Source organism: Danio aesculapii, chromosome 9 (genome assembly GCF_903798145.1).
Source record: "Danio aesculapii chromosome 9, fDanAes4.1, whole genome shotgun sequence".
In the NCBI taxonomy this organism is placed as follows: domain Eukaryota; kingdom Metazoa; phylum Chordata; class Actinopteri; order Cypriniformes; family Danionidae; genus Danio; species Danio aesculapii.
Window position 1 is genome coordinate 18,122,469 of NC_079443.1, and position 72,089 is coordinate 18,194,557.

The 72,089-nt window shown below is 38.8% G+C and overlaps 7 protein-coding genes and 1 pseudogene across 7 annotated transcripts; all 8 read left to right on the top strand.

The window, feature by feature from the left end:
* Positions 1 to 1,211: 1,211 nt before the first annotated feature.
* LOC130234625 (gamma-crystallin M2-like) lies at positions 1,212 to 3,577 on the top strand. Its single transcript, XM_056464866.1, has 3 exons — positions 1,212 to 1,320; positions 2,906 to 3,219; positions 3,305 to 3,577. Exons 1-3 carry the CDS (start codon positions 1,212 to 1,214, stop codon positions 3,575 to 3,577), a joined length of 696 nt encoding a protein of 231 aa, XP_056320841.1.
* A 6,991-nt stretch (positions 3,578 to 10,568) lies between these two features.
* LOC130234828 (gamma-crystallin M2-like) lies at positions 10,569 to 11,392 on the top strand. The gene is made up of 3 exons (XM_056465144.1): positions 10,569 to 10,580; positions 10,678 to 10,920; positions 11,120 to 11,392. The coding sequence occupies exons 1-3, from the start codon at positions 10,569 to 10,571 to the stop codon at positions 11,390 to 11,392; spliced, it is 528 nt and encodes a 175-aa protein (XP_056321119.1).
* A 6,919-nt stretch (positions 11,393 to 18,311) lies between these two features.
* Positions 18,312 to 19,025, top strand: LOC130234528 (gamma-crystallin M2-like). Its single transcript, XM_056464753.1, has 3 exons — positions 18,312 to 18,323; positions 18,415 to 18,657; positions 18,753 to 19,025. The coding sequence occupies exons 1-3, from the start codon at positions 18,312 to 18,314 to the stop codon at positions 19,023 to 19,025; spliced, it is 528 nt and encodes a 175-aa protein (XP_056320728.1).
* A 2,100-nt stretch (positions 19,026 to 21,125) lies between these two features.
* LOC130234626 (gamma-crystallin M2-like) lies at positions 21,126 to 21,715 on the top strand. Its single transcript, XM_056464867.1, has 2 exons — positions 21,126 to 21,245; positions 21,443 to 21,715. Exons 1-2 carry the CDS (start codon positions 21,126 to 21,128, stop codon positions 21,713 to 21,715), a joined length of 393 nt encoding a protein of 130 aa, XP_056320842.1.
* A 6,612-nt stretch (positions 21,716 to 28,327) lies between these two features.
* LOC130234559 (gamma-crystallin M2-like) lies at positions 28,328 to 29,024 on the top strand (annotated as a pseudogene).
* Positions 29,025 to 32,489: 3,465 nt separating this feature from the next.
* On the top strand, positions 32,490 to 33,238 carry LOC130234558 (gamma-crystallin M2-like). Its single transcript, XM_056464795.1, has 3 exons — positions 32,490 to 32,501; positions 32,591 to 32,833; positions 32,966 to 33,238. Exons 1-3 carry the CDS (start codon positions 32,490 to 32,492, stop codon positions 33,236 to 33,238), a joined length of 528 nt encoding a protein of 175 aa, XP_056320770.1.
* Positions 33,239 to 53,050: 19,812 nt separating this feature from the next.
* Positions 53,051 to 53,788, top strand: LOC130234836 (gamma-crystallin M2-like). Its single transcript, XM_056465155.1, has 3 exons — positions 53,051 to 53,062; positions 53,164 to 53,406; positions 53,516 to 53,788. Exons 1-3 carry the CDS (start codon positions 53,051 to 53,053, stop codon positions 53,786 to 53,788), a joined length of 528 nt encoding a protein of 175 aa, XP_056321130.1.
* Positions 53,789 to 61,937: 8,149 nt separating this feature from the next.
* On the top strand, positions 61,938 to 62,662 carry LOC130234786 (gamma-crystallin M2-like). The gene is made up of 3 exons (XM_056465083.1): positions 61,938 to 61,949; positions 62,069 to 62,311; positions 62,390 to 62,662. Exons 1-3 carry the CDS (start codon positions 61,938 to 61,940, stop codon positions 62,660 to 62,662), a joined length of 528 nt encoding a protein of 175 aa, XP_056321058.1.
* Positions 62,663 to 72,089: the final 9,427 nt, after the last annotated feature.

A 72,089-nucleotide genomic window follows, 5' to 3' on the forward strand; every position in this document is an offset into this window, starting at 1 on the left:
CAATGTTGTCAGGTCAACATCCCTAAATTCCCCTTTTCTTATTAAGGAGGTTTTTAACATCACCCAAGATTTATTATTAGGGTAACAGAGCACAATCTTTGTGGGGACAACAGTGTCAATGCAGAAGTTTAAATAATCAGTTGTAAAATGAGTGGCTGTCTCTAAATATTCCCCATGGGTGTCCTGCAGCACACCCCAGTCAGTAATTTCTCAAAGCAGCAATTGTGCACATAATAATTGGCTGGCTTTTCACTAAGGGCTTGTATTTTGGTTGAAGATATGTCATATTGTGATCTGATTTTCCCAGTGGAAACAGGGGGTGGCACCTTAAGCATCTCTCACATCACCATACATGACATAAGCATACCTGATATACATGATGACAATAGTCCCAATTTTCTTGTTGTACAATCAATTAATTGAAAAACTGATTGACTGTACAACTGACCCATTGAAATCCAGTGGTGACTGAAGTCACCTGAGATGGGCCAAAATATATATAAGTGTGTTGAGCTTGAAGTCTGGCAACTAAAGAATAAATCATGTCACATGCAGTGTCTAATAGGGCACTCAATGAGGCATATACACATACATAACAATGGCATGTGAGAACTCCCTTGGCATCTAATACGGCCAGAGACTAACCCGGTTTAACTCCACATCTTTACAGCATACGTTCTCCCTAACAGTAACACGGCCTGGGTTGCACCATCTGTTGCTTATATACAAAATGATTTCACCACCTTTCTTTTTTCCCATATAATTTACCATCTCTGTCTGAACAAAACTGAACTCTGGTAACTCCAAGTTAGTATAGAGTTAAACACACTACATTCTCTGTATAACTTCTAGTACATTACCAGAGCACCCAGTTCCTCAGAATTGTTTGCCATTGTTCACATTTCCCATCATTACTGACGAAAATGGGCTTGTATCTCCATCTTCTCTCTTGACACATGACTTTAACTTGCCCAGTCTGTGCCCATGATTGCACCACTGCTCCTCTGGGAAAATATCCATGGGTAATTCGCTAAAACATTCCCCTGCAAGCAGCAGATTTCTTGTGTAAAAAGTTTGCTCTCGCCACACCATAGCATTAAAAGTTATGTAACCATATTATAACTGCCATCATACTATTGTGTTAAAAGCTCCATATGCACAGGATACAATAAAATACACAGGCAAAAAAAAAACATTAGGGACTACAGGACATGAAGCTAAAGGAACTGCTGCCACACAAGCCAGTGCATGTGCATCCGTCTACTCCAGAGTATCTGGAGGCTTCTACTCATGTCCTTGTATTCAACAACTTCTCCCTTGGTTATGGACACTATCTATTTTTTTGCGCATTTTGCATATGCGCATAAAAAACCAGTTGATGGAAACGCCATGATGCGCATACATTTTGAAAATGTTACATTAAAAACTTATGCGCATTACTGAGTAGGATAAACTTTTTATTCGATAAGAAAAGATGCGCATGAACTACGATGGAAACACTTTTACCAAACAAATTTCAGTATGTGCATTAAAAAAGGTCATGTGATTTTGTTATAAGAGATCATGTGATGATGAAAATGTACGTAAATGGACAAACCAGCAGGCTGAGCACACTGTAAAACAACTAAACTGTTGTTTTGGTCATTCTGAAACACCTTAGTGTTTCAGTATTAGTGCTTTTATATTAATGACCTCCAGAATCAAGAGCGTCTGTGCTCTGCATCTGACACCTTCAACGCCACCGTGTGTCAGGATTGCCTTCTGAGGCGCAAGTCATTTATTAGATGAAGAAAAGATTGACGCAGCTTCTCCTACCGCAGTAAATTCAGTTTTTACTGTTGATATTTGGCACCAGTTAATCAGGAAGTTACGATTTTGTTCACTTTGACTCGTTGGATGGAAACACTGCTTTATTCGCACGTCTTTAATGCGATAATCCAGTTTTGCGCATAAAGTTCATTCACATTTTTGGATGGAAACATAGCTACTGTAGACTAGTGTTGAACTAGAGTTGTGACATTCTGTAAATCTGCAAAGGAGCAATCTTCCAGGAGGATGAGGGTGAAGACAGACTTCATAAACATTCATGAAACAAAAAGTATGTAACCAAACTTATAATCACTTTTAAAGGTCCAGTCTTCTGTTACAGGTAGATAGAGAAACACTGACAGAGAATAAGAGATACAACTTTGTTTTAAAACAAGTCTAGTCAATAAAATGAAGAAACTGACATGTTTGTTACATGTTTATGACTCGAGATTAATATTAAAAATAATTTCAATGTGTTAAACTAAAATGTGTGAGATATCATGTAACTTTTAGTTTAGCGCCAATTTATAAACACATTCTTACTGTTCATTCAAAAGACTGCCATTAATGTCTGATAATAATCGAAAGTTATTTTCCATCTGGTTTATATAACTTTAAAGCATAAAATGCATTAATATATGGTTTAGAAAAAAAATGGGTTGAGTACCAAAAAACAACAACAACAACAACAATTGTTTAGTTTTTTCATGATCCTTCATGATAATATAGAGAATGTTCTACAAAACATTACCAGAATTTTATGCTATTTGTCAAATTCCCAATCTTGTTAATGAGATTCACACATTCTGACAAAAATAAATTGTAAGAAAATATATTACTTTGTACTAACAAATGTGAACACTAAGATCTACATACCAAGCCTCAGCTAGAATAGCCTATATGACAACTTGCACAGTCAGGAATTGACTAACAATAGCTACTATGTAGTCTTTAGTCTTGGTCTAGTATAAAGGTACGAGTGACCGCAGTCAGTAAACAAGCAGAATCAGCTTCAGCTTCTCCCTTGTGGAACCACTGAGGATCAGACAGTGCAAACATGAAGGTAAACCTCAATCCACCACCCATTTCTGAACAGTTCACATAGCTCTATTTTTTCACATATTTTACTTTACTTCACTTAAACGTAAACTTTCACTTTTTTTAAAGGTCACCTTTTTCGAGGACAGGAACTTCCAGGGTCGCTCTTATGAGTGTATGGGAGACTGTGGTGACTTCTCCTCCTACATGAGCCGTTGTCACTCTTGCAGAGTGGACAGTGGCTGCTGGATGATGTACGATCAGCCCAACTACATGGGAAGTGGATATTTCTTCAGGAGGGGAGAGTATGCTGACTACATGTCCATGTTTGGAATGAACAACTGCATCAGGTCCTGCCGTATGATCCCCATGGTGAGTTAAATTTTCAGCTTGTTTAAGATAAAACTGAATTTATTTAATTGTATTTTAAAAGTAACAACCTTCTGTTCCACTACAGTACAGGGGATCCTACAGAATGAGGATCTACGAGAGGGACAACTTCATGGGTCAGATGTACGAGATGATGGATGACTGTGACAACATCATGGACCGTTACCGCATGTCTCACTGCCAGTCCTGCCATGTGATGGACGGCCACTGGCTCTTTTATGACCAGCCCAACTACAGAGGCAGAATGTGGCACTTCGGGCCTGGACAGTACAGGAACTTCAGCAATTATGGTGGCATGAGATTCATGAGCATGAGGCGTATCATGGACTCTTGGTACTAGAGTTTAGTGTTTCTATAAATAAAATAACTTCTAGAATGATAAATTATGTGTCTTCAAAATTAATGCCACCATTTTCTTGTATAATGCACACACAAACTTGTATATACAAAGAGATAATCAAAAATCAGAAACAAGTTGATTGCAACTGGATTGCAATATATCTTGAGGTAATATGAGTAGAACTGCTCTTATATTGGGTTTACACCAAACACAGAGCACACTGTCACTCGCTCTAGTTTGATCTTGCAGGATGTTTTTCACGTCATGCTGATTTTCTGCTCAAGCTAAATAATTTAGGCTTGCACAGAAGACATGATTAAGGTAAATTCCATGTCTTCCATGCATTCCACAGCATGTATTCCACATCAATCATGCAGCAATGTGATAATTTGCCTATATTTGAGCCTTGGCATTGTATATAGCTTGCTCATGCAAATACTTAATTGCACAATTGGTGTGTACCCAGCATTAAGATAATTCAGTGTAGGGCTGTGCGATTAATCAAAATCCAATCGCAATTCAGGCTGATTTAGTCTGAATAATATGCCCTGAAAACAAACTGCAGAATAAACAGCTACATGTAAAAGTATATGATCCCTGCCAGCATGTGCAATTTCGGGTAAAACAATTTGTCAGAAAAACTACAGCCTGTGCTCCTTCTTTTATTAATACTCACATATAACACATATTTCATTTGTACTATGGCTAAAACAAACGGAAGTCTTTATTAAACTCTCTCTTTATATCAGTTAATAAAAAATCTTTTAACATTGCACCAGGTCTGTAGCCGGCTTATTGAAAGTCGTGGTTATTTAAAAAAAAAAAAAAAAAAAAAACCTTTTTGTAGTTATTCGTCTGATTTTCTATTTAATTGTGAGATATAAATATTACATTTTTAAAAGAATGTAATATTTAGAAATCTGTAAAACCTTGTTTTAAATTAAAAACTGAAGCCTACAGGCAAATAACAAACTGGCCAGAACATTCAACTTTCCTCAGTCAGAATTTGGCCATTTGAATAATAAAAAAAATTAAAACATAATAATAATAATATTAATAATAGTAATAATCCAACTTTTGGTCTTTAGAACTGCCTGAACACCCCTTGGCTACGGGCCTGATTATTTAATTTAACTTGTATTAAATTGTATGAAGAGAGGATTAATTAATAACATATTTTAATAGCAGTTAAATAATTAATAGCTGTATATAGATGTATAAACAATATTCAATCTTGGGAAGTGTTGGTTGTTTGATTTAACTGTTCCCACCAATGTCAAGTGCATACCTATGCGCTTGCTAAAATGTCAACTAAAAGTACTGCCAGTGACACTCAAATCTAGTAGCAAGCAACAGCAAAGAACAATTTCAGAGATGTTTGCTAATAAAAGTTAATATCTTAATAAGTTCCTTTTTAACTAACACTCACTGCATTTTAGCAGTAAGAAGCTGAAATACAGATTATTGAATTAATAACTTGACTACAAAATTAAATCGCAAATCAAATCGAAATCACAATATCTGTCAAAAAAAACAACGCAAGTAGATATTTTCCCCAAATTGCACAGCAATAATTCAGTGTCATGAAAAACATGCTCTGTAATACAGAGCTGTATGTATACACACAGTAAAAGCTTTCTATTGATATAACTTCTACCATTTTTTGTGACATTTAAATACAGATTAACTAGAAATTTGTGGGTCACTTTACGGTTTAGTAGTCTAGAAGACAAGGAGTAAACCCACGCAAACACAGGGAGAACATGCAAACTCCACACAGAAATGCCAACTGAGCCAGCCGAGGCTCGGACCAGCGACCTTCTTGCTGTGAGGTGACAGTGCTACCCACTGCGCCACCGCGTCGCTCCAGGAGTATACACTACTGGTCAACATGGGGTCAGCAGGATTTTAAAATGTTTTAAAATAAGCTTCTCCTGCTCACCAAAGCTGCATTTATTTAATCAAAAATACAGTAAAAATAGTAAAATTGTGAAATGTTATTGCACTATAAAAGAACTGTTCAAAAGTAGTTCATCATTTAATTTAACCATTTATTCCAGTGATTTTAAAGATAAATTTTCAGCTTCATTTTCACTCTAATATGAATTATTAATATTATTATTATTATAATTGGTTATAGTAATAAAAGCTATAATGGCTGGAGTAATAATTTTATTTGAAACTACGTATGAGCAGTTATTTAAACTTTTAATAAATGTTATATATATTTTAATATTTTAAAGTAACCTTTATTTTCTTAATGTAAAATTAACTGAAATAAATTCACAAATAAAAACAAGTTCACAAACTAAGATGTATTTCGACTTTCCCCCCCCAAATGTTCTTAAAATTCTCACTCTTGCACACTCTACTCCTCTACTCTGATCGCTGGCAGACTGCTGTCACTAAAATCTGTGGACAACAGAAAGAAAGTAATAAATGGTCCATTTAAATTATTACATTTAAAACAGAGGAGAAGCGGATCGGTTTGTCTGTACAAGGGAAATTGCACTCGCGGTGCTAAAACATCTGCTGTCGATGTGCAGAGGAATGACCCGCTCTCAATGCTGCAGGTGTGAGAAACGGCTGTGTGGAGGCTCGTCCCGAAGAGTAACATTAGCAAAGGTACAGCACGAACACATGACAGTCTCTAAAAGTCTCCAGTAACACCTAAAAACATTCGCTAGCCGTTTTTTATTTAAATTGGCACTAAAGGGTCAAAAAAGTTATCAACACTGGCTGGCAGTGTCTTTGATTGAACTGAAGCGCTCACACCTCACGCATGTGCAGTACGGAAGGAAGTTCCATTATTCATGGGGGTCCCCGGTTTTGAAAGGAAGTAATAATGTTTAAATCTAAAGAGTTACAGACAGATACAGACATATGATAGAAAATGCATTAAAGAGCTATATGATTAATATAGGTTTCTTGGCATTGGTCGGGGCCCCCTAATTCCCCAAGGCCCTAAGTGGCCGTTTACCTCACTTATTGGTTAAGTCCCACCCTGCTCATCGGAGCACTTCTTCACATGCACAAGCATCAAGCAACTGAAGCAGAGCTTAAAGGTAAACAAACAGCAGTTAATCATAAGCATTTTATCAATAATTTTGCACACAGTTGGCATTAAGAATAGAAATGTTATCTGACTTACATCTAGCAGCTAAATGTGCCTAGAAAAAAATAATCAAAAGGTTTTATTTTCATAAACAGCGTGAATGTGAATGCATCTGAGTGTTCTGATTGGCTGGAGTAGACGTCTCATGTCAGCGTGTTTCTAAAGTGAACTGTCCCTCTGGAAAGAATTTACCGGTATTTTCAAAAAGGGCCTGTTCACACATGATCCCTTTCTGTATGGTCTGTATGTGTGAAAGGGGCTTACGTCAAATGTCAGTTTCAATGGTCACAGCAGCGAAAATCTTGGGCTGTGGAAAATGTGGAACATGTATTGTTCTCTGATAAATCTACCTTCACTGTCTTTCCCACATACAAGAGAGTTACGATGTGGAGAGCCCAAAAGAAGCATACCACCCAGACTGTTGCATGCCCAGAGTGAAGCATGGGGATGGATCAGTGATAGTTTGGGCTGCAATATCATGGCATTTACTAGGCTCAATACTTGTGCTAGAAGGGTGTGTCACTGCCAAGGGCAAATGAACCATTGTGGAGGACTTAGAGCATCCAATGATTCAAACATTGTCTTCTCAGGGCGGTGTATCAGGATGATAACATACATACAGCAAGACTGGTGACAGAGTGGTTTGATGAACATGAAAGTGAAGTTGAACATCTCCCATGGCCTGCACAGTCACCAGACCAAAATATTATATATATATTATATTATATAAAATATATATATATATTATAACATGTTTTTGAGGAGCAGAAAAAGCCATGAAATGTTTTCCTCCACTAGCATCAGGTAGTGACCTGGCCACTATTCTGCAAGAAGAATGGCTCAAAATTCCTCTGGCCAGTGTGCAGTACTTGTATCTGTCTTTCCTAAATTGTTGTGAAAAAATAAAAAGTCATAAAAATGTAAATGTTTATTGCAGTAAATGAGAGATTAAATATTGTTTTATATTATTTACTTAAATATTGTTTTGAGATACAGAATTATATCTACATGATAAATACTGAAAATATCGGTTTAATCAACAACATTGAAAATATTGGAGGTTTGCTACCTAAACACTGATTTCAATGATCTCTGTGTTTACTTCCATTAAGGAACCCCCCCCCCCCCCCCCCTAAATCTCATAGCATTCTGTTAATCTATGCTTTTCCCTACCATTAGAGAATGCAAACAGACTTACTGTAACAATTTAATATAGATTTTCCAAAACCTCAAAAAGATATGCATGTTTAACCCCATCAAACACAAAATCAGAAAAAGGAAAATCTGCTGTGGCAGGTGAAAGTAAATAAAACCTTATTTTTAGCTGGGTTCACTCCAAATGCAGAATTAAGTATTTGTGTAAGTAAATCCCATATAAAAGCAATGCAAACATGTAAATAGAAGTTAAAATATCATAAGTCGCCTAAATCATGTCTAACAAGTTAGACTTACAAGTTAGATTTATTTACTTTGTGTGTGTGACCTGTGCCACATGACGTTATCACAACACACATTCTGCCAAAGTCTGTTTAAACTAGGCTAAGCACTTTGTATCAATCACAAAACTTCAAGCAGCAACAAAAGCAGCTTTTTACAACTAACAACTTCTTTGAGAGAATGTTTCATCATTTCCCTGGAAGGCAGGATTGAAAAGATTCCAGATTTCCAGGAGCAGACTCACTATACAGTGTGCAAAAATCAACAACAGAGTTTATTTTCCAACATTTATAAGTTGGAAACAATGGTTTCTTATCAACACAAACAACTGAAATACTAAAAAACACAGATTTATGGCCAAAGACACTAGAATCAATCATTTCAAGGTCCTCAATGGTCAGCCCATAAGAAAGAACAAGATGCAAGGTGTGACCACATTTATCTGTCAGACCATTTGCATGCTTAACCAAATTAAAGTATTCGATAATGTTTAAAAAGTCTCTTGCTAATAAATCAGCCAGGCAGCAGGCACGAATATTAAAATCCCCAAGGATCAAAAGTCTGCCACACTTGACCCCTCCTAAAAATTCGAAGAAGTTTGAAATATTTTAACATTTCCTTTTGGAGGTTATATATATATATATATATATATATATATATATATATTGCTGCAAATAGCACTATTGTTTGCATTAACATCACATTGAAACTGGAAAATGTGTCCCATTTTACACTTTGGCAGACAAGTGGTCTTTTACAGGGCTTCTGCAGACATAATGTCAAATTTAAGACTTTTTAAGCCCTGTTTAAGACCATTAAGTATTAAATTTAAGACATATCACAACATCAAAAACATGCATACACATAAAGAGAAAATGCAAAATCACAAAATTAGTGGTAAAATAAATGTAGTCAAATTGAACATTACTAAAGACAGGTTAGATGCACCATTGAACTTCAAAAAAAAAAAAAAACACCTTAAGGCTGATTTATACTTTCGCCTGGCACCGCATCGTGCACCTCACAAAACAGACAAGGCTTTTATACTTGACGCATTCGCCATTGAGATATTCAAAAGAAACAGACAGTAAAATCAGACGGATAAACAGAGAAGTAGAAAGTTTCCGCAACTAGGTCATATTATTAATATCATTCAAGATTTTTAAACTAACTGTTTTTTATTATTTTTATAATTTATTATAATGATTATAAAGGTTTTCATAACCATTCAATATTTTTTAAATCAAACTTTGATGCATCACTCGCTTTTGTTCATATCTCGGACAGTTCTACCTATTAAAATTATATATTAAATGGCAACAGAACATGTGTTGATTTATAATTATATTTTTTATAATTTTTTTATAAAGTCATGTAATATAAAACATTTACTACTGATAAAAAGCCCTTTCAATTCTCTAAGCTGAATTATTATTACACTATTATTATACAGTTTAGAAATATCTTGATTACTAAGAGAATCAACTATTTCATTAACATCATCAATCTGACTTTCAGTCCATCGCTATAAAAGTACATCTGAGAGGCAACTTGAGGCTGCACATTCTCAGAAGTCGGAATACATCTCTCTATAGCAGTAGAGATACTAGGCCTGCCTTCCATTTTACCAAACTTATGAGAGTATGTGTCTTAAATGACCAATGTCCCCACACTTATAACACTGCTTGTTGCCAGTATCCATGTGAATATCATATGGATTCCCTTATTGCAACTATGAACAAAATATTGTACACCTTACATCTACACTTGACATCTAAGTTATAAGATATTTCAGAGAAGTGTTTTTTCACGCCAATGGAATCATCATAATCTCACTGGCCAATATGCTCTTGTCAGAGCTTCCTCAATTTCATCATTCTGAATAAATTGAGGCACACAAGAGACCATAACTCTAGTCATCAGAGTAACAAGTCATGAAATAATAAATAATAATCACCATTTGCAAATATTCTGTCACTTATAAACCAATTTAATAAATTTTCCTTTTCAATGCGTGGTTTTATTCATTCAGAATGGCAAAGTAACTTTTTTCAAAGACAACATTTTCCTTAATTACAAGTAGCATAATTTTGATAGTGACTCTCTGTTGCAGTACAAACCTGATTCTAAATTCTAACTTTACAAATGTATGCATAAATCTGATACTTTATTCACTTGAAAAGTTACCAGAACTTCAGAATAACACAGGTTCAGAAGAAGTTCCTGACAAAGTACTAGCCTAATTATTAAGACCTAGATCCTACGCTTTCTAACAGCTTCTATGCCAACTTGCAGAGTCAGGAATTGACTAACAATAGATGTTCTTTAGTCTTTAGTCTTGGTCTTGGTATAAAAGCACAGGTGACCACAGTCAGTCAACAAAGAGAATCAGTTTCAGCTTCTCCTTTGTGGAATCACCGAGGGTCAGCTAGAGTAACCATGATGGGCAAGGTAAAATTTAAATTTCAGTTAACGTTCTAAAAGAATAAACCAAACTAAAGTGGACATATGGAGAAAATGAAATCACAAAAAAATTATTTATTTTCAGGTCATCTTCTACGAGGACAGGAACTTCCAGGGTCGCTCTTATGAGTGTATGGGAGACTGTGGTGACTTCTCCTCCTACATGAACCGCTGTCACTCTTGCAGAGTGGAGAGTGGCTGCTGGATGATGTATGACCAAACCAACTACATGGGAAGTGGATATTTCTTCAGGAGGGGAGAGTATGCTGATTACATGTCTATGTTTGGAATGAACAACTGGATCAGGTCCTGTCGTATGATCCCTATGGTGAGCTCCATAAGCATTTTGAATTTTAGGAGAAATCTAATTCTCTCAATTAAATTGTTTACATTTATTGTCTACATCAGTGGTGGGTTATTTAGTGATCAATGGATCACCATGATAAGGATTAAAATCCACAGTTTTAGATTTACATGTTGTTTTGATTAATCTGGAAATCTTAACTTGTTATATATATATCCTACAGCACAGGGGATCCTACAGAATGAGGATCTACGAGAGAGACAACTTCATGGGTCAAATGCACGAGATGATGGATGACTGTGACAACATCATGAACCGTTACCGCATGTCTCACTGCCAGTCCTGTCATGTGATGGACGGCCACTGGCTCTTTTATGACCAGCCCAACTACAGAGGCAGGATGTGGTACTTCGGGCCTGGACAGTACAGAAACTTCAGCAATTATGGTGGCATGAGGTTCATGAGCATGAGGCGTATCATGGACTCTTGGTACTAGAATTTATTTGAATAAAATTACTTCTCTAAGATATTAAACAATGTCTTGAATATAATTAATGTCACTAACAATGAAAACAATGTTCAAAAATACACTCAAGTGAAGTGAAATGTTAAATAAAATACATATGCCATTTCAATTGTAGCTTTAAAATGCTCTCCCAATCAGAACAGCTGTAACATTAAGTTTAATCTATTTTATTTTAAAGTGCAAGTGAAATAAATAATAATAATTACAAATTGGGTGCTAGTATCAATACTTTAGTCTTAAGGTTATCTATAGTTAGTGTGCACCAAAACAGTAACAAGATTAATATTTAGAAGATTCAAAGATTGTCACTTTCACCATTTGACATGGCATCTTTCTTCAGCTTCTCATGAATAATTCTGACCAATCAAATGCTCACTAGTGTCTGAAACATTCCACCTCTATAAGACACAAAGGTTGCAGCTGGCATTGATCATTTATTTATATGTAACCAAGCATTTATAATGGGTTCATTTTCTTAATAGCTAGTTCTTAATATCGGTATGCCCAGAGTTTTTTTTTTTTTTGGAATAGGAGTAACTACTGCTCTTTGGCAACTCAGGGACAACATGACTTCTGACAAACTGTCGCTGTGTGTGTCAAGTAGATACTCTTCTAGTTCTGACCAAAAAGCCTTATATAAGTCTACTGGATGGCACTCTTGATGCTCTCCTAGACTTCATGCTTTGCAGGGCCTCATAAAGTTCTCCCATAGTCAAAAACTCCCATAGTCAAAATTTCGAGATCAATATTAACCTCTTCTGAGATTTTGGGTAGGCTATTAAAAAAGACACGAACTCTGAACTCCATCTTAAGAGTACAGTGCATGAATAAACACTTCTGCCCATTCTGTTTCCAGGCTGAAAAAAAGTATTTGGTTTGTGCATCCAACTGATCAAAAAAAAACAAAAAAAACAATCAATCAACTTTTAGGAGCAAGTTTTAAAATATTACAAGAATATTGAGCCACACTTTGACATTCAGGTATTTATCTTTCCACAAGCTCTAGTGACCAAGTCAACTCCTTAGTGGCATTGCAAATTTACCGCTTTGAAAAGCGCTTTGCTTTGTAATAAATTAATTTATTTAAATAATCTACAACTTTGAACATATTGTTTAATCTCACCCCTTTTCGCAGCGCCGTATGACAGAATTTCGCAAACTCAAACTCTAGTGTGACTGCAGCATTATTCTTGTAATTATTATAATTTTTAGAGATATTATCTGTTTTTATTCTTTTTTTCTGTCATTTACTTTTCATTTGCTGTATATTTTATTAATTTGATGATGTCAATATATTACATATTTTATACATTTATTTTATACATTAATAAGCAACCTGATGATGAGAGTGAGAGATAGAGAGAAGCAGATTTTACCTGTCAGTGTGTGCACATGGCTGCTGAATAGCATAAAAGAGAAATAGTGGATTTTTAAAATTTATTTCAAAAGTCTTTTTTTTTTTACTTTTACCTATTGAAAAGAAAAAGTTTAAAACAGATAATAATAAAATAATGTTAAAAAAATAATTCTGTTATTTTTGTCACATACTGTAGTTAACTACATATGTGCTGTGGGTAAAAGATGTGATTCAATCTGGCTACCACCGCAAGTATATTTCAAACCTGTAGGAAGCACTGCACACATTAGATTTTATTGAACTTACAAAAAAATTATTTAGATAAATGTACATTGAACCCAGTACCGCCGCTCCCTATACGCAGAGTACACAGGCTGCGTAGGGCCTCAACTCTGAATGGGGGGGCACCATTTCGGTTTCTCAAAAAAAAATTAATAACATTTATTTAATAATATTAACATAAACTGAGTGTAAATAAAAGATGTATTGTTAATATGTTGTTAAATACATTTTAAAAATGCATTTTATGACGAACGCAAAAACAAACGTGACGTAATTTTCTCTGTATACGCGCATAGCCGCATAGATGCGTACTCGCGGCAAGGTCTGCTTAAAGAGCCCATATTATGGGTTTTTGAAAATGCCCTTCCATGTAGTGTGTAACACAGCTCTAAGTGAAGTGAAATATCCAGCTAAGGCTTAAATCTGTAAGTGTACAGTGTTTAAAACTATTGATTCATCTATAAAAGAGTCGACTCATAGTGCTTCAAACGAGTCATCTTGATAATGAGTCATTAGGTGTTTCGTGATGACGCGGCTACGAAACACAAGTAGTTGCACGCGCAAACCCGGGAGATTTGAAACCTGCGGCCCCGCCCACTAACAGAAAAAAATTCTCACACACACAGAAAGAAACCGGTGGAATGAAGTCACGCTGTGAAGATGGATTTTATTGACAGTCTAATCAAAGATGAAACCTCAGAAATATAGCCCAGCCTTGAGCAGATCGAATGCTTCTGGAAATTACATGCTTACAAAGAAGACTTCATCAGTTTGTTAAAGGAAGGATCAGTAAAGACTCAGAACATGGATCAGTGCATCATGGATCAGTTTCTTCCCCCATTTCACCAGTGTAAGTACGTGCGATTAAAACTGTTGCCTCGTTTACTCTAGTTATCAAATTATGTATTTAGTTGTGTTTTGTTACTTGTAACTGCGTGTACTGTATCAGGTTATCTCTTTATATTCTCATATCGCGTGTAAAGCCACGTTGAAATCGCGACGCCTGCCGCTTTGTTTACGGATCGTCAGCTGTTGCTACACACATGCAACGGTCAAGTTTCAAAATAGTTCAGCTCAGTTTTCGAGGTGAGGTGTATAAATTGCACCCAGCAAGCTGAACTGGCGCTCTAGGCGTGTGTGTCGTGTCCTCGGGGAGGATTGTAATGTGTGTCATGTGTGTGTGTCTCCTCTGAGGGTAATGTGTGTTATAGGGTGATATAAGATGAATCGCGTGCATCAGTTTCAGGTAACTAATGTTCATGAATCTGGAAAACATATTTTTGGTTGTTCAAGTAAACTAGTGAGGCTAACATTTAAACTTCACAACTGCACCAAATCTGCCTTGTTTGTTGTTGTTTACATTCAGTTTCTTGCTTTGCGGCTATGCATTGTGCTTTAAACTATGACAGGACGTCTTCTATGACTTTTCGCGTTTGTTAATGTAAACTATTATTTAGTTATGTAAATATTTGAATGTTTAAGTATAATTTTGAGTGTTTAAATGCATATTTATGTATATAAATAAATAAATAAATAAATACATGTATAAATACATATGTTTATGTGTTTTTGTTTCTTTGTGGGGGCACCACAGTAAAATTTCGCATAGGGCACCCTTTTGGCCAGCAGCGGCCTTGATTGAACCAAAGTATGAAAACCTAAACACAAAACTTGGAAAAAAGCTGAAAAAAAAAAAAATGAAACCTTTTATCTATAGTTGGAGCATACACACAACTGAACACAAAAACATTACAAAAGCTTTAAAAAAACTTTAAACTTTACAAAACTGCTCTAATTGAAAAGGTTAAATGCAACAACTTCTAAATACTTTAAAATGTTATTCTAAGATAGGCATTTTGTGTAGGATCAGTAATATTACTTATGTCAATGAATAGGTTTATTTTATTGCCTTTAAAGTTAAATAAATTGACATAAACATCGGAGGCTGAGAAAAAAATATGCACATTTTAGAAGATATTTTCAGACAGCATTTAGAGGTTTGTAAAACTTTTTAACTCCAACTTTTCAATTTCATTAAAGGTGCAGTTCGAGATCTGGGAAAATGCTAACTTTAGCATTATAGCATTGAGAAGGCATTGCCTTTCCTGCTGTCCAAAGCCATACTGTACCTCCTTAAGTCATGAATGTGCTGAATAGATGATCATAGGCAACCTTGTAACACTAAATAATATAGCAATATCAAACTTAAAAATGTTCAAAAACTGCATAATATCTAGCACATTTTTAGATGTGTAGCAAGCAAAACTTGTCATAATGTGCACTATTTCATGCATGCAAGGGTTGCTTGTCTCTGCTGACGTCTGTGTGGAGACAAGCACTTTGTCCAACATAAGCGTAGATGTTCACAAGCCGACAGGGTACTGCCAATTTCCCCATAGCTGGCTAGGTGGAAGAGCGCCATTTACTTATTTAAGTGTCATTATTGAACTAAAAAAATATCAGAAAAAAATGAGTGCTAAACACATACATTCATGTTACCAAGAAGACCGACACTTTTCATCTTGACTGTGCATGCTGCTCTTTAAAGCACTTGTGTTTAAACAGCCTTTCATCTCATTTTACATTTAAACAAAATCCATGCTTATTCTTATATAGGTTTATTTAACTGACCATATCTTGATATATATTTTGATATTCCTATCTTTTGAAATTGAAAATGGTCACATGAATCATTCGCTGGAAGTTTTTCGGTGGCTGAAAAACACTTCAGTACATATAGCCTAATTGTAAAACAACACTTTGAATGACTAACATGGTTTCAGAAAGAAAAACAGGTTGATGTTGTTTGTCTGCTATTGTCACTCTGTCTAAAAAAAATTTTACTCAAATCTACAGTTGTTGACAGACAGTTTGGGTCACCTATTGTAATTTTCGGCTCAAAGTCTTTTAATTGGACAACCACGTTAACTCCTATGCCTTACCCAGAAAATAAAATTTCATATAAATACATTTTAATTTAAAAAGTTATAAATTCTTATGATAAATACATTCATAATTTTCATTAATCAACAGAATGCACAGAGATTTTCAACCAGCACATTTTTTTCTGAAGTCAAATACCTCTTGCATCATTAAGTATGAATGTTAACAATGTTCTTTGACAGCTCACTGGCATCATACTTTCTTACAAGGTCCAAGACTTGCAGCAAATCCACACCCTGCTCTGTCCAAAAAAAGATTTATAAAAATCTACTGGCAGACCATCAATGCTGGGAGTCTTCCCTGACTCTATGCCTTGGAGGGCCTTACAAAGCTCTCCCAGGCATAAAGAACCTGAGTGGCCTGCATTGGCAGGGATGCAAAAAAGACACTTTTTATTTCCAGACTCTCTTCTATAGAGATCCTTGAAGAAATTGAGTGATCTCCTTCATATATCAACTGGGCATCTTTGCTCCTAAAGAATTAGACCTTTCTTGGATGTACCAAATCATAATTACAATCACCTGTTGACATCACCTATTTCAAATCACATACAGTAATTGTTTAACCAATATTTTACCTGATTACTAACCGCTAAAGTCCAAACTTTTTTTGGAATGTTTTGCAGGTCTGAATGACAGGATGTATATTTTCAAATCAAAGGAAGTTGGTGTGCAGTTTTGTAGCTGTCACGATCACCAGCAATCTAGCCTATGCCGATCGATGGAGAACTACAACTACCAGGATGCTGTGCTCCAATCAACACCCACTCCAGCTGACAATAATCTGGACACACAAGAAACTCATGATCAATGATTACATGGACAATAAAGCTCTCAATTTCACAAACACAGCTGAGTCTTGTTCACTTGTTTGCTGTAACATTTCTAGTCTATCCATGCTTTTGACCTTTGCCTTGTTTTCTCGTGTATGCTGTTTTTGGACCCTCAACTCCATTGTAACCCGATTTTGTTACAGAAGGCCTGTCTAATTTTGGACCAGATGAGATGGACCAGAGTAATTAATATTAGCAAATTTTAGAGAACAATGAATTCAATGAAAGAGTGCAGTGAATTGACCATAAAGATTTTAAATTATATAGATCTGGCCAAGTAATACCATATCAGTCATGTTAACATTCATTCATTCATTTTAATTTTGGCTTAGTCCCTTTATTAATCAGGGGTCGCCACAGCGGAATGAACCACCAACTTATCCAGCATATGTTTGTTAAGCAGCAGATGCCCTTCCAGCTGCAACCCCTCACTGAGAAACACGTTAACATTACTATTCATAAGATCACTTCTGTAATTATTGGAAATTAAGTAGTTATAACCTAGTATAATTAGTATTAAGTAGAGACAACCTAGGAAATAGGGAGGACCTCCTTTTATATTTTCAAGCAATTCACCCCTGGCAATAACACTTCATTCATACATTCATTTTCCTTTGGCTTAGTCCCTGATTTCTCAGCGATTGCCCAGGGGAATGAACCACCAAATACTCATAAACCACCAAATAGTCTTATGTTTTATGCAGCGGATACCCTTCCAACACGATACAACACAACATAACAGCGTGCTGAGAAACACCCATACACTTTCATTCACACACACACACACACACACACACACACACACTCATACACTACGGCCAATTTAGTTCATCCAATTCAGCTATATCACATCTTTGGACTGTAGGGGGAAATCGCATCACCTGAACGAAACTCACACGAACATGAGGAGAACATGCAAACTCCACAAAGAAATGCCAACTGGCCCAGCTGGGATTCAAACTAGTAACCTTCTTGCTGTGAGTTAAGTGTTAACCACTGAGCCATCGCGCTATCCTTAAATAATCAATTGCCAAACACAGAATTTATATATAGCCCCTTACAAAGACTGAAATTGCTGGTTACAATTTGTTGCCCTCATCAAGTAAAAACAAGACTTTTCAGAACATATATATAAATATATATATATATATATAGAGAGAGAGAGAGAGAGAGAGAGAGAGAGAGAGAGAGAGAGAGAGAGAGAGATTCTCAAGTGATATAGTATTGTGATACTTTAGTCTTTTTTTGAAAAATAAATGCAAAGACATTCCTGACAAAGTACTAAGATCTAGATACTTTGCTTACTGACAACCTCTATGCCAACCTGCACAGTCAGGAATTTACTAACAATTGAGAGGCCCTGTAGTCCTTAGTCTTGATCTAGTATAAAGCTAAGTGTAACAGCGGTCAGTCAACAACCAGAATCAGTTTCAGTTTCTGCTTTGTGGAACCACTGAGCAACAGCCAGCGCAACCATGATGGGCAAGGTAATCCCATTTTTTAGCTAGAGTTTGTAATGTATATTAAGTGACAAAGAGCAATGAAAAAATACAAAAAAATTTAACTATGAATTTTCAGGTCATCTTCTATGAGGACAGGAACTTCCAGGGTCGCTCTTATGAGTGTATGGGAGACTGTGGTGACTTCTCCTCCTACATGAGCCATTGTCACTCTTGCAGAGTTGAGAGTGGTTGCTGGATGATGTATGATCAGCCCAACTACATGGGAAGTGGATATTTCTTCAGGAGGGGAGAGTATGCTGATTACATGTCCATGTTTGGAATGAACAACTGCATCAGGTCCTGCCGTATGATCCCTATGGTAAGCTCAATACCACAAAAAAGTTCAATGTCCAAAAAAAAGTAATATTTTATGTCATGTGCTAAATACTGGAACTGGCATTTCTTCCACTATAGCACAGGGGATCCTACAGAATGAGGATCTATGAGAGGGATAACTTCATGGGTCAGATGTACGAGATGATGGATGACTGTGAAAACATCATGGACCGTTACCGCATGTCTCACTGCCAGTCCTGCCATGTGATGGACGGCCACTGGCTCATGTATGAGCATGCCAACTACAGAGGCAGGATGTGGCACTTCGGGCCTGGAGAGTACAGGAACTTCAGCAATTTTGGTGGCATGAGATTCATGAGCATGAGGCGTATCATGCACTCCTGGTACTAGGATATACTGTACATTAATAAAATTGTTTCTCTACAACATTAAAAACTGTCTTGAATGTTATTAATCCCACTTATAGGGAAAAAAACAATACAAGAACACCCAACATGTTTGTCAACAAAAAAAAATTAAAGAAATAACGTGACATTTCAGTAAGCATTTAAATAAACATTTATTTCTAAAATAGGAAATATCTGGCATTCAGGTGAAAAAATATTTTAATAAAGATATTAATACATACCTGTCAACTTTCCCCTTTTTACCAGGATTCTCCCATTTTTTACCACTCCATCCCACTGTCATATGGTTCAAGTATTTTCCTGTGTTTTTCCCAGATTTTTAATCTTTCTATGTAAAGTGGAAGCCGATCTCACATGTGATATAATTGCAGAAGCTGTTTTATGCAGAATTATACTTCTGTTTTATTTTGGCTTGAAAGCACTTTGAAATGAATGTAAAAACACCAGTGTTCCCTTCCTTTCCATTAAAGCCAAATGCTTTTGCTCTTCCCATATCACCTCTGAGTCACCATATAGTCAATTCATGTAGTGGTGCTGACTAATGGACGCTCTTTGCAGTGATAAAAACACTGTTCGCAAAAGAGCTTCTGCACACACAATTTGAAGAGGAGGAAAAGTTGAAACTTTGGAATTTGGGTGTGTGTTTAAACAAATAAAACACATAATAATATGTAAACATGTCTCTCTTGTCAAGTTTTATTTTAATCACATTTTATTTTAAATGAGCATAGACATTTATGAAATAGTCGAATGATTTCATCATTGATCTGTGCATTCTTAAAATGCCACTTCTGTTATCAAACAAAAACGGTTGATCGAAACCAGATTTATTTGCTACTCTTCACTAAATAACTATAGAAATCAATATTTAAATATTATAACTTTAATATTTAACATTTTTAATTATACAGTGAACAAAATGTGAATGAGATTAAGAAAATACCTTGATTTAATTTACTGTATAGGTCATTTTAAACTTGATAATAGGTTAAACTTTAATTCATTCATTTCCTTTGGCTTAGGCTCTTTATTCATCAGGGGTCACCACAGCAGAATGAACCACCAACTTATCCAGCATATATTTGTATGTATTCACACAGAATTAAATAATTTTTTAATATCATACAGTGTTTTATGACCAGGGAACTGTACAACAGTATGTAGAACAGTTTAGTTTCAGGCATACTGTATGGACAGCTTTATGCACTGTTGCCTTTACCACATTTTCTGCCAACATTGAACAGAAAAATTCTCTGATGCAAAAAACAAAAAACAAAACAAAGTGCTATGCACTGAATGTTTTATGTGGTAAGTGGAGACAGAAATTGCCATGAAGGCAAAGTAATGAAGACTGAGGTGGAGTATCTACTAAAGGATGGGTTAGCAGTGCCAGCCCAGAGGCCGTGGAGTTTTGTGTGTTTGTCCAAGTTGGATCTCCTAAAAGTTATTTGCAGGTGCCTTTAAGGCCAGAACACACCAAGCCGCCACCAAACAACTACCACAGACAAAACCTAACTGCTCACGTCTGGTTCCATCTGAACCCAAAAGGTGCTTGTGAACACACCAAACTGACTGAAAGCCAGGCTGAAAAAAGAAAACAGACTGAAACAGGAGTATGAGTTCTGTGCAGGAGGACTTGTCTTCCTACACCTGTAGCTAGAAGTAGTCTGTTAATAACTCATATTTCGTTCTCAAATATTTGAGAAATGTAGCAAAATTACAGCTGGCCTATTTGTGTTCCTTCTTGACTTAAATTGTTTACTTGCTACGTCTCTTCACACTACGTCACTCTAAATTGTTGCAGAATAACTAGTGAGAGCACTCTCTCAAATTCACAAAACTAACTAGCCAGACGGATGAAGCCCAACAATCTGTCTGTTTGGTTTGTCCCGGTCTTTAATCCTACAAGCTTTGTAGATCTTTGCATTGTTTACACCAGGATACACCAGGTAACATCTCAAATCTCACGGTTTGAATAACATTACGGCTTTTGAGTCCTGAATCAGAACATTTTTCAGATCACCAAAAAGGGGAAGAGACAAATATTATTTGCCCTTGCAGAGTGGAGAGTGGATGCTGGATGATGTATGATCAAATAAACTACATGGGAAATGGGTATTTCTTTAGGAGGGGAGAGTATGCTGATTATATGTTCATGTTTGGAATGAACCATTGGATCAGGTCTTGCCGTATGATCCCCTTGGTGAGCTCTATTAATATTGTGATGTAATTTGGAGAAGAAAATGTTATTTCTGAAACAACTTAAACATTCAGTCACTTAGAAATGTTTTTACATCCTTCAGCTCTAAAGAATCACAGGAAGTTATAAAAGAGCATGTACAATGTCTCTTGCTGACATGCGCTTTCTGACACTTTCTAAATATTTTTTTTTAACCTCAGCACAGGGGATCCTACAGTATGAGGATCTACGAGAGGGACAACTTTATGGCTCAGATGTACGAGATGATGAATGACTGTAACAGCATCATGGACCGTTACCGCATGTCTCACTGCCAGTCCTGCCATGTGATGGACGGCCACTGGCTCATGTATGAGCACGCCAACTACAGGGGCAGGATGTGGCACTTCGGGCCTGGACAGTACAGAAACTTCATCAGTTATGGTGGCATGAGATTCATAAGCATGAGGCGTTTCATAGACTCCTGGTATTAAGGTTAAAATGAATAAAATTGTTTCTGTACAGCATTTAATGTCTTAAAAATTCATTAATGCCATTGAAGGAGTCATTAAGTCATTCCTGGTTGTAGCCTTTACTCATTTAAACTGAGAAAATTTAATAGAAAGGATGAGCAATAGCGTTTGTGATTTCCAGGGAAAAAAATGACCTCACAATAAAAATCTGTTGCTTCTTGATAATAATAATAAGCTTAGTTGAAGACAGTTCCATGCATGACTCATTTACATATCATGTGCGGAACAAAACAAGCATGGTGGAAGGCAGAAGTGAAGCTAATGAGAAGATTGTGACTAAGCGAGGAGTAAACGCCATTGTTTAAAACTGGTATGGTTATAGAAAATTAAGATGTGGAGCAAATGATAATCATATGGTTTGTAGAAAGACTGTAGTTACAACCTCAAATCAGAAATAGACAGTATGGGATCTTCATTGTCGCATTTTGTGCTTCAAAATGTGCCACACGTTCTCTATTGGAGACAGGTCAGGACTGCAGACAGACTAGTCGAGTACCTATATCCTCTTTCTCAGCCTCTTTCTTGCGAAAAGCATCCTTTTCTAATGTCTGTCAGTGGATCCTAACAGCGTGGATGTTACGGAAGCAGACGGACAAACAAGGGGAGTAAGTATAAATGAGGTTTATTACAACAGCAGAGTAATGTGGATAATGATTGAGAGTTGAAATGGAGTTTGGATGAACTGATGATTCTCTTTGCCAGGTGGGATGACAGACACAGAAGGATGACCGAATGCACACACCAGAGGACTTGCAGGGAAGACAGACTGACGAGACACACAACGTTGACAGGACAACTGGAACACTGGACAGACTGGAATGAAAACAGAGTACAGGTAAGTATATATGCTGAGATCGCAGGGGAGTGAAACCTAGGAAGTGGTTCACTTAGAGTCCGCTTCGTAGGAACGAGACCGGACAATGAGTGAAGTGAGGTGTGTGCTTATATAGTGAATGGGAGTGATTGGGTGCAGCTGTGCGTGGTTAATACTCAGGTGAAGGTGCTCGATGTGTGATGTTGGTGGAAGAGCCTGGCCAATCCGTGACATTACCCCCCTCCCCAGGGCCCGCTCCTGAGGGCCTGAACCTCCGACGTCGTGGTGGTCTACCTCGTACTCGAGGTGCTGGAAATTCTGGGTGATTGGAGTGGAACTCTTCCATAAGTGCGGGATCTAATATATCGGATCTGGGGACCCATGACCTTTCTTCTGGACCGTATCCTTCCCAGTCAACGAGGTATTCAAGCTGACCACCACGACGCCGGGACCGTAGGATGTCCTTGACTTGGTAGATGGCCCCTTCTTCTAACATCAGGGGGGGAGGAGGTTCCTCTTCATGGCCAGGCTCTGTGGAGGGAATCAGAGGATCGTGAAAGGGTTTTAGAAGGGACACGTGGAATGTGGGGTGGATTCTGTACTGTGGTGGTAACTGTAATTTGTATGTGACGGGGTTGACCTGTTCCAGAATGGTGAAGGGACCAACAAATCTGGGACTTAATTTTCGGGAGGGCAGTCGCAAACGGATATCTCTGGTGGAGAGCCAGACCTTTTGTCCTGGAGTATAGATGGGGCCTGGAATCCTCCTCTTATCAGATACCTCCTTTGTTCTGCGTACTGCCCTCTGGAGATGGTGATGAGCATCGTCCCAGACTCTCTCGCTCTCCCGGAACCAGTAATCCACTGCGGGGACATCAGATGGTGCGCCATCCCAGGGGAAGAGTGGAGGTTGGAACCCTAGGATGCACTGGAATGGCGTGAGTCCGGTGGTAGGTTGCCGCAGGGAATTCTGGGCGTATTCCGCCCAGCCCAGAAACTGGCTCCAGGAGTTTTGGTGACCATGACAGAAGGTCCGGAGGAACCGCCCCACTTCCTGAATTTTCCTCTCTGTCTGGCCGTTGGTTTGGGGGTGATAGCCAGACGAGAGGCTTACGGTCACACCTAGGAGTCTGAAGAATGCTCTCCATAGTCTGGAGATAAATTGGGGTCCTCGGTCCGAGACTATATCTTCTGGTAACCCAAAATTTCGAAAGACGTGGTTGAACAGGTTTTCGGCGGTCTCTAGGGCTGTGGGTAGACCTTTCAAAGGAATCAAACGACAGAATTTAGAGAATCGATCTATGATGACTAGAATGCAGGTGTTACCTTCAGACAATGGGAGGTCTGTCATGAAGTCAACTCCTAGGTGTGACCAGGGGCGGTTTGGGATGGGCAAGGGATGGAGTTTACCAGTAGGTAGATGGCGAGGACTCTTCGACATAGCGCATTCTCTGCAGCCTTGGACGTATCTTCTCACATCCCTCGCCATGTTCGGCCACCAAAAGCGTTGGGATAGCAGCGAGAGGGTGTTGTTGGCCCCAGGATGTCCTGTGCCCAGAGATGTATGGCTGGAATGAATGAGATCTACCCGTTGGTTTTCAGGGATGAAGCGTCGATTGGGGGGACAGCTCGGCGGAGTTCTGGATTCTGGAGTGGCGATTACTTTAGGAGCGGACCATTGGATGGGACAGACAGTGATCTGATCAGGAAGGATCTTGGCCGGTGTCTCAATAATTTCATGCTGGTCGTGAATTCTGGAAAGTGCGTCTGCTCGGATATTCTTTGAACCTGGTCGATATGAGATAGAGAACTGAAATCTGGAGAAGAACAATGACCAACGGGCCTGACGAGGACAGAGTCTTCTAGCATCTTTTAGGTATTGGAGATTTTTATGATCTGTGATCACCTGGAACGAATGTTTGGCCCCCTCCAACCAGTGTCGCCACTCCTCCAGGGCGAGCTTGATGGCCAGAAGTTCTCGATTTCCGATGTCATAGTTCCTTTCCGCCGGGCTGAGCTTCCGGGAGAAATAGGCACATGGATGGAGTAATGAAGGAGTACCGTGGTATTGGGACAGGATGGCTCCCACTCCGGTGGTCGATGCATCCACTTCGACCACAAACGGCAAGTCAGGATCAGGATGAGTCAGCAGTGGGGCTTGAGTGAAGGATTCTTTTAGGTTTTGGAAGGCTGCGGCGGCTTCGGGAGGCCAGGGTAGTGCTTTGGGTTTATTTTTCAACAGGTTGGTGAGCGGAGCGGTGATGAGACTGTAATTCTGGATGAAACGTTGGTAGAAATTAGCAAATCCTAGGAAACGTTGGAGTTCCTTTATGGTTTTTGGTTCGGGCCAGGAGATGACGGAAGTGACCTTCCCCTCGTCCATACGAACCCCTCTTTGATCGATGATGTACCCCAAGAACTGAACAGATGGTGAATGGAAGGAGCATTTTTCAGCCTTGAGGTACAGGCGGTGTTTCCTGAGGGTTTTCAGGACCTCCGCAACGTGGTGGCGATGTTCGGCCTCACTCCGGGAGTAAATCAGGATATCATCTATGTATACAATGACGAAGAGATGGAGGAACTCCCGGAGGACTTCGTGGATGAAGTTTTGGAATACGGAGGGGGCGTTAACCAGACCATAGGGCATGACCAGGTACTCGTAGTGTCCAGTAGGGGTCACAAACCCAGTCTTCCACTCGTCCCCCTCACGTATTCTCACCAGGTTGCGGAGGTCCAACTTGGTGAAAATTTTGGCGGATCTGAGTTGTTCCAGGGCCGCAGGGACGAGAGGAAGGGGATACCAGAACTTGACTGTACCTTGATTTAGGGTTCTGTAATCGATACATGGCCGCAGCCCTCCATCCTTCTTAGCCACGAAGAAGAAACTTGAGGCAGCAGGTGACGTGGATGGACGGATATACCCCTGACTCAGAGCCTCATGGATGTACTCCTCCATTGCCTTGGTCTCCGGAAGGGACAACGGGTAGATCCTACCTCTGGGCATAGGAGCATCTGGAAGCAGGTCTATGGCGCAGTCCCATGGCCGATGTGGAGGTAGCTGAGAAGCTCTCTTGGGGCAAAATACATCCTCGTATGAGGAGTAGATCTTTGGGATCTGAATGGATATTTTCTCGACTGGACTTTCGACAGACGTGACGTAGACGGTAAGGGGTCTTTGAATTTGTAAGGGTAGATCGGGAAAACAGCTGGATCTGCATTCTTCTCCCCATCTCTTAATTTCTCCTGTGCCCCAAGAGAGGATGGGATCGTGCTTCACCAGCCACGGGCGCCCTAAGATGATATCCATCGATGCACCCTCCAGAACCAGAAATTGAATCTCCTCTTTGTGGAGCAGTCCTACTTGGAGATTGACGGGTTCACATTTTCGATGGATACGTGCCTGAGAATGGATATCGTTGGTTATGGGCTGAATCTGGTAGACGTGCGTCGAGGCTTCGGTGTTAAGCTGTAGTCGGCGACAGAGGGCGTGCGAGATGAAATTTCCTGCTGACCCGGAGTCGATGAGGGCTGTGACTAAAAATGAGACAGAAGGGGTAGTTAACTGGACATTAGTGGTGAGAGGATGCATCTTTTCAATGGGAGAACTGAACAAACTCACCACAGAGCGTGCTGGACGAATGGGACAGTCCAGCCTGACATGTCCTTTGGCACCACAGTATATGCACAGACCCCGGGTCAGCCTCCTCTGTCGCTCGGTGATTGTGAGTCTACCAGATTCTATGATCATGGGTTCTGGTTCTGGAGGGACGGCTGGCTCTGGCGAACGGAGGAGTGCTTGGGATACTGGTGGAGGATCATGCTGGTAGACCCTCAGACGATCGGAACAGCGCAGAGAGTGTTGGATGAACTTCTCCAATCCCATCGTGTCGTCGAGGGCGGCCAGCTGTAACCGGAGGCTGGGCTCTAGTCCGAGCCGGTAGGTTGTGAGGAGAGATCGCTCATTCCACCCGCTGGCAGCAGCCAGAGTTCGGAACCTGAGAGCATAATCCTGAGTGGACATGGCTCCCTGTTTGAGATGGTATAACTGTTCTCCAGCTGCTACTTCAGCATCCGCGCGACCAAAAACCTCCTTGAAATACTGGGTGAATGACTGAATGGAATTTGTTACCGGCCCAGACTGTTGCCAGATGGTTTCAGCCCACCGAAGAGCCGACCCAGAGAGAAGGGAGATGATGAAAGCGATTTTGGAACGATCTGTAGGGTATAACTCGGGTTGCATAGTGAATACCAGAGAACATTGTAGGAGAAATCCATTGCACTCCTCCGCCCCGCCAGAGTAGGGCGCTGGTCGAGCCATGGGACTGGATGAGTGGGTGGACGGTGAAGAAGTGCTCGGTGCTGGTGGTGCTTCGGGAAGTGGAGCAGATGGTAGTAGCACTCTCTTCAATGAATCCACCAACTCCTGAAGGGGATCGTGAGTGCTCATGCTGTTGGTAGTTGAAGATCCGGTCTTCTGTTACGGAAGCAGACGGACAAACAAGGGGAGTAAGTATAAATGAGGTTTATTACAACAGCAGAGTAATGTGGATAATGATTGAGAGTTGAAATGGAGTTTGGATGAACTGATGATTCTCTTTGCCAGGTGGGATGACAGACACAGAAGGATGACCGAATGCACACACCAGAGGACTTGCGGGGAAGACAGACTGACGAGACACACAACGTTGACAGGACAACTGGAACACTGGACAGACTGGAATGAAAACAGAGTACAGGTAAGTATATATGCTGAGATCGCAGGGGAGTGAAACCTAGGAAGTGGTTCACTCAGAGTCCGCTTCGTAGGAACGAGACCGGACAATGAGTGAAGTGAGGTGTGTGCTTATATAGTGAATGGGAGTGATTGGGTGCAGCTGTGCGTGGTTAATACTCAGGTGAAGGTGCTCGATGTGTGATGTTGGTGGAAGAGCCTGGCCAATCCGTGACAGTGGAGTGCTGTGAAAGAATCCACCAACCCCAACGGGTTCTGAAAGGCTGGACTGCTACGGGAAGAAAGCGGCGCACATTCAGAGCTAACTTCACCGGAGGATAACAGTGACACGGAGATCGAGACTGATGGAGACATATGTGACGAAGCGCTTCTGAGGCTGTTCAACTCCGACACTGAAGAAGACAACTTCATGGGTTTCAGCAAAGATGATTAAAGTGACTTGTGGTTTCAAACACAGGAGAAGTGAAGGTAAATAAATGCTGGTTATTTTTTTCGCTTGGTTCTGTTCTGTTTTAATCACCAAAGTTGCTGCCATGTTAAAAGGCACTGTTCAGAAAGAATCTGTTCAGGAACATAAATAAACAGTTTCAGTATAAAATCGTTCTGTACATGCAGTAAATGTATAATTTTTCAACATGGATATCTGCGGCTTATAGCACGGTGTGGCTTGTAAATCTTTAAAGAAAAAATGTTTAAATAGAGCGGATGCGGCTTATATACAGGTGCGCTCTATAGTCCAGAAAATATGGTAAACAGTTTTGTATAAAATATAAAATGTTTCTTATAAAAACGTACTTATTTACAGTGTGAAAATAAACTTTTTTTGTCATCAGTGAGCAATAGTAGCAATAGTGAGCAGTATTAGTAAATTGAATATAGAGCAACAAATGCCTTAAAAATGACAGGTATGGTTCACTTTTATCTACAATATCAATAAGTGTCACAAAGGTGTATAACTGTTCATGTGTTCAGATCAGTGTAGTCACATAAATTCTCCTTGTGGAACCAAGGATCAGCCACCGAAAACATGATGGGCAAGGTAAACTTAATTCTAGCCAAAGTTCTTAAAGTTTTTTCAAGTGACAATGAACAGAAAAAAAATCTAATCCTTATAATTTAACATTATAATTTCCAGGTCATCTTCTACGAGGACAGGAACTTCCAGGGTCGCTCTTATGAGTGTATGGGAGACTGTGGTGACTTCTCCTCCTACATGAGCCGCTGTCACTCTTGCAGAGTGGAGAGTGGCTGCTGGATGATGTACGATCAGCCCAACTACATGGGAAGTGGTTATTTCTTCAGGAGGGGAGAGTATGCTGATCACATGTCCATGTTTGGAATGAACAACTGCATCAGGTCCTGCCGTATGATCCCTATGGTGAGCTTATTTATTTATTTATTTAAAATAACAAAAAAATCTATTTTTGTGTTTATTTTAAAGTAACAGACTTCTGTTCCAATACAGCACAGGGGATCCTACAGAATGAGGATCTACGAGAGGGACAACTTCATGGGTCAGATGTATGAGATGATGGATGACTGTGATAACATCATGGACCGTTACCGCATGTCTCACTGCCAATCCTGGCCACTGGCTCTTTTATGACCAGCCCAACTACAGAGGCAGGATGTGGTACTTCGGGCCTGGACAGTACAGGAACTTCATCAATTATGGTGGCATGAGGTTCATGAGCATGAGGCGTATCATGCACTCTTGGTACTAGGGTTTATAGTAATAAAACAATGTCTCTCCAACATTATACAATGTCTTGAAAATCATTATTGCCACTAATAGTTAAATCCCCACCACCCCCTTTACAACAAAAGTGTTCAAAAAAGCCAACACAGTTTACATGTGGATTTAAATGAAGTTTATATATGAACTAATTCGAAAGGATCATATGCTTATGATTGACCACGGCAGGTCCCGCATTACCAATCACATGATATACCAATTAGATAAATTCAAAGAAATAAATAGTTGGCTCTCCTTACCTTAGTCATCTTAATTTTGAAGAATCCCCCATCCACCCCAACTCCTTCCCCTCTTTCTTAACTAAATACAGGGGAGCTCTCGAGACCTACCTAAGCTCAGACTTCCCGCTCTCCCGATGAAATGATCCTCTGAGCTCAGGGCTCTCTCCCTGGACAGCATGCCAAACTCATTAAGCTAAGTGTGAATTCTTGAAAAAACTCTCTAAATGATTTCCCAAGTCTGAGTTCTTCAACATGCATGATGTCACATAAAACGGTCAAATGCTGGGTGACAATATGCAGATGTACAGTTTAGCGGGCTATATAATTAGTATGCCACGTTTTTAGTTCCCAAATCTATTTGTAAGCATTTCTTATGTGGAATAAATATTACCTGGGAATCACTTGTGGAGAAACATACAAAGATTAATATAAACCTGAATATTGTTATAACCTGTAACTGTATAACCTATTTTAAATAGAAAATTGTTAATTGTTGACCACAGACACCTGCATCGTGAAATGCGGAGGTTTTTTCTTCCATTCAGCATGCGATATGATCTTCCAGCAGTTCATAGTTGCATCCAATATCTCGTTTGTCACAGGGGGGCATGCCCAAATGAAAGTGAAAGTGCCATACCGCAGTTAAAGTCGACAAATTAATAATGAAACCCGAAATTATAGGAAACTCTGGAGGAAATGCGGATATCGTGGTGACGCAATGACGTTAATCTAATTATGTGCTATAACATGTAAAAGATCATGAAAGGAACATTCAAAAAGCAACTCATGTAAACACCTTAATCTTATTATTGTCTTAATTAATTGTCTTAATAATTTGATTACTGATGTCCATGTAAACGTAGTCACTGGGTAATAACACAGACAATTATTATTAAAAAATAAATCTTCCTTCTACTCTCCAAAATGATCTAAATCTAAAGATTTTAATAAAACAGTGGAGGAAAAAGACAAAAAATCATTAAGGGCATTAAACATGTTTTTAGCAATATCAAAAATATATCTAATCTAGCATTATATTATCGTGTTTAAGTTATTAAGAAAAAATTGTATGTCATTCGCAGTAAAGCAAAAACAGACTTGTGGAAACAATCACTGTACTGCTGCTAAGGAACCATGTCAACATATATGCGTAATTAAAGTGTAATATGTTTTACATTTCAGTTTAGGGACACTAATGGCCTAATGGTCAGATAGTTGGACTTGTACTGGCTTGTAGGGATTGTAGGTTTTGGTAGAGAATAATCAGCGCTCTCACCACCATCAGTATCACAGCTAAAGTGAGTCCTGTGAGTAAGGCACCAATCCCTCACTTGCTCCCTGGGTGCCGTTGCATTGGTTGCCCACTGCTCCGGCTGTGTATGTGTGTGTGTTCGCTTAGATGGGTTAAATGCAGAGCACGACTTAATTTTCCTTAAAAACTTTCCATTATAAAAAATTTTTGTCCTAAAAGTTGCAAAATATAAACATGATTTTCTCTATCTTACAATGTATTTTAGATAGTTGGATGACAGAGAGACTCTTGATTCTCAGATGGAAATCACATAACAGGTGGTTCAGGCAGTTACAGAAAACTAACTTACTCAAAAACACGGTGATATGGATGACACACATCATTCAAGCATTTTCCTTAGCTGTTGATATTATTAGCAAGTCTTTTGACATGCAATGTTAACAAGTATTGAAATTAAAATTATTTCACATAAAAACTGAGGATCAAACCTATGCTGTTTGAAGCACAATGGCCAATTCTTGACTCCGCACTACACACATATTGCACATGGACCATGCACACACTTCATGTGTCATGTGAAGGGGGACGGTGACAAGGAAGTGCGGATCCAATTGCAGTGTTTATTATGCAGAGAATGGTCAGGCAAGCAATGGTCAATGCAGGAATGTATATGTATATGGGCAATCCAGATTCATGGTCAATAAACAGGCGGATAGTCAGAAGGCAGGAAGCATCCAACGTAAAAAAAAAAACAAAAAAACAAATAAGGTAAGGGTCAAAACTGGCAAAGCAAGGAAAACAAGTCGTAATGTTCACAATTCAGTATAACAAGACTCAGCAAAAAAGTGTGTGTGCGCACTGTATAAATAGTCCTTGTAATCAGTTCGGAATCATCTACTAGTTGTGTGTGCGCGTGTAATCAAACTGAAACAGGAACAGCTGTGTGCGAGATGCATGACGGAACTTGTAGTCCATATATTTTTGTTTACCAGCAATATACAAGGATTAAATCGCTGGTGATTGTGACGAGGCCTGTGACAAGCTGAGTCACTAAATGGTGAGCGATGCTCTTTTTCACATGGGCCACCCAGATGCATTGTCAAGTACCAAAATTTGCCACTCATTGATTTAATGTGAATCACGGACATGTGTAAGGGTGCAGCTTTATGTTGACTCAAGTAAAGAATTTGCTTCTAGTATTGACCTTGTGTTTATTGGTTTGATTGGTTAATTATAATAAATACAAGCACACTGCATACATGTTTTTACAGAAGAATATTTGATTTATAGATTGTCCAAGCCAATTTTAAATATATCCTTTTATACAGTGTTTTTGACTGGCTGTGTGGGATGAAAGTCAAAGCAGATTACAACTTGAGAAAAACATGATCACAGGTGCCAAAACCGACTCATCTTTTTATGGGCTATAAGAGAGGATGGGTTGACACATTCATAGTCTTATGTGCAATGCATACAGCAAAGATGAACTGGCCTAAGATTTGAGACAAAATCCAACACTCACAAGTGCCAGAGCAAGCAGCAGGGCACACTTGGCCAATTCCAAGCTAAGCTGAAGATGCCGCAGCACTACCAAATTTTGGGTGATTACTTCATGCTATCTGGGATATTTGTTTAATAAAATCCCAGCATTTATAATCATACAGGTTGACATCACAATTGGACAGTTAGGTAGCCAGTAGGATTTGTCAGATAATTAAGGACTTTATTACCAAGTGCCAGGTTAACACCTATAACTGGTGGGTAGTTATACAGTACTAATGCCTACGCTTACAAACGGCCTCTATACCAACTTGCACAGTCAGGATTTGACTAACAATAGAGGCCCTGTAGTCTTTAGTCTTGGTCTTGTATAAAAGCACAGATGACAGCAGTCAGTCAACAAGCAGAATCAGGTTCAGCTTCTCCTTTGTGGAACAACTGAGAATCAGCCAGCGCAACCATGATGAGCAAGGTAGACTTCATTTCAACTCACGGTTTCAAAGATGAATTTATTGGAAAAATAATGAAAGAAAACAATATGAATCCATATTTACTTTTCAGGTCATCTTTTACGAGGAAAGAAATTTCCAGGGTCGCTCTTATGAGTGCATGAGTGATTGTGGTGACTTCTCCTCCTACATGAACCGCTGTCACTCTTGCAGAGTTGAGAGTGGTTGCTGGATGATGTATGACCAAACCAACTACATGGGTAATGGGTATTTCTTCAGGAGGGGAGAGTATGCTGATTACATGTCTATGTTTGGAATGAACAGCTGGATCAGGTCCTGCCGTATGATCCCCATGGTGAGCTCTATTAATATTGTGATGTAATTTGGAGAGGATTATTTCAATTTGAAACATGTCATTTAAGTTGATTTGTTTTCCAACAATCATATAGTCAAAAACATAATCCAAAACGTTTTTTTTTAAACACAGCACAGGGGATCCTACAGAATGAGGATCTACGAGAGGGACAACTTCATGGGTCAGATGTACGAGATGATGGATGACTGTGACAGCATCCAGGACCGTTACCGCATGTCTCACTGCCAGTCCTGCCATGTGATGGATGGCAACTGGCTCATGTATGAGCACGCCAACTACAGAGGCAGGATGTGGTACTTCGGGCCTGGAGAGTACAGGAACTTCAGCAATTATGGTGGCATGAGGTTCATGAGCATGAGGCGTATCATGGACTCCTGGTACTAGGGTTTATATTAATAAAATATTTTCTCTACAACATTAATCACTGTCTTGAATATCAATAATGCAAATAATAAGAAAAGTCTGAATGATTCTCCTAGATTTTCTATATGCATGACATCGCATGACATTTTTTGCAACCGTGTAAGTTTGTAGTAGTAGTATAGAACTTTAGATTTTACTTTATTATTTAGATCACAACTTCCCAAAACTATTTAGTAACACAGTGTGGACTAGATATTACTTAGGAATCACTGATGAGGGGAAAATATAAATATTAATAAATACAACTCACATTTCAGTATGTATTTATTTATATGCACAGAAGTGGCTATTTTTTATCAGTCAATAGATACAGACTGAGCAGCTGCATCCAAGGCTCATATAATCAAATGCATCATCCTCCTCTGTCTGGATATTTGATAGACCATTTTAAGTTTGGAAGTTGCCAGGAGAAGGGTACTTGCTCGGCTTAATTTTGCTGCATTTTTGGTTGAAAGAAAAACTGTAGAAAATATTAGTAGATAAAAGGTCTTTCTGTTAAGCACATGCCATGTTATGTTTTACCAGTGAAGATTGAATGTCTAATGTATGGAAAACCTTCTTCAAATTACTTGGAATCTCTGTTATACCTATTATCTGGTTATAACCCGCAGACAGATTGCTATAATAACTTTTGTTTTCAGTTCACGTTTTCATTGTAATTATGAGCTTATAGGAGATGGATATAGAATATTTTTTTATTATTTAGAACGAGAATAGGAGAGAAAACAAGTATGAACAAAACCCTCAGAAATGCTAATTTCAGTTAACTTTGCTGACATGAACTGAGTTTGAAAGAAGACATTGGATGCCTATTGCATGCCCAAGTTGATAATTCTTTAGGGTCTTTATGATAAGTGTAGAACTAACTTTGGTTAAATTTCTCAACAGTTGTGTAAAAAAAATATATAATAATTTTAACCTGTAAAAACACATCAGGCCACAGTGAGCATTTTCGCTTTATACCTCTGTAAATGCTAATAAGCTGCTACTGACCCCATTCCTTCTTTGAGGCTGAATCATGTATGGTTGTGGTATGTAGTTAAACAAAGCAGTACGCAAACAGTGCTTGACCATGTCTCAAGCGTCTGCTTACTTTTGTCTGTACAGCTTAAATGAAAGACCTTCTGAAGTTGTTCCCACATTATTATGACTAAATTATACTAACTTAGATGTGCCAGGCCATCTCCAGCAAGTATAAATCATAATCACACTGCTATGTACTCTTGAGGGCAAAGGCAAAAAGTCTTTGTGCATGGCAGGATTGTTGAACTGCACAAGCAAGCTGCCAAGGTTGGATACAGTAGTTAACGGACAAAATAAAAGTTATGGGACAAAGTTAATGTGGTAGACCCCAAAATAATTTACCTGCACTGAACCGGAGGATCCAACGTGCTGTCCACCATGAAACTGAACATCTACCCAGATTAAGCACCTTTCTGATGCTGCCTGCAGCCCACACCACAAATGGGCCTATTTGTAATGTGCCCCTAAGCACCAAACATGGGACATTAAATGTTATTTTAGATTTTGTACAATAACAATAAAACACACACACACACACACACACACAAACATACAGATTGCTTTAGTCTCATTGAGGAATCATAGGTTTCTATTCATGTAGAAGTAGCTACTAATTACTTTGGTTTTTATTAATGAGTTATGCAAGTGAAACAAAAAGGCAGAACCAAACCTAAAACATGAAGAGCATATGACCTTAAAAAAGAAATCAAATTCACTTTAACTTGTATTTCATTGCAGACTATACAACAAAAATTATTTAATGTGTTAATGTGTATTATCCTTTTCTTTTATGGTCTAGAGCGGACAGCATCCATTTCTCCAAAAAAAGCCTGAAATACCGATTCATCTGACCACAGTACATGTTTCCACTGTGTGATGGTCCATCCCAGATGCCTCCGAGCCCAGCAAAGTCAACGGCGCTTCTGGACACTGTTATCATAGGGCTTCCTTTTGGCACAGTACAGTTTTAACTGGCATTTGTGAATGTAACTATGTATTGTGGTACTTGACAAAGGTTTGTAATTCTGAACCCATGTGGTGATATTGCTTAAAGATGAATAGCGATGCAGTGCTTGATACAGTGCCGCCTGAAAGATCTGAGATCACTGTTGTTCAGCTTAGACTTGCAGCCTTGTCCTTTACGAACTGAAATTCCTCTTGATTCCTTGTATCTTTTAATTATGTTATGCACTGTTTAAAGTGAATATCCAAATGTCTTCATATCTTTCTTTGAGGTACATTGTTTTTAAACATTTGAATTGAATTAAATAAAAAGTATTTGTTGGCAAACTGGCAATCCTCTGCCCATCTTGACTTCTAAAGGACTAGACATTTCTTGGATGCTGATTTTGTACCAAATCATAATTACAATTGCCTGTTGACATCACATGTTTTGTGTCACATCATTATTTAACCAATTCACCTGATTACTAGCCCTAAACTGCCCCTGTCCAAACTTGTTTTGGAATGTGTTGCAGGTCTGATGGCAGGAAAGGATGTTTATTAAGAAAATAAACTTGACCAGACAAAATGAGAAATATTTTAGGTTCATATTGAAATACTGATTCATCTGATATATATATATATATATATATATATATATATATATATTATATATATATATATATATATATATATATATATATATATATGTGTGTCTGTGTGTGTGTAACGGGTTATAATATCACCTGTGATATAGTCTTTTTCATTAAAATCTTTGTCATTGTTTTATTAATTTTATTTTATACATTTTCTATGCATTATATGTGAATTTAGTGTTGGGACTTTTATTTTGAATTTTAATTTCGGCAGCGCGTCGACGCCATTTTAGATTGCTCGCGCGCCTCTCGCCAGTTCACTTTGCACAGGCTGGGGAGAGGTAGGTGTTTTACAGAGCTCCTCGTTTTCTAAGAAAATTAAGTTTCAAAAGTGTATAAACTTTTCCATTTAATGCTGTTGGTAATGTTTGGATGTGTTGCAATGTTCTGTTGTATAATTTGTTTGTGGATGAATCAGGAATGTGTAGATATATCATGTGGATGTAGGGGTGGGCGGTACACCGGTGTCATAGTCATCACCGGTGTGACATTGCGCCACGACATGGATTTTCTAATACCGTCAATACCGTAATAAATCAATTATGCACCTTAAACGGCTGCATTTACATCAATAATAGCTAATTCTAAATAATAAGGCATTCAGTTTTCTTCAAACGTTCAGTTGTGGTCTGAATGCCTGTCCTTATTCTACAGGGCTCGAAATTGCAACCATTTTAGTCGCATGAGCGCCCGAAATGTAGTCATAATATATTTGGGAGCATTTGTGCGACTGAATATAATGGTTGTAGTGCAATCTGATTTGATTTTCTCTAAAAACTTGCTGAATCGCTCTACCCTGCCGCTGTATTGGTTCGTATTAGCTGTCAATCACTCAACGCTTCCCGCTGTCAGATAACAGGGAGCTTTTGTTACTGCAGGAAATGCAAACGGCTGAAGAGTGAAAAGTGCACAGGTTTGCAAACCTCACCTAAAGTTATAATAATAATAATGGCGCAGATGACAGCGATCATAACATGAGGTAAATGTTGATCCGCCAGCTGAGATCAATCGAGTGTTTTCGGAGAAGGTGCCTGAATCTTGATGCGTTGCATTCACCGCGTGTTCAGCGCAAATGTCCGCTAAATATAAAGTCTAATACTGTACACATCATCGCCAAAGAAACTCGCCTTTACTAAGTTTACACTGAAACTACAGCTCATAACAAAGAGCGGTATTGCGCCGGTGGTCATCATGAGAATCATGCTCTGTCTGCTTATAAATTGGTGCGGCTGACTTGCCTGATTTATTCCAGAAACACAGAGAAATGAAGATCAGCTCATAACGAGACTGAGCATTTAAAATGACCCAAACTAAAACTTTTAAAGAGTGATAGAAGTGAGACTTTCTTTTGTCTGTTCTTCCTTGAGATGTATATTATTTTGCTATTTAAAGTAATACCATGAATCATGATATTATATCGTCACCATTCAAAAGATGAAAAATACCGTGATATTAGTTTTAGGTCATATCGCCCACCTCTATGTGGATGTAGTGCATTTTGTATTAGTGTGAATCTGTGATTACAGCGACTGATACACATTATGTTGTACAGGAATATACTGCTGCCAATATATGCCCCACGAGAGATTTAGCTACCGTTTGATGTCAATCCACAGGTATTTCCCTTTTATTATCTCTGTGTTTTATGTTCATTCATTGAATTAACAGTATGTTTCATTATGTTAATGATAGCATTTTCCTGACTGTTAATGTTACATAGCAGTTCACTTTGCACAGGCTGAGGAGAGGAATATACTGCTGCCAATATATGCCCCACGAGAGATTTAGCTACTGTTTGATGTCAATCCACAGAGCGATGGTGGCCAGTCCATGTTTGGCTTGAATAAACCTCCGGTGAATGAAGTAGCGCGTGTCCTTGTCTTCCTTAAACACACAACGCAGGGGCCAGTAACAGCGGGCGAAAGCAGACCGGTTACATTGGTGCCGTGACCCGGATTTGAAGAATTGCTTCAGGATCCATGTCAGTCGGGTCACCGAGGGACGCTGCATTAAGGTTCACCATTGGTTAATGAAGGACTGTAAAAAAAACAAATGAACATTTTTCATTTTGAGTGTTGATTGATGCATATTTTTACTAGAGTGACTATTTTTGATAACCAGTGTTTATTACATTTATAAATTGGTCTTAAATGTACATAATTGTACTTTATTATTATTATTTCTGCTCTATTTCCTATATTTTTCTATATTGAACATGGCATTTAGTTTAAATGCAGATAATTTCGATGAGACAATGACTGGTTTACGTCTTAATAGAGGGAGATTTTTCGGCGAGACTCCAGTTACTCCAGTTGTAAGAGAGAGTAAGATTAATGGGAAGCCTCAAGTGTTATGCTCCACACGTATAACTGACCAGGTATCTAGCCCCACAGCTGACACTATGCCTTTAGCTGTTCCTGATTTAAATAATCCAGATTGGCATGGGTTTATAGCACAGATTGTTCAACAAGTTGGACAGACAATGTTAACATCACAAAAAGAGTAGTAGGGGAGACGAAAACACAGACCCTCAGTCACAGAGCTTAGGTGCCACCAAAACCACCTTTACTGATATACCTTCACTTAATTTGACGGGGGTCAGGTTGATTATGCAGTCCGATGCAAAAGAACCTTCAGTCTATCGGGGAGATTCAACTGATAAGCTTAGCGTGCGAGAGTGGGAAGAACTTATGGAAACATATCTGCGAAAGAGAGGTACACCATTAGCTGAACAACATCAAGAGATTTTGAGCAGATTGATGGGTAAAGCTAAGGATGTCGTCAAAGTAACACTCCGTTGTAATTCAGCTTTGAAACCAAGTGAGAACCCAAAAGTTATTATGAACATTCTGAAACAACACTTTGGGGATGTTAATTATTCCTGTATGCCCTTGGCAGACTTCTATGGCACAGTTCCATTAGCAGGAGAAGATCCTATTGAGTATTGGGTGCGTCTCAACAAAGCAGTGGATCTCACGGAAGAGGCTTTGAAAAGGCTTGGAAGACAAATGCAGAATCCGTGTCAGGAAGCGGCTATGATGTTCGTAAAGTACTGCCCTGACCCCACCCTTTCTGCAGTGTTTCGCTTCAAAGCTCCAGAAAAATGGACAGCACAGGAGATTCAAGAACAGCTTGATCGGTACCAGACAGATCAAAGAGAGCAAATGTCAACCAAACCGAAGCGTCACTCTGGTACAAGGCATGTAACTGCTGGCATTCAGACCCCTCACAAGGATGAAGTGAGTGTTGTATCTTCTGAAGAGCCAGGTGAGTGTGATGTCAGCATCACACATGCAGCACAAACTGATGGAAATTGTATGAGAACTTTGAATTACCTTCTTGATCGCGCACTTTCTCAAAATGTCCAAATGCCATCTCAACCATCTCAGTGTAAGCTCTGCAGAGTGTGTAGATCCCGCGATCATTCCACTGTAACACACTGTCGGGGTAAACATCTCTGCTTTACTTGTTATCAGCCTGGTCATGGAAAAAGAGACTGCACGAACGATCGTTGTAGGCCAAGTCAGGCGCCATCCAGGGACTCAGCAGGTTTAAACTAGATGGCTCACGTTGTGAAGGGGGATGCGTGAGTATAAGTAGAGAACCCCTAGAGAGTGTTGATCTTCTCCAGTTTTATGAAACAGCATGTGCACAGGCTCCATCAGGGACCAAAGTGATTGCGCAAAATGTGCAAACCCTTGAAGTATTTGACAACTTGTTCTATACACCAGTCACCATTAATAATATGCATACTGTGAAAGGGATGCTTGATACTGGCTCAATGGCTTGCACCTTAAGTGACATGGCAGAAAAGAGGATGTTAAGTGAAAATGTCTTGTCTACAGCCTCATCTCTTCAGCAGGATGTCATCTTAGTGGGGTGTGGGGGTAAAGTAACAAGGCCGAAGTGTATGTACGAAGTCGGATTGAAAGTCTATGGAGAGAGCTGTCAAGTACCTATTCTTGTCGTGCCTGGCCAGCGGGATGATTTAATTATTGGCACAAATGTGATCAAATTCCTCTCACATCGCATGAAGGGCACAAGTGACTATTGGCGACTTGTTGAGATACAATGACGTGTTTTCCAAGCATGCTTTGGACTGTGGAGAAGTGAAGGGTTTTGTCCATCGCATTCGGCTAATGGATGAGCGCCCATTCAGACTTCCTTATCGAAGGGTACCGCCTGCACACTATCAAAAGCTGCTGCAAGTTTTGTCTCAAATGGAAGAACAAGGGATAATAAGGAAGTCTGTGAGTGAGTACGCTTCCCCTTTAGTTCTAGTGTGGAAGAAAGATGGCAACCTGAGAATATGTACAGATTTCAGATGGTTAAATGCGAAAACAATAAAGGATGCACATCCACTTCCACACCAGTGCGATTGTCTGGCTGCTTTAGGCGGAAATACTCTCTTTAGCACCATGGACCTGACATCTGGATTTTATAATATCCCCATGGCTAAAGAAGATAAGAAATATACTGCGTTTACGACTCCTGTTGGACTGCATGAGTATAATAGGATGCCGCAGGGGCTGTGCAACAGTCCAGCATCATTTAATGGAATGATGGTAAGCATCTTTGGAGACTTAAACTTCAGCAGTTTGCTGTGTTATCTCGACGATCTGCTAGTGTTTGCTCCAAGTGAGCCAGAAGCATTGGAAAGGCTAGAGGTCGTATTCAGCCGTCTGAGACAGTACAATCTTAAGTTGAGCCCTAAAAATGCCATCTAATGAGGACTTCTGTGAGATTCTTGGGTCACATTATAGATGGAAATGGAGTTGCAGTCGATCCAGCAAAAGTTGATGTCATCTCGAAACTCTCCAGGTTCGATCTAATGGAGGATGACAAGTGCACACCTTCAGTGCGAAGGATTAAATCAGTTCTCGGCATGATCTTTTATTATCAACACTTCATACCTGGCTGTTCATCCTTAGCAAAGCCACTCTTTGCTCTTACGGCTGGCCAGAGAAGGAAGAGGAGCATTAAGGGTGATCCTAAAGCTGGAACTTACAGAAAGCTCAAGCCTACTGATTGGACTGTGGAGTGTGATCATTCATTGAATAACCTCAAGGAGAGTCTATTGCCAAGTGTAGTGTTAGCACACCCTGATTTTACTCGACCTCTAATCTTGGCGATTGATGCCTCCCTAGACGGATTGGGGCCTGTATTATCTCAAGTGCCTGCTGGTCAAGAGCGTGCTCGCCCTATTGCATTCACAAGTAAAACTCTAAGTAAATCCCAACGGAACTATCCAGTCCACAAGCTTGAGTTCCTAGCACTCAAATGGAGCGTGTATGAGAAATTTAGCCACTGGCCAAAGGGTCAGACATTTACTGTTTGGACAGACAACAATCCGCTCACATATGTTATGTCCAAAGCCAAACTTGACGCCTGTGAGCAACGTTGGGTGTCCAAATTAGCAGCTTACACCTTTGAGCTGAAGCACATTCCAGGGACAAAGAACATAGGGGCAGATGCGTTGAGTAGAGACCCTTTTGTTAAGACCGTGAGCAGTAGGCTAATGAAGGAGAGTTATCAAGACTTACTTGCGGAAGCTGAAGGGGTTAACGGAGATGGAGTCAGAGATGCCTTCCATCAGGGAGCTCAACTTACAGATTTGTCTCCAATCCTGTCTGGGCTTACCATCTGATAGCGATACTATCAAAGCTTGCTTAAGTTTCCATGATCAGTGGGAAGAGACATCCCTAGCAAGGGCGGTGCAGTTAATCCAGTCTTACCAGGATTTTGTTCCAACCTGTACTGATGTCTTTCCTAGCATTGCTGCAGATGAGATGTGTGACATGCAACAAGTTGATTTGGCCATATCAGGGGTGATGCCCTTTCTGAATTTAAAACGTCTGCCATCAAGGCGAGAAAAAGCCAAAATGAATCCTGCAGCCTTATCCCTTCTCAGGCATTGGGAAAAACTTAAGATCAAGAAAGGAATATTGTACAGAGTCACACAAGATCCACACAGCAAACTCAAGCGGTATCAGTTGGTATTACCTTCTTGCCTCAAGGAAAAAGCTCTCCGGGGTGCGCATGACTTGGCAGGTCATCAGGGACAAGCGAGAACTATCCATCTAGCCCGTCAACGTTTCTTTTGGCCAAGTATGGGGAAGGATATTTGTGACTACATCAAGTGCTGTCAGAGATGTATTCTAGCCAAGACCCCAGAACCATCTGCCCGTGCCCCTCTCGAAAGTATCAAGACCTCCATGCCAATGGAACTGGTATGCCTAGATTTCTGGACAGCAGAGGATGCAAAGAAACACTCTGTAGATGTGCTCGTATTGACTGACCATTTCACAAAGTTGGCACATGCCTTCCCTTGTTCAAATCAGTCAGCAAAACAAGTTGCAAGGAAACTGTGGGACCGTGTGTTTTGTGTGTACGCATTTCCAGGTCGCATCCACACCGACCAAGGGGCCAATTTTGAAAGTTTTCTTTTAACAGAGCTGTTGAAACTTTCAGGTGTTTCCAAATCCCATACCACCGCATACCACCCTATGGGAAATGGGGAAGTCGAAAGGTTCAACCGTACCTTGGGAAGCATGCTCCGCACTCTGCCCCTAAAAGAGAAGCACAAATGCCCAGAGCAAATACAAACACTGACTTTTGCCTACAACTCATGTTCGGCCGTGTGCCTAGGCTACCCGTGGATGTTATGTTTGGCCGGGTCCTACATGATCCAGTAATCGTCGATCATAGTACTTACCTAAAATCCTTGATGTCACATCTTCACGAAGCTGCTGAGATTGCACAGAAACATTCTGAAAGAGAACAGAGAAAACAAGCAAAGGGTTACAACAAGAGCGTTAAAGGAATTTGTCTGAATATTGGAGACTTTGGAAACTATCAGACAAGTGGGATCCTGTGGTGTACACTGTGATAGACAGAAACCTCCAGACACACACTTACAAGATCAAGGATGAGAATGGGAGAGTAAGGGTAGTGCACAGAAACATGGTGCTGGATATCAGTTTCCTACCTGTGGAGTTGTCTGATGAGGAGAGGATCGTTCCAATCTCAGTGAGCGAGTCAGATGATGACACCTGTTGTAATGGGGATGAGATTACCATGGAAGACTGTGATTCAGTGGATTCAGGAGGTGTGATTATAAATTCGTAGGATAAGGAGATTGAAAGCCCAGTTGTCCCACAGTTGGAAACCTCTCTAGCACAGAACATTGATGCTGTGAAAGACCTTGAATCAGATCAAATTAATATGGATGGAGGAGAGTCTAGTAATCAGTTACGTGCCTTGGAGAGTAGTGACAGTGAGACATCTCTGGATGCTGACTTGAATTGTGCCACAGAGAAACCTACACTAACACTAACTAACTTTCTAACTGACCCCCAAAATGACATTGACACTCAGGTTGCTGTTCCTGACATTCAGGGTGTTAGAACCCATGCTGGTAGAGTTGTTAAGAAGGTGAATAGGTTAATTGAGTCAATGGTTCAGAAGCCTTTTAACATTCAAGGTGTAGGAAATCAATTGAAGAGAAGATCTGAGTCATTTCTGTCTTTGTTTTAAAGAGCTTCTTTTAAATTTTATTTGATATGAAGAACTAGTTCTGAATTTGAATGGAAATCAAAAAGGGTTGGGTCATAATATGGTGTACAAGTCATAATGCTATTCCAAGAAGATTTTAGGCTTGATCACCCTGATGTTTTCTTAACTCCTTAGTGGGTAACTTTCAAGTTGAATGAATGAATTTGTTTCATTGAGGACCTATACCAAATGGTTTGAATTCTAGGCAGATTTTAATGAAATCAAAAAGGGGTGTATGTAACAGGTTATAATATCACCTGTGATATAATCTTTTTCATTAAAATCTTTGTCATTGTTTTATTGATTTTATTTTATACATTTTCTATGCAATATATGTGAATTTAGTGTTGGGACTTTTATTTTGAATTTTGATTTCGGCAGCGCGTCGACGCCATTTTAGATTGCTCTCGCCAGTTCACTTTGCACAGGCTGGGGAGAGGTAGGTGTTTTACAGAGCTCCTCGTTTTCTAAGAAAATTAAGTTTCAAAAGTGTATAAACTGTTTCCATTTAATGCTGTTGGTAATGTTTGGATGTGTTGCAATGTTCTGTTGTATAATTTGTTTGTGGATGAATCAGGAATGTGTAGTTACATCGTGTGGATGTAGTGCATTTTGTATTAGTGTGAATCTGTGATTACAGCGACTGATACACATTATGTTGTACAGGAATATACTGCTGCCAATATATGCCCCACGAGAGATTTAGCTACTGTTTGATGTCAATCCACAGAGCGATGGAGGCCAGTCCATGTTGGGCTTGAATAAACCTCCGGTGAATGAAGTAGCGCGTGTCCTTGTCTTCCTTAAACACAGGGGCCAGTAACAGCGGGCGAAAGCAGACCGGTTACGTGTGTGTGTGTGTGTAAATGTGTTTTAAAAGATTTTAAGAAGGTTATCTTGAAATAGTGTCAGTGCAAGTTTAAAATGTTTATGCATTTGAACTTTGAAGTTTGAACTTCGAAATTCTACTTTTCGCTGTCATAATTTTGATTATTGTTATATGAATGTTAGATATGTTAGTTTATAATCTGTGTAACCACTCTAAAATTCTTGAGTTCATCAAGACGTGGTTCAGCACCATTCTTAACAGTAAGGAAGCTTTATTTGCTGCTGTAACCCAGCCAAAGTTCAAGCACACGCTGGGCTACAATAATACCCAAGCAGAATCTATGTATGTGTTTGTGTTTTTGAGAAAGAAACATGTTTATGCGTGGTGAAAAACAAAAATTTAAGTCACTGAAACAAGGCCGTGACACACATAGAGAACATTTGTTCACAAGACTTTTGAGAACTGTAGCCTAGTGTTTTTGCTTCAAAATGATGTGAAAATCGTCTTGTTTACTTGCTCACAGAAAACAATATATTGAATTAAATTTTTTGAGTAAAAATGGTCTATGCGAGAAGGCGTGAACTATAATTACTAATGCAGTGATTCACACCTGAGAAGACAAAGACCTGCATAATGAGCCATCAGACAGGTATGTGACTAAGAGGGAAGAGTTTCAAGAAAGAATCTGAGGAAAAAATAAGTTTATATTTTTATGTTTGCAGTTTATTTTAAATATATATCAAACAAAATTATCATAAAATAAGAGACACTTGTGAGAGTTAGTACACTGTATAAAACTCTGTAAACTATATAAACTTGCATATAGCAAATCTACTGATAAAGTTACTTATAAATACACTTTGCATAAACTTAAGGCATGTACTTGAATTTACACATGAAACATTGTGTACAGAAGACACATTCAGGGCAACATCAACAATGTAAATATGAAGTATAAGATAATAAAGGGTGTAAGCTTTGTAAAAGCCCAGTGTGAGCATCACATGGTCTTAGCTGTGGTCCAGGTTCATGTACAGAAGGAGCCTGTGGAGTCATGTCAGCATCAGTCTCTCTTTACCGCTGTTGTTATCACATCTGAAAAAAAAGCAAGCTGATTACATGAAGTAAATTACTAACATTTTTGTGATGTTCACTGATACTAGTACTAATTTACCTATTAAACTCAGTTACCACATAGGAATTATAAACTGTTTTGTAAACAACTGTCAGTATTTATTTTTTACAATAGCTTAGCATATGCATACTTGATGAGAGAACAGAATGCAAATGATAAAGAAACTATATTTTTACACTATCAATCACAAATAAGTTTACCATACTCGCATGAAAAAAACTTATTAGTAATTTATAGTGAATAATGTAGCCTAGTTATTTTGAACCTTACCATAGTAAAGTACTTGAAATAAGTTGTTGTTTTATTAATTCAATAGTTGCTGACGTAATATTAGCACTAGCCTATGGCAATGTATACATATAATAAAATATACATACATAATTGTTTATTTCATATAACATTACATTTTATTATATAGGCCTATGTTTTATCATTATACGCTTTATATGTTATTGGAGACACTTTGGATAGCAATGAAACTATAAGTGGCCTGTAAGGACATATTTCATATAAATCATGAAGGTAAGAATAAAAGACTTACTCGAATTCTATCCTCCGGTGGGTCTAGACGATTTCAAAGTGTATGCACTCGTCATCAGATTCGCGCTCTTCCTCTGAAGAGAAAGTAAATTCTTCGTCGCTGTTCAGTACCGTGCTTTTTCACTCGTGTAGCGTGCCATCATCCAAACAAAAGTAAGTAACTCTCATAAAGCTTGTCGTTTTATGCCATCTCTCGGTGAGCATGTACATTATTACCTGACTTACTTCAGTTCATTTTCATATGAACTGCGCGCTCACTGAGGGCGGGATCACGTTAGCTGTAAAGGTGATGAGGAGAGGCCGTACCAGTCCTTACTTTTATACGGATTACATGAAAAGAGATAATTTGTTTTCGACTTGAATTAGGTAATACAAAAGTAGACATATCAAGCTTTCTATAGATATATGTCTTATGTCTGTGTGTTTTGTTTTCGCTGAGTTTCAGTGCATTTTACTGACGTGTTTTTTAAAAAAAGTTCACGGAGAGAGAAAAGCGAGAAAGCCTACACTGTTTATTATCCTTATTTTGCAAACGCACACACATTTGTTGTCATTGTGAGTGCACACAATAAAAACTAGACACTTAACAGATTCGATTGATGTATTGATCTTATCTGTACGATCAAAACTAAAAGTGTAATTCAAGTTCTTTTCGGCGTTAAGAAGAGAATATGCACCAAAACGCGTATACGCGGTCTTCGACCCCTGGGGGTTAAGTACTCTCATTGTTGAGGCATCACAGAAAGAACCACTGCAGTCTCCTGAAAGCAAAGGCCATGAAAATGTCGTCTTTGCGTTTTCTGAGGAGGAAAATCAACAATACCTTAAATTATGTAAAAGTTTACAAGATTTTTGCAGGATTTTGAAAATTTAAAAAATTAACAAAGCAACACCTTCCAGTGCACCAGCAGAAAGCCTGTTTAATATTGGAAGTCTCATCCTCACCCTAAAATGAAACCGCCTGCGCTACAATCATTACTTTGAAACTAAAATCTAGATGAATTGGTGGACTTGAATAGCAAACACAAATGTTTAGGATCTGTATTTTGCCTTAATTTTTTTTTCATTGTTTCATACTTTTATTTAAGCCTTAATAAGCAAACACATTACTTAAAACTTTAATCTGTACATTATATTTGACAATCTGGAGTCAGAAGGTTCTCAGAAGATAACATTTTAAAGGAAAATAAAGATGTAGTTTGCACAGGCAGAATCTCTAAGTTTTGAATAGATCAAGCCTTAGCCAGGTAAGAAAAATGAATATAAATGTAACTCAAAACGAGTTACTTGTGTGGGACAAGATTCTCAGTTTTCACAAATTATTAATTAATAAAGATGTCCTAACAAAGTACTAAGATCTAGATACTTTGCTTGCAAACAGCCTCTGTGTTAACTTGCACAGTCAGGATTTGACAAACAACAGAGGCCCTGTAGTCTTTAGTCTTGGTCTTGTATAAAAGCAAAGGTGACAGCCGTCAGTCAACAAGCAGAATCAGTTTCAGCTTCCCGTTTGTGAAACAACTGAGGATCAGCCAGTGCAAATATGAAGGTAAACCTCACTCCATCACCTATTTCTAAATAGTTCACACATATTTATAGTCCTTTGTTACATAATTCACTTGATATCACTAAAACTTAAACTTAAAATTTTCAGGTCACCTTTTTTGAGGACAGAAACTTCCAGGGTCGCTCTTATGAGTGTATGGGAGACTGTGGTGACTTTTCCTCCTACATGAGCCGCTGTCACTCTTGCAGAGTGGACAGTGGTTGCTGGATGATGTACGATCAGCCCAACTACATGGGAAGTGGATATTTCTTCAGGAGGGGAGAGTATGCTGATTACATGTCTATGTTTGGAATGAACAACTGCATCAGGTCCTGCCGTATGATCCCTATGGTAAGCTCCAGAAACATTCCAATGTACTTAGGGGAAAACAGTTAACTTTAAATTATTTACAAAAAAAAAATTCATCAGCTGAAATCATTCAGCTCAGAAATATTAAAGGATGAATCTTAGGAGGTCCAGTATTTCTCAACTCAGAACTATAGTTGTGAAAATTAGGGGAGGGGAAGAGAAAAAAAGGACCTTATTAATTCAATTTAATTTCAATTATTGACTGTGTTTAGTTATGATTGGAAGTCTGTTTCATTATTTACACACACATTTAAGCATTAAGTAGGTGCTTTTATCCAAATCCTCTCACATCCATGAACACACAAAGACTCAAACCTGCAAGCTTAGGATCACAAGTATAACTCTCTAACTATTAGACCATGGTTATATTTATATACAAAAAATGCCTATATATAAATAACTACATACTAAAGATTTGCAATAACATTTTAGGTTGTTCTTTTTGACAAACATATATTTATTTTCACATAACAGTACAGGGGATCCTACAGAATGAGGATCTACGAGAGGGACAACTTCATGGGTCAGATGCACGAGATGATGGATGACTGTGACAACATCATGGACCGTTACCGCATGTCTCACTGCCAGTCCTGCCACGTGATGGACGGCCACTGGCTTTTTTATGACCAGCCCCACTACAGAGGCAGGATGTGGCACTTCGGGCCTGGACAGTACAGGAACTTCAGCAATTATGGTGGCATGAGATTCATGAGCATGAGGCGTATCATGGACTCCTGGTACTAGGGCTTACATGAATAAAATGACTTCTGTACAATATCAAACAATGTCTTGAAAATACTTAGAAACACATTCGGTATTAAAACAACACAAGTTTGATAGCAGAAAAATGCACATGTAGTTTCACACGTAACTTTAAAAGTATCTGTACAATTCTCAAAGTTTGAATTCAACAGTATGCAAATGATTAATGATTCAGTCTTTCACACCTATTATTTCTAGGGGCCTACTCGGTTTTTACTGGTCAGATAACCAATTACTGCTTCACATCAAAAACATAATGCCTACTGTATCTAGATTTCAGCTCAGCAGTTTTTCTGCGGAGATTATGAAGACAATGTACAATCACGATGTTTTTAAGATAGACATCACGATAACGTTGTTTTTAAGATAGACATCACGATAACGTTGTTTTTAAGATAGACATCACTGGAAACACAGATGTTTTTCTAAATGTGCATATACTCAGAGACTTGATATGGGTCATAATATTTGCAAGCCTCTCTGCCCTTTAATTTGATAATACATACAATACATAAGAAAATCTCAACAAGTCTAAACTAAGGTCTGGTAACATTTCAGTTTTGTATCAGTGGCATATATAAATTGGCAAATATAATTTGCTTTCCAATTAATTACAGAGACACTTGGTTTTGAAAAAAAAAAAATCCATACATAACAAAAATACAATTTTCCCTAAGTGACCTGCTGAATAACTTAATGTTTTAACATTTTATGTATGAATAATAATTACAATAATAACCACAATATGTTTTGTTATTCCCTATTGTTATTAAGGGTGCTTTGACGTCAGATTACCGTGTGTTTAGCTAGTGTGAACATGTCTTCTGAACTCGGGTGCGCACCCGTGAGTCCTACCCGAGTTCGCCTGAAAGAGGTGATCTGGGGTAGGGTTTATGCAAACTCTGGTCCGGTTCACTTCTCGTATGAATGCAATCGTACCGAATAACAGAAGTGAACCGCCAACTGTACAACAAACTATTATTTTCATAATGTTCATTCCTGTATGGGTGTCCATGTATCACTTACTGTACCTTGGTGATAAGCGGACTGAGCCAGAGCAAACACAGCAATAATGTCTGATTGTTTCCTCCAAAAACAGCTTCTGCAGACATCGAGTGATGTTCTGAACGTTTATAATATTTTTGCAGCAGATGGACACGAGTCGCTTTCTGTATGTCCAAAACTAAACTATTCAGTTAAAGCAGAACGACTGTGATGTGCATACGTCTTTCCATTTTGGCGCTTTTCTTTTGTGTCCGTCGCCTAGCAACAGCCGTACACACAACAGCAGCTCGAAGACGCAAGCATACCATGTTTAAATGGAAAAAAGACAGTGTGAACACAAACCAGCCGAGAAGGAGGCAAGGGGGGCCAATTGAACTTGGGTACAGTCCAGGCAATTGATCCAAGTGTGAAAGCACTCTAAAAGTCTTTAAAGTAATAAAATAAAAGAATATTTTTTAAATAAATGTCGCATCATATGTGCTCCAATCCATGTTACTAGAATGATCCAGGCTTTTCATTCTTCTGCTCCTGCACTACACAGATTCTGTCATTGGCAAATTTTGAAAGTGTGCAAGTAAAAAAATGCACGCTTAATTAGGGGATTAGATCAGGAGTGCTAAACTATAAGTTCATGGATAACAGATCAGCTGCAATCTGTTTAATGCCTAATGACACAGCCCTTTTCAGAATACACAATTTTAATTCTTGCTATCACATGACATCTAAAGTCATCAAGAAACTAGACTTTATGCAATGGCAATGTGAAGCTGACATTGGTTGTCATGTTCTCTGGCACACTACAGGAGAAAAAAACCCAATTGAACCATGTGTCCCGACACCGTTAGTCAATTATGAATGCAAATCATGAGTGAAGCAAATAATGCCGAAATTGGGGGGGGGGGGGGGGATCAGCAGATCATGCTACTAAAAGAAAACGACAAGCTTTATTTGAGCATGGTTTATTGGTGCATGCCGTCATTGTATTATGGTTGTGTACGATTGGGTTTTAAACCCACAGCGGTTCAAACTGTAGTTCTGCCGAATGGGCAGTATTAATAGCTATAGATGTGGGAGAGCGTGGATATTATGTGATTGTATTGTATTGCAATATGGAACAGTTAAGTGTTGATGTTAAATCAAAAGTAATTCACAAATACTTGAAAATGAGATGATTTAATGACAATAATTCTCTATGGTTACAACTGAATTAGTTACAAAATAACTGTATAAAATGAAAAAATATGGAATGATAAAGCATATGATATAAATTGTACCCAGCTTAAATGTATAATTAAAGTTACCAGAGGTAAAAGAAGAGACACAGTGGGAGGGAGAGAGAGACAAAGAGAGCAGGCCCAGAAGTTAGCCTGATTGCAGTAGAGTCAGAGAAGATAGACTCCAGAGAAGGAGAGGAGAAAAGCAGACCAGGAAAAGACAGGTCAAGAACAGAAAAAGCCAGAGCAGCATTTTACCACCTATTTTGTATCTTTCTTGACCATGTGACTAAAGCCCAAATGTTGAGACATTCAAACTGACCAATCAACATGTGACCACATCGTAAAACCCCCAAAGTCCACATACCAGGCCCTGATCTTATCAGTATTTGCCTTTGGAGCCATTATGGACCTTCTTGAGTCAAAAATACATGTTTTGTCATATAAACAAACGCATATAATAATTTAGCCTCTTACAGTTGTCATGGTTCTGCTGTATATTCAAAAATCTCACTTTGTTTCAATAAGCATGTTTACATGGACAGCAATAATCCGAATTTAATACAATTAAGGCAATACTCTGATAAACAGTCTACCATGTACAGAATGATTTTTGATTAATTTAATTCAGTTAATTTCATAATCAAAATAAACAGAAATGCAATTAAGACATGGATTATGCTGATTTTAGTTGCATTATGGAATTGCAGTACAGTATGTAAACACCTTAATCAAACTATTACCATCGTGTAGGCTTTTCGACGCATTTTGTGACAGCATAGTCTATACACACACGGCTGTTTGACACTTTTCTATGCACCTACTGTGATTGACCACAGACACCTGCATCATGAAATGTGGATGTTTTTTTCCCCATACAGCGTGCGGTATCAAATTCCATTAAAACAACACTCTTCCAGCAGTTCATACTCGCATCCAATATCTCGTTTGACATTGGGGCATGCATGAAATGTTCCTGGATGAAAGTGAAAGTGGCAAACTGCAGTTAAAGTCAACAAATTAAAAGTGAAACACCCAAAATTACATGAAACTCTGGAGGAAACGGTGATAATGTGGTGACACAATGACATTTATTTCAGGTAAAGGCAAATAATTTGATTACTGACATCCATGTAAACATAGTCATTGTTCTGCTGGCTTGTTGTGTGTGATTCACAGGATTGCACACAATTCACTATAAACCAAGTGATCGGCAGCGAGCCTAGCTCCACCTTTTTGGTATTGCTGTACTTTTGAACTATACGTGATAGCTTGTGAAAGAGTACCAAAAAAGGTATGGTACAGTTTGCTATTTTGGTTCCTTTGACTGGAAATTGACATACATGTATGTACTAAACCTAATCAGTGGAAACAGCCAATTCTGAATACCAATATTCACATGGGACTGAACATGGTGATTTTGCCATCAGTTACTGTGTTTATCCTGAAGGGAATTTTGTCAAGTCTAACTCCCTAACATTTAGGCCAACAACCTGAACATCTAGGTATCAGAAACTAACACTGCTGTATAGACCATTTCAATGTGGTCATGTCATTGGCCCATGTACATTTCCTGCTTGTTGTCAAACTATTTTAATAACTGTAACAAGAGGAAATTCAATCATATCTAAATGTTATTTATCAATATGTAGACCTATTAAAATTCTCAGGATCTATGGAAATTAAAATGTAAAATCGGAAATACGTTAGGACCAATGTTTTTGTTTACATCCCTCAAAATGGTCTATTTTAAAAATGTTGGTGGGGAAAACCAGCTAATTTAAAGGCACATACACAGAAACTGGTCGCTTATACTCTAAGCACCTAAAAGTTACAGGGAATTATATTAGCACTGATTTTCAACTAGGTATAATGAATGATCTGTTTGGTATTTTATTCTTCCTCCTGGGGACACCAAAAAGTTACAGAACGACTTGCTAAAAGGAGGATTAAAAGAAATCACAAAGAAAAAAGAAGCATTAGAAGAAATTCTTGACAAAGTACTAAGATGCAGATACTATGCATACTAGCAGCCTCTATGCCAACTTGCACAGTCAGGATTTGACCAACAATAGGCTCTGTGTAGTCTTTAGTCTTGGTCTAGTATAAAGGTATGGGGGGCAGCAGTCAGTCAACAACCAGAATCAGTTTCAGCATCCCCTTTGTGGAACCACTGAGGATCAGCCACCGCAAACATGATGGGCAAGGTAAACTTTATTCCATCTAGCATTTAGAAAGTTTAACTTAAATGAATAGGAACAACATAGAATAAATTTAAATCACTAAAAGCTTTACTTTGAATTTTCAGGTCGTCTTCTACGAGGACAGGAACTTCCAGGGTCGCTCTTATGAGTGTATGGGCGACAGTGGTGACTTCTCCTCCTACATGAACCGCTGTCACTCTTGCAGAGTGGAGAGTGGCTGCTGGATGATGTATGACCAGACCAACTACATGGGAAGTGGTTATTTCTTCAGGAGGGGAGAGTATGCTGATTACATGTCTATGTTTGGAATGAATAACTGCATCAGGTCCTGCCGTATGATCCCTATGGTAAGCTCAATACCACTACCACAAAAGTAAAATTGTTTTATATTTAAAATTATATTGAATTAAATCTGTCATATTTTAAACCATGGCACTGGCTTTTCTTCTACTACAGCACAGGGGATCCTACAGAATGAGGATCTACGAGAGAGACAACTTCATGGGTCAGATGTACGAGATGATGGATGACTGTGACAACATCATGGACCGTTACCGCATGTCTCACTGCCAGTCCTGTCATGTGATGGACGGCCACTGGCTCATGTATGAGCATGCCAACTACAGAGGCAGGATGTGGTACTTCGGGCCCGGAGAGTACAGGAACTTCAGCAATTTTGGTGGCATGAGATTCATGAGCATGAGGCGCATCATGCACTCCTGGTACTAGGTTTTTAATAAATAAATTTATGTCTATACAAAATTAAAGATAGTCTTGAAAGTCTTTTTCCAGACAGCACATAAAAAACCATGCCCTAATCATTTGCATGTATGCCTACTTTAGGTCATTCATTCACACCATCTACAGCCCCATCATCAAGAGTACACAGACTCATATGTAGCTCTGAGATCATTAATATGCAGGCCTCAGGTTGCATTTTATCAGCCAAACGATTTCTAGTGAAAAAACAATGATAGTTTCCCTGCATTAGTTATTTTTATATTTAATTTACTTTGTATGTGAGCTTTTTATTTTGAAAACATGAACCCCAAATTGTTTACTATGAGTTACTGGTCAACGATAGCAGAAGACATGTTCGAAATCTCTTCAGAACGCAAAATGCAAGTTTTGCAGATTATACATTTATTCATCTCCACTCTGAAGAGGTATATGTTTAATAGCATCTTTTGTTTATTTTATATTTTTTTTGTTGTTGATTGTTTCAACAAACACTTTTGATTTGTGTTGATTTGTGTTACGCTGAACGGTATCAAATCACTCAGCTCAACTGTCATATGTTCATGCAGAGGTTGATACTAAGCCCTGGCAGTTTTCTTGGACAATATAGCTTCAAAATCCAATGCGATACATTTCTATCACTTTCTTTTGTCAAGTTTAATTATGATTTAGCCTTTATCCACAACAGATCTGGGTAATAGGTTAACATTACTGTGATGGGTTTATATTTGTACATGTTTAGCGTACATGATGCTCTGTGTGTGTGTCTGTCTTTAGAGCTGCATGCCAAAGTGAAGCTCATATTCTTGACACGAACACTATATGGTCAATCGTGGACCTTCTGATTCTAGCTGTATTTTATGGAGTAATAAATGAGCATATAAAAACTGTTTTTGGAGATTTTTTTTATCTTGGCACAGCCATGATATCAGAGAACAATTTAACTTAAACTAATGCAGTATATGTCACCTTTAAAGTGTCAGTACTGTTTAGTTGCTTGGTTTAAAGGAATAGTCTATCCCCGATTTTCTGTTTTGAAATAAACTTACATTTTGTCAGTTCCTCTAATTTAAGACCTTGATTGACCCACATTGCAGCTTAATCAATTGTGCTGATTAAGTGCTTACTGGAGATGCAAACCATTTCAAACAACTCAATTTGATTTAGTGAACTGGTTTGACTGGTTCACTTAGAAGATCCAGGTAAAAAGAATGATTTGTTTGCAAAATGGCCAACACTAATGTCAGAACACAAACCAAAAAAGTCCAAGGAATTGTCTGTAGACCTTGATATGATGAGACGTGACGTAGTAAGGGCATATAAGGCAGTGGAAATGCAGAGTAATATAAATCACCTAAAGACTGTGTGCTGGTGTTCGCTAAGAGGGTAAACTGAGACTCTTCAGTTAAAGAAGAACTGAAAAACTCTTAGAAGAATGAGTATACTGTACTGTAAATAACAGTAGTTTTGGATGGATTGCTGATGTGATGCCAAGAAAATAAAACAAACAATATACAAATAAGCCTTACAGTGGCGATTCCTGCAATACTTCATAAAGCTGTTTCAAATGCCAGTTGCTGATCTGCATGTGCTCTGTACAGTGAAGAGATATCAAAATGGCACAATACAGTATATGACACACAAATGTCAAATAATACCCCAGTCTATACGGCAGCAGCAGGATGCATATGAAGAGTTTATTTGCAGAAAGAGATTATGTTTTATGTTGCGTAGTGAAGAGTACAATTGCAAAAACTTAAATTATCTAATTAAATTATTTAATTATTATTAATTATTATTTAATTATTTATTTATTTATTTAATTAATTAAAAAATTATCCCAACAACTCCTATGTGATTCGATTCGTTCAGCGATTAATTTGTTCCCAAAACCCTACTTCATGCGAAGCTAATCTGCGCTGATTGGTCCGATGACCCAGTCCGTTGTGATCAGTCAAAACTGTGTTCAGCGCGTAACAGAGAGAAAAGCCCACTATGGCTATGAAGTAGCACACAAAGTATGTAAGAGCCCAATGCAGGAATGCATTAAAGCAATGCAGTTCGAAGGATTCAGTTTCCTACCTTCCAACCCGTCACAGCATGGATCAACGTTTATCCTTTTCTCATCATCCTGTTTCTCATTATTTTTATTAAAGATGATTATTGAATAATGAATAAAGTTAACAAATTGCTTAATATAAGAATGATTAGTGCATTTGTCTCTTTGTAACTATTTTCAGGAGCCACCAAACTAGGTCAGATGTCACAGAGACCTCGAGTGGAACTGAAGGGCTGAGCACTGGAAACAACTGTTTCTATTGTTATTTCTATGAGTTAATACTATGTAAAATATCTAAAGTGTTTTTCTATTTTTACGATTAATTCTTTTAAAGTAATTTTACTTTTTATTCAAGATAAACTTTGTGTAGTAAGGATTTAACTGCCTAAATGTAGATTATACTGTTTTTTAACCAGTTTTGATAAAGACAAATGTGTTATGTTTAGCTCCTTTGAAGTATCAGCGCTTAATGTTATCCTTCCAAACACTATGCAAAAACCTATGTCAATTTTCTAAAAGAGTTTTCTGATTTTATCTCTGACTTACTAGTTAAAACTGATAAAATACTAATTGTAGGAGACTTTAACATCCACATAGATGACGCTAACGACACATTAGGGCTCGCGTTTATGGACTTACTACATTCACTAGGGATAAAGCAAAATTTTATTGGTCCAACCCATCGCCTAAAGCATACACTAGATCTAATTCTGTCTTATGGAATTGAGGTCATTGATGTAGACATTATACCACAAAGTGATGATATTACAGACCACTACCTCTTACTATATAAGCTGTGTTTACCTGAAATTAGCACATCCGCTCCGATATATCGCCCTAGTAGAACTATTGTTCCATCCACCAAAGATGAATTTGTAAATAACTTACCTGATCTTTCTCTACTTCGAAATGCACCCGCAAACCCCAATGACCTTGATGTAGTAACCAGCCGTATGGATGCCATCTTTACTAGCACTCTAAATACTGTGGCACCCATCAAACTTAAAAAGGCTAGAGAGAATAAAACTACACCATGGTATAATAGTCATACCGCGCTCTCAAAACATAATCATAACAATCCTAGATTCTTATTTAACACCATCGCTAAATTAACAAATAATCGATCATCTTTGGAACAAAATGTTCCACCGCCAAGTAGTAGTGATGACTTCATGAATTTTTTCAGTGATAAAATAGAAGGCTTTAGACAGAAAATAGGAGATATTAAACTTTTTGCACCACCTTATACTTCAGATCCAGTAAACATTACACTGAATCAAAATAACCTACAGTGCTTTAAAATCATAGAACAGGAAGAGCTAGACAAAATTATAAATAGCTCTGAACCAGCTACGTGTATATTGGACCCAATTCCAACAAAGTTACTGAAAGAATTGCTACCTGTTATAGGAGAACCTCTTCTTAATGTTATCAACTCTTCTTTATCTTTAGGCCATGTTCCAAGTTACAAGTTAGCTGTTATTAAACCTATTATTAAGAAACCACAACTGGACCCCAGCTAATTATAGGCCTATTTCAAATCTTCCATTTATATCTAAAATACTAGAAAAAGTTGTTTCTGCTCAATTATGCTCCTTTCTGCAGACCAACAATGTTTTTATAGTGTTTCAGTCAGGTTTCAGAGCTCATTACAGTACAGAAACTGCATTAGTGAAAATAACCAACGATTTACTCTTAGCTGCTGACCAAGGGTGCATCTCGCTATTAGTTCTACTCGATCTTAGTGCGGCATTTGACACCATTGACCACGGTATCCTCAATAATCGCTTAAAGTCTACAGGTGTCCAGGGACAGGCCCTACAATGGTTTAAGTCATACTTAGCTGACCGTTACCAGTTTGTGAATATTAATGGACAGCCTTCACAAATCAGCCCAGTAAAATACGGGGTGCCTCAAGGATCAGTTTTAGGCCCTTTGCTGTTTACAATATACATGCTACCCCTGGGAGACATTATTAAAAGACATGGGATCAGCTTTCACTGCTATGCAGATGATACTCAATTATATATTTCAACTAAACCTGACGAGATGTCTAAACTGTCCAAGCTAACTGAGTGTATTAAAGATGTTAAAGACTGGATGACCAACAATTATCTTCTCTTAAACTCAGACAAAACAGAATTATTACTTATTGGGCCTAAATCCTGTACACAGCAGATCTCACAACTCGACCTACAATTAAAGGGATACAAAGTTAGCGTTAGCTCTACTATAAAAGATCTGGGTGTCATATTAGACAGTAATTTAACTTTTAAAAATCATATATCCCATGTCACAAAACTGCTTTCTTTCATCTGAGAAATATCGCTAAGTTATGAAGTATGCTATCCATCTCAGATGCAGAAAAGCTAGTCCATGCTTTTATGACTTCTAGGCTGGACTACTGTAATGCTCTGTTTGCTGGCTGCCCAGCATCCTCTATTAACAAACTTCAATTAGTACAAAATGCAGCTGCCAGAGTTCTTACCAGGTCTAGAAAATTTGATCACATCACCCCAATTTTATCCTCCTTACACTGGCTGCCTGTTAAGTTTCGTATTGAATTTAAAATAGTGCTTCTTACCTACAAAGGTTTAATTAATCTAGCTCCTGTTTATCTAACCAATCTTCTGTCTCGCTACAATCCAACTCGCTCTTTAAGGTCTCAAAACTTAGGGCTTCTGGTAGTACCTGGAATAGCAAAGTCGAGTAAAGGAGGTCGAGCCTTCTCATTTATAGCTCCTAAACTCTGGAATAGCCTTCCTGATAACGTCCGAGGCTCAGACACACTCTCCCAATTCAAAACTCGATTAAAGACCTATCTGTTTAGTAAAGCATACACTCAGTGCACCACTTAGCGAGGCCCTCAGACTATGCAGAGTCACTGATTCGATCCAAGACCAACGACGAGATGATCCCAAGGTTTCCATATCCTGGACCAGGCCGTATCCTGAGCAGCTACTGTGGTGGTCATGGAGGAGTGGCGAACATGAGACTGATTCTTGTGACGCTCCAGAGACAGACGAGTCTTCGCTGAGGCCAGCTTCCAGCCTCCGCCACTGAGACTGCAGCTCTGCACAAGACGTTTGGCCAGCGGAGAAATTAAAATGGTCGTGCCCAACTGAGCCTGGTTTCTCTCAAGGTTTTTTTTCTTCACTTTTGCCATTTAGTGAAGTTTTTTCCCTCTCCGCTGTTGCCACTAGCTTGCATGGTTCGGGATCTATAGAGCTGCGCATAGTTGGATTTGCTCTTCAGTATTTGGACTCTCAGTAGTGATTATTAAACCACACTGAACTGAGCTAAACTGAACTGAACTTAAACACTACAAACTGAACTACACTCTTCCTATTTACTATGACGCTTTATGTGAAGCTGCTTTGACACAATCTACATTGTATAAGCGCTATACAAATAAAGGTGAATTGAATTGAATTGATTTGTGATTGTAAGCAGAGCTGCCTTGGAACTCATTGCGAGTGTTGAAGCTGGCTACTGATGAAACTGCAAACTATCTTCAGTAAACTTTATTTATTTATTTGAATCTCTGACTCCGGCTCTTCTTCATCTGACAGACTGGTCATTCTTTGGGTTAAAACTGTAAATAATCCTAACAAGTTAAACAGCAGTGTATTACTCTACTCTTAACCTTAACCCCAAGTAATAACAATGTCACACATTCAGTATTAATCCACACAATGGCAAAAGTTAAACTATTTTGAAAATTGACCGCACCTCATGTGTATGAACAGCTGATGGTGGCCATAGCAAAGACAAATGGCAGAGGATCGCGTGTTTAGAAACTCATTTATATCAGTAAAGGCAGAAACACACATCACGTTTTCAATGTGGTTTTAGATGCAATATGTGAATAGCCGCATGAAGGTTTAACCTGAGAAATACAGTACAAGCACTGATATATAAAAGATAAGTTACTACAAGCTGCGTGGGGCAACTTATAACACACAATTAAACAAATATTTTGCAAACTACACAAATCGAGGCAACAATTTTAATAACACTTACATGTTATGATCCGGAGGAAGAAAAAACTGGTCTATGTAAACTGCAACAGTTACAAAGTCTAACAAAGTCCCATAAATAATAGTCTTTGCTGCTCCTTGCTTCAATAGCAAACGTGCGGCCAATTCCGCGTTGCAGTGTAGATTATTGTATCGAAAATCAGAAAAATTAGAGGAACAAACACAGCACTAGGTTGGCTATACTGTGGTGTTGTTGTGAAAATCAACTTTAACCCTATGTTCCCCAAAGCTGAATCTCCATCTGTGATCGTCATCTTCGTGCCATGATCAGTCTCATGATCCCCACGTGCTCCGCTAGTGTCTGAAGGGAAAGGCGTGTTCACATTTTACCAGATCTGGAACCACATATTTGGTAATGTACCGTATCGACATTGACATATTCAAGCAAAAGTTCAGAACCCAACTCGATTTATTTACTTGACTCTGAGTCGAACATTTACTAAAGAATCAGTAGTTTTAAACACGGTGCACTTTCAGATTTAAACCTCAGCTGGATGTTTTTAATCACTTAAAGCTGTGTTACACACTGCATCCATGGTCATTTTCAAAAACCTATAATAGGGGCTCTTTAAGTAAGGGGGATGATCAAGAACCTAATGGTCATTCTGAAAGAGCTGAGCTCTACTGTTTCTCTGTGGAGAGATTAGAGCACCAGTGAGAAAAAGAAATAAAATGGTTCTGCAAAGTGGTTCAGAGCTTCTCTTTGATGATTTCAGAAGGCGGTGCTTACTTGCCAACTGAAGACTACAGAAAGAGGGTGTAGACTTGTAAATGCAAGTGGAGGTTTGAGGGTTCCGTATGGAAGCATCAAAGTTTTGAACTTAAGATGTTTGGAATTCATTATGCACAACTAAAGTTGCAGGGAGGACAAAAAGCTCTGTTTAATTTCCAGATTAAGCGGTAGGTGATATGACGGGTTATGATAAATCTCACCATTTGTTTGTGCACTTTCTGCATTTTTAAATCAGTCTGCATGAACAATATAATAGTATCAATGACAAGACAAAAAAAAATCAACAAAATCACACCGTTAGATAAAACCCACTGGTAATACTTAAGGTTACAATTCATGATGTTAACAAACCCTTAACTAAGGCTACTAGCTTAATAAAATACTAATTAGCTGCTTATTAATAGTTAGTAAGGTAGTAGCTGAGTATGATTAGGTATCATACTTTAACTTCTAATGAACAGCTAATGTCTTAATAATGGGCAGGTAATAAGCCAGTAGTTAATAGCATGATTTGTGACCTAAACTAAAGTGTCATCTCATCAACCCACTTTTGTTATGTCAAATTAAGATAAAATGACATGAAAACATGATCTGGGAGAGTTTTTTGTTAGCAATCAGCTTGGTAAACCTGAGTAAATTGTTGATCAAACGATCCAGTATTTACACATCCTTGACAGCATTTTTGAGCAGTAAGTTTTTGCTTTATGTTCGGTTCTGTTTTTATTTTCTGCTTATTTTAAATTGTAGAAAAAAATCTAAATGCTTTACTTTGAATCAAATTAATCATCTTGATGAATAGAAGATAATTCTTACAATTTTAATAATAATAATAATTATAATAAGAAGAATTATTATTATTGTTATTATTATTATACATTTAAAAATATATATTTTTAGCAAACATTTAATCAAGAAAGTATGTATAATATGTATACTACATTAGGTTTTCTGGCAATTGACATTGTTTAAATAATGTTTTTCTTGTTCTAACTTCAAATAAACAAAACATGACACAATAAAATTGTACAGATGTAAATTATCTTTAGTATTTTTAATATTCTTTCAATTTAGCAACACACACTTCAGAAATTCTACAGTCCTTACAATGTGAACACTAAGATCTGGATGTTACGCTTCGGTTGAATGGTCTCTATGCCGACCTGCACAGTCAGGATTTAACTAACAATTGGCTGTGTAGTCTTTAGTCTTGGTCTAGTATAAATGTACTGGTGACAGCAGTCAGTCAACAACCAGAATCAGCTTTAGTTTCACCTTTGTGGAAACACTGAACATCAGTCAACACCAACCATGATGGGCAAGGTAAACTTCATTGCAGTACCCATTTCCACACAGTTTCCACACAGGTTTAATAACTACATTATTCAAAAGATTCATTTGGACTCTAAAAAATACTTAAAAGATATTCTTGGAATTTTCAGGTTGTCTTCTACGAGGACAGGAACTTCCAGGGTCGCTCTTATGAGTGTATGGGCGACAGTGGTGACTTCTCCTCCTACATGAACCGCTGTCACTCTTGCAGAGTGGAGAGTGGTTGCTGGATGATGTACGATCAGCCCAACTACATGGGAAGTGGATATTTCTTCAGGAGGGGAGAGTATGCTGATTACATGTCTATGTTTGGAATGAACAACTGCATCAGGTCTTGCCGTATGATCCCTATGGTGAGCTCAATACCACATAAAAAAGTTATATTATATGTGATATGTTAAATCCTGAAACTGGCGTTTCTTTTATAACAGCACAGGGGATCCTACAGAATGAGGATCTACGAGAGAGACAATTTCATGGGTCAGATGTACGAGATGATGGATGACTGTGACAACATCATGGACCGTTACCGCATGTCTCACTGCCAGTCCTGCCATGTGATGGACGGCCACTGGCTCATGTATGAGCACGCCAACTACAGAGGAAGAATGTGGTACTTTGGGCCTGGAGAGTACAGGAACTTCAGCAATTTTGGTGGCATGAGATTCATGAGCATGAGACGTATCATGCACTCCTGGTACTAGGGTTTATTTGAATAAAATTGTATAAACAACATTAAAGACTTTGTCTTAAGTCATTTTCCAAACGGCACCTCATAGATCAAAGAGAGCAGTCAAGATACCATATAATAAGAAGACAATTGCAGAAATTTGAAAAAAATAAACATTAACAATTAATATTAGGGTTGGTCAAGTAAACGCATGACTATCGCATTAAGTGATATCAATAATTATTTTATCAAAAGTTATCAGTTTTTAGTATTTTAACCGTTAATTGCTCACTGGCTTTGAATCAAGGGTGTAGGTTTGCACTTGACATTGGTGGGGACACGTGAATCAAACAACACCCCCCCCCCTCATCACCCAAGAATGAACATCATTTATATATATATATATATATATATATATATATATATATATATGCAATTATATATATTTGATAAATAATGTAATTATTTATTTAACTGCTATTAAATTATATTAATAATTAATCCTCTCTTTATACAGTTTATTAAGTTTTAGGCCTGTAGCCAAGAGGGGTTCAGGTGGTTCGAAAGACCAAAAGTTAAATTATGATTATTATTTTTGAATTTTTCTTATTATTTAAATGGCCAAATTCTGACTGAGGAAAGTTGAATGTTCTGGACAGTTTGTTATTTGCCTGTAGGCTTCAGTTTTTAATTTAAAGCAAGTTTTAACAGATTTCTAAAAAAAAAAAAAAATTTATGATATAGGATAATTAATCTTTTCATATTTTTTATGAAAATTTTTCATTATTTATATAACTGTAATATAAAACTTACAGTTTAAATGCACATTTGTAAATAAACACTTAAAATAGTAAAATAGTATGGTAAGCAATTTTACAGAATGGTTGAAAATATTTTTTTGGTACATCAAAAAGTGTGGTTATGATAACCACCCGACAAGCTAATCCAGCAAAATGTCAGTAAAATGCAACATTTATACCTCATAATTGATTAGAAAATGAGGTGAATAATTGCAAAAAGGTCAAGTTTTTCTGAAAACAAATAAAACAAAAGCACCCCTTTCAATAAGCTGGCTACAGGGCTGATAGTGTAATGTTAAAAGAATGTTTATTAACTGATAAAGAGAGAGTTTAATAAAGACTTCCATTTATTTTAGCCATAGTGGAAATGAAACATGTCTCATATATCAGTATTACGCCTACACAAAGGCTGTATTTTTTCTGATAAATTGTTTAAATTAATTGGACATGCTACTCTGAGAGATTAGGAGAACTGACGGGGATCATAAACTGTACTTTAGCTGTTTATTCTGCTTTATTTCTTTTTCTGTTTATTAGTTTTCAGGGCATATTATTCAGACTATATCAGTGTGCTATAACAATAGACTGTGCGTTAAAGCCGAGGAAAACACTAGCATTAACGCCATTATCATGATGGACTCATTCAGTGGCGAACTTGCGTTTATGTGACTTAAACTTTCGTTAAAAAAAAGCACCTTATGTCCACCTTTTTTGCTGCCACCATCCTTACTTGTGTGTCCCCCAACACACCTTATTCCTGCACGGGGAAAAAAAACAATACACTGCTTTTGGCGCTGCTTGTATCTGAAGGCAGCCACAGCCTCTCACATCATAGCAGGGAAAGGCACAGCCAATCAAAATGTCCATATGCGTTTTGGGGGCGGGAGGACTCGAGGAGAGAACGTCATTTAACATGCAAGTCTAGGTTAATGATTTTTTTTTTTAAGTGGATTAAATTATTGGTGGGGACATTTCTATGGTCGGTGGATATTGGTGGGGACGTGTCACCTCCATCCACCCTAAATCTACGCCAGTGCTCTAAATACACACACAAACAAAGAATAGATCACAAGAGGGATAGAGAAAGATCTGGCTTCAGACTGTGGCATCCATGTCTGACAACGCTTGTCTCAGACCACAAATCCACAGCCAAGAAGAATCTGGGAGCAGACCAGGTGCACCTGCAAGCTCAGCTAACCCCGCCCTTACCGCTACCCTTCACAGTAACATCCATGTCTAAGACTGCATGTCTGAGTCCGCATGTGCAAGTCTGCAGCCAGAAACTCTTGGATAAATGTCCAAATGTCGAAGTGGATGACACTGAATACACTTACTCTATGCCTTCTCATCTAATTCATAAGTATAATGAGTTGTGTTGTCTCTGAAATCGTAAGTTGAGTTGAGAGTAAAAAGCAGTGTTCTCTCTTCTTTTATCCTTAATTTTAGGTTGTTTTGGATAAACATCTGCTGCTAAATGGAGAAGGGTCTGGCTGCAAAAGAAGAAGTCTGCAGCTGGTGCACATGTAAGCTATAATGGGTTGTGTTGCCATATGCTAGAAAAAAAATACCTCTGAAATCGTGAGTTGTTTTGAAGGTAGAAAGCACAGTATTCTGTAAACTGTCCTGAATCTAAAACGCTCGCTTTAATGTCTACAGCTAACTGTTCTAACCGCTACCACTCATCGTGATATCCATGTCTAAGCCTGCATGTCTGAAACTGCATGTCTCAGAACACATGTCTGATGCTGCATGTCTGAAGCCACATGTCTCAGAATGTATGTCAGAGACTGCATGTGAAAATCTGCAGCTGAGAAGGGTCGGTGCAGACCAGGTGCACATGCAAGCATGTTTTTAATATCCACAGCTAACTTCACCACACCAGGCCACATGTCTGAGACTACATATCTAAGACTACATGTCTGAGATATCTAAGACTACATGTCTGAGACTGCATGTGAAAGTCTGCAGCTGAGAAGGGTCTGGGTAAAGACCAGGTGCACATGCTAGCTGAGACTACATGCATGCTTTTAATGTCTACAGCTGACCCTTCTCTTACTGCTACCCCTCACAGTGACATTCATGTCTGAGACTGAATATCTGAGACCAGATGTGCAATGATGCATGCAGCCGAGAAGGGTCTGGGTGCAGACTAGGTGTATATGCAATATGCAATGAAACCACATCTCTGAGGGTGCATGTCTGAGACTGCATGTCTCAGAACACATGCCTGAGACTGCATGCCTCAGAATGCATGTCTGAGACTGCATGTCTTAGAACGCATGTCTGAGACTGCAAGTCTGAGGCAGCATATCTAAGACTGCATGTGAAAGTCTGCAGCAGTAAAAAAAAAAACTCAATAATACCCCTTAGGCCCAACCCCAATAAAATTTTTGTACCCCTACCCCTTCATCTTGGCCATCGAAACGGAGTGTGAAGGGGAAGGGCTTCAAAGTGTATCCCTAAGAAATGGGACACTATGACAACACCTGCACAAAAGACCACTTAGGCCCAATTCCAATTAAATTTTTGTAGTCCAGTCCTGATTCTAAAACCCATTAGAAGCATTTAAAGCAGAAACTACTTAGGCCTTGTTTACAACTGTGTTATGATACATCAGTCCAATCACAGACACATGGAGTGTGCTATGAAAGTGTCTGCAGTCAGATACTATTGTGAGGGGTACGGTGACATCCATGTCAACATGTCACATGTGCAAGTCTACAGATACTATTGTAAGGGGTAGGGGTAAAAGCAGTCTCAGACATGCGACCTCAGACATTCGGTCTCAGACATGCGGTCTCAGACATGAATGCCACTGTGAAGGGTAGCAGTAAGGGTGGGGTTAGTTTTAGACATTAAAAGCATACATGCAGTCTCAGCTTGCATGTGCACCTGGTCGGCACCCAGACCATGCTCGGCTGCAAGCAGCATTGCACATGTGGTCTCAGACATGCAGTCTCAGACATGAATGTCACTATGAAGGGTAGCAGTAAGGGTTAGCTGTAGACATTAAAAGCACGCATGCAGTCTCAGCTTGCATGTGCACCTGGTCTGCAGCCAGACCCTTCTCACCCCTCACCGTGACATCCATGTCTGAGACCACATTTGCAAGTATGCAGCCAGATACTATTGGCTAAATGAGTAAATGTCAAAATGTCTAATTCAATTCAATTCAATTCACCTTTATTTGTATAGCGCTTATACAATGTATATTGTGTCAACGCAGCTTCACATAAAAGGTCATAGTAAATAGGAACAGTGTAGTTCAGTTTGTAGTGTTTAAGTTCAGTTCAGTTGAGCTCAGTTCAGTGTGGTTTAATAATCACTACTGAGAGTCCAAATATTGAAGGGCAAATCCAACGATGCGCAGCTCTACAGATCCCGAACCATGCAAGCCAGTGGCGACAGCGGAGAGGGAAAAAAAAACTTCACTAATGGCGGAAGTGAAGAAAAAAAACCTTGAGAGAAACCAGGCTCAGTTGGGCACGACCATTTTAATTTCTCCGCTGGCCAAACGTCTTGTGCAGAGCTGCAGTCTCAGTGGCGGAGGCTGGAAGCTGGCCTCAGCGAAGACTCGTCTGTCTCTGGAGCGTCACAGGAATCAGTCTCATGTTCTCCACTCTTCCATGACCATCACAGTAGCTGCTCAGGATTCGGCCTGGTCCAGGATATGGAAACCTTGGGATCATCTCGTCGTTGGTCTTGGATCGAATCAGTGGCTCTGCATAGTCTGAGGGCCTCGGGAAGAGTATCCCCAGGTGGAAATGGAGAATAAAGAAAATAATTAGCGTAGCTGATGTTCACAGTGTATATCAACAAGATGCATAACCTGTGTGGAAGCCCCCTAAGTGGTGCACTAAGTGTATGCTTTACTGAACAGATAGGTCTTTAATCTAGTTTTGAATTGGGAGAGTGTGTCTGAGCCTCGGACGTTATCAGGATGGCTATTCCAGAGTTTAGGAGCCATAAATGAGAAGGCTCGACCTCCTTTACTCGACTTTGCTATTCTAGGTACTACCAGAAGCCCTAAGTTTTGAGACCTTAAAGAGCGAGTTGGATTGTAGCGAGACAGAAGATTGGTTAGATAAACAGGAGCTAGATTATTTAAAGCTTTATATGTAAGAAGCAATATTTTAAATTCAATACGAAACTTAACAGGCAGCCAGTGTAAGGAGGATAAAATTGGTGTGATGTGATCAAATTTTCTAGACCTGGTAAGAACTCTGGCAGCTGCATTTTGTACTAATTGAAGTTTGTTAATAGAGGATGCTGGGCAGCCAGCAAACAGAGCATTACAGTAGTCCAGCCTAGAAGTCATAAAAGCATGGACTAGCTTTTCTACATCTGAGATGGATAGCATACTTCGTAACTTAGCGATATTTCTCAGATGAAAGAAAGCCGTTTTTGTGACATGGGATATATGATTTTTAAAAGTTAAATTGCTGTCTAATATGACACCCAGATCTTTTATAGTAGAGCTAACGCTAACTTTGTATCCCTCTAGTTGTAGGTCGAGTTGTGAGATCTGCTGTGTACAGGATTTAGGCCCAATAAGTAATAATTCTGTTTTGTCTGAGTTTAAGAGAAGATAATTGTTGGTCATCCAGTCTTTAACATCTTTAATACACTCAGTTAGCTTGGACAGTTTAGACGTCTCGTCAGGTTTAGTTGAAATATATAATTGAGTATCGTCTGCATAGCAGTGAAAGCTGATCCCATGTCTTCTAATAATGTCTCCCAGGGGTAGCATGTATATTGTAAACAGCAAAGGGCCTAAAACTGATCCTTGAGGCACCCCGTATTTTACTGGGCTGATTTGTGAAGGCTGTCTATTAATATTCACAAACTGGTTACGGTCAGATAAGTATGACTTAAACCATTGTAGGGCCTGTCCCTAGACACCTGTAGACTTTAAGCGATTAATAAGGATACCATGGTCAATGGTGTCAAATGCCGCACTAAGATCGAGTAGAACTAATAGCGAGATGCACCCTTGGTCAGCAGCTAAGAGTAAATCGTTGGTTATTTTCACTAATGCAGTTTCTGTACTGTGATGAGCTCTGAAACCTGACTGAAACACTTCAAAAACATTGTTCGTCTGCAGAAAGGAGCATAATTGAGCAGAAACAACTTTTTCTAGTATTTTAGATATAAATGGAAGATTTGAAATAGGCCTATAATTAGCTGGGGTCCAGTTGTGGTTTCTTAATAATAGGTTTAATAACAGCTAACTTGTAACTTGGAACATGGCCTAAAGATAAAGAAGAGTTGATAACATTAAGAAGAGGTTCTCCTATAACAGGTAGCAATTCTTTCAGTAACTTTGTTGGAATTGGGTCCAATATACACGTAGCTGGTTTAGAGCTATTTATAATTTTGTCTAGCTCTTCCTGTTCTATGATTTTAAAGCACTGTAGGTTATTTAGATTCAGTGGCGTGTTTACTGGATCTGAAGTATAAGGCGGTGCAGAAAGTTTAATATCTCCTATTTTCTGTCTAAAGCCTAAAGCAGCAAAATTTTATCACTAAAAAAAATTCATGAAGTCATCACTACTCATTTGCGGTGGAACGTTTTGTTCCAAAGAACACCGATTATTTGTTAATTTGTTAATAAATAAGAATCTAGGATTGTTATGATTATTTTCTATCAGTTTGCGGAAGTGCTCAGCCCTGGCAGATTTTAAAGCCCTCCTATAGCTGGACATACTGTCTTTGTATGCACTTCTAAAGACTTCTAAATTATTTTTTTCCATTTACGTTCCAGGGCACGGGTTGCTGTTTTGAGAGCACGGGTATGACTATTATACCATGGTGTAGTTTTATTCTCTCTAGCCTTTTTTAGTTTGATGGTTGCCACGGTATTTAGAGTGCTAGTAAAGATGGCATTCATACTGCTGGTTACTACATCAAGGTCATTTGCGTTTGCGGGTGCATTTCGAAGTAGAGAAAGATCAGGTAAGTTATTTATAAATTCATCTTTGGTGGATGGAACAATAGTTCTACTAGGGCGATATATTGGAGCGGATCTGCTAATTTCAGGTAAACACAGCTTATATAGTAAGAGGTAGTGGTCTGTAATATCATCACTTTGTGGTATAATGTCTACATCAATGACCTCAATTCCATAAGACAGAATTAGATCTAGTGTATGCTTTAGGCGATGGGTTGGACCAATAACATTTTGCTTTATTCCTAGTGAGAGCAGTAAGTCCATAAATGCGAGCCCTAATGTGTCGTTAGCGTCATCTATATGGATGTTAAAGTCTCCTACAATTAGTATTTTATCAGTTTTAACTAGTAAGTCAGAGATAAAATCAGAAAACACTTTTAGAAAATTGACATAGGGTCCTGGGGGTCTATATATGGTGATTAGAGCGAGAGATAACATAGGTTTTTGCATAGTGTTTGGAAGGACAACATTAAGCACTAATACTTCAAAGGAGCTAAACATAAGTCCGTTTCTCTGATTAACATTAAGAATATCACTAAAGATTGACGCGACTCCACCACCACGACCAGTTTGACGAGCCTCATGTTTATATAAGAATCCCGGAGGAGCTGCTTCATTTAAACTAATATAGTCATTTTGTTTCAGCCAGGTTTCAGTGAGACAGAGTGCATTAAGATTGTTATCTGTTATTATTTCATTTATGATAAGTGCTTTAGGTGCTAGTGACCTGATGTTTAGGAGACCAAGCTTCATGAAATTTGTATTTTCACTTTTTAGTGGTTTTTCTGGTTTAATTCTTAATAGGTTATTTCTGGAGCACACAGTACATTTCTTTCTTGATCTAATAGTGCGAGGAACAGACAGTCTCTATAGGGTTAGCTAGGTATGCATTACTGTTATTTATGTGGGACGAATAGGACTCTGTATGGCTAAATTGTGAATTTTGTGAGTTTTTACTTACTAGTCAGATAGAGCGAAGTATTCTGGAGATGTTGTCCGACAGGAGTTCAGCTCCAGCTCGACTGGGGTGCAGCCCGTCAGCGCGGAAAAGCCTAGGACGCTCCCAGAAAAGATTCCAGTTATTGGCAAAGAGCAATTTCTGTTCTTCACACCATGTTAATAGCCATTCATTCAGAGCAAAAAGTCTACTGAACCTTTCATTTCCTCGGCGGTAGGTAGGAAGCGGTCCAGAAACGATGATCTGCGTGGCGGGCGAGGTGCGTCGAACCGTCTCGATCAGGCTCCTGAAGTCCTTCTTCAGGATCTCCGTCTGCCGGAGCCCGGTGTCGTTCGTCCCCACGTGGAGGACGACGGCACCGAGGCTCTCGGCAGCGTTCAGGATAGTAGGAATCTGTGCAGAAATATTCTTAACTCGGGCACCAGGGAAGCAGAAAGTGCGTACTTTGTTACCTTTGGAGGAAGCGGAGCGGACGTGGCGCACAATTGAGTCGCCAATGATGGCCACATCGCGACCCGTCTCGCGGAGAGGGGCGAAGCGGTTCTCCGTGGGGATCTCGAACACCGGAGGAGGAGACGTTCTGCCCCGGGACCTGGTAAGCACCTTACGCGGCTGCACCCAGGGGCCGTGGTAGCCGGGTGTCGGCGTGAACGACGCCTGGGCGAACCGCGTCCTCGGTGCACTGGGCCTGGACAGAGAAGCACACGGGGTTGAGGAGGCAGGAGGATTGTCGTTGTATCGAACACTTACCTCAGACGAGCGAGTACGGGTTAAGAGCATAGCCCTGATGCCCTCTCGCTTCGTCTCCAGCGAGCGAATCTGGGACTCCACTGCTTCCAGCTCCAGCTCCAGCGCCTCCATCGATGCCTCTTCTGCACTCAAGGACAGCGACATTGTACAAGGTGAAGAGCAAAGCCAGTAAGTAAGAAAATAAATGAGTGAAAGAGGTTGGTAGCTTTAGCTGACCAGCGGTGCCAGCAGGCTAAAGCAGGTGCTAGCAGGCTAGCAGGCTAAAGCTACAAACACCAGGCGGATGCTCGAGAGACAGAACGTTTAGGCAAGGCAAGTTTATTTATATAGCACATTTCATACACAGTGGCAATTCAAAGAGCTTTACATAAACAGGAATAAAAAAAACAAGTATAAGAGAAATAAAAACAAATAATAGAAATGATAAAAATAAAATAAAAGCTGATAAAATGTGTTATAAAAGAATTAAAAAGAAGAGAAAAACATAGTAGTTCGATCTGTCGGACGTAGCACAGTGCTCATTCAGTAAAGGCACAGCTAAACAGATGTGTTTTCAGTCTTGATTTGAATATACCTAATGTTGGAGCACATCTGATCATTTCTGGAAGCTGATTCCAGCAGCGAGGGGCGTAGAAGCTAAAGGTGGATTCACCCTGCTTTGACTGAACTCTTGGGATTTCTAATCTATTTGATCCTAAAGATCTGAGTGATCTGTTAGGTTTGTATTCAGTGAGCATATCTATAATGTATTGCGGTCCTAGGCCGTTTAGTGATTTATAGACCAGTAATAATACTTTAAAATCTATTCTGAATGTGACTGGGAGCCAGTGTAAAGACCTGAGGACAGGTGTGATGTGCTCTGATTTCCTGGTTCTGGTCAGAATTCTGGCCGCAGCGTTCTGGATGAGCTGCAACTGTCTGACTGTCTTTTTGGGAAGGCCAGTGAGGAGGCCATTACAGTAATCCACCCTGCTGCTGATAAAAGCATGAACAAGTTTCTCTA

What these genes read in the sequence shown, in the direction of transcription:
- LOC130234625 (XM_056464866.1), top strand. Translation starts at nt 1,212, where the DNA reads ATGAAGCTAAAGGAACTGCTGCCACACAAGCCAGTGCATGTGCATCCG. An exon ending in ATTCAACAACTTCTCCCTTG is followed by an intron (nt 1,321 to 2,905) that starts GTTATGGACACT and finishes ATTTCTGAACAG; the next exon opens with TTCACATAGCTCTATTTTTT. An exon ending in CCTGCCGTATGATCCCCATG is followed by an intron (nt 3,220 to 3,304) that starts GTGAGTTAAATT and finishes GTTCCACTACAG; the next exon opens with TACAGGGGATCCTACAGAAT.
- LOC130234828 (XM_056465144.1), top strand. An exon ending in CCTGTCGTATGATCCCTATG is followed by an intron (nt 10,921 to 11,119) that starts GTGAGCTCCATA and finishes TATATCCTACAG; the next exon opens with CACAGGGGATCCTACAGAAT.
- LOC130234528 (XM_056464753.1), top strand. An exon ending in CCTGCCGTATGATCCCTATG is followed by an intron (nt 18,658 to 18,752) that starts GTAAGCTCAATA and finishes CTTCCACTATAG; the next exon opens with CACAGGGGATCCTACAGAAT.
- LOC130234626 (XM_056464867.1), top strand. Translation starts at nt 21,126, where the DNA reads ATGTATGATCAAATAAACTACATGGGAAATGGGTATTTCTTTAGGAGG. An exon ending in CTTGCCGTATGATCCCCTTG is followed by an intron (nt 21,246 to 21,442) that starts GTGAGCTCTATT and finishes TTTTAACCTCAG; the next exon opens with CACAGGGGATCCTACAGTAT.
- LOC130234558 (XM_056464795.1), top strand. An exon ending in CCTGCCGTATGATCCCCATG is followed by an intron (nt 32,834 to 32,965) that starts GTGAGCTCTATT and finishes TTTTAAACACAG; the next exon opens with CACAGGGGATCCTACAGAAT.
- LOC130234836 (XM_056465155.1), top strand. An exon ending in CCTGCCGTATGATCCCTATG is followed by an intron (nt 53,407 to 53,515) that starts GTAAGCTCAATA and finishes CTTCTACTACAG; the next exon opens with CACAGGGGATCCTACAGAAT.
- LOC130234786 (XM_056465083.1), top strand. An exon ending in CTTGCCGTATGATCCCTATG is followed by an intron (nt 62,312 to 62,389) that starts GTGAGCTCAATA and finishes CTTTTATAACAG; the next exon opens with CACAGGGGATCCTACAGAAT.